The 72,089-nt window shown below is 45.3% G+C and overlaps 1 protein-coding gene, 2 long non-coding RNA genes and 1 pseudogene across 9 annotated transcripts; 3 read left to right on the top strand and 1 right to left on the bottom strand.

The window, feature by feature from the left end:
- Positions 1-11,685: 11,685 nt before the first annotated feature.
- On the bottom strand, positions 11,686-15,053 carry LOC125525073 (uncharacterized). Its single transcript, XM_048690083.2, has 4 exons — positions 14,089-15,053; positions 13,079-13,202; positions 12,385-12,460; positions 11,686-11,708 (listed from the first exon to the last, which is right to left on the bottom strand). Exons 1-4 carry the CDS (start codon positions 15,051-15,053, stop codon positions 11,686-11,688), a joined length of 1,188 nt encoding a protein of 395 aa, XP_048546040.2.
- A 26,088-nt stretch (positions 15,054-41,141) lies between these two features.
- Positions 41,142-44,898, top strand: LOC147960535 (uncharacterized). 4 transcript variants are annotated; one of them, XR_015610742.1, is made up of 7 exons: positions 41,144-41,582; positions 42,322-42,396; positions 42,570-42,619; positions 42,724-42,834; positions 43,085-43,169; positions 43,704-43,768; positions 44,692-44,898. It is a non-coding gene; the product is annotated as an uncharacterized LOC147960535 (long non-coding RNA). The 4 variants fall into 4 exon arrangements; XR_015610741.1 differs by having other exon boundaries at positions 41,142-41,582; positions 42,570-42,834; XR_015610740.1 differs by lacking the exon at positions 43,704-43,768 and having other exon boundaries at positions 41,154-41,582.
- A 2,183-nt stretch (positions 44,899-47,081) lies between these two features.
- LOC147960534 (uncharacterized) lies at positions 47,082-52,627 on the top strand (annotated as a pseudogene).
- Positions 52,628-66,120: 13,493 nt separating this feature from the next.
- Positions 66,121-70,015, top strand: LOC125518807 (uncharacterized). 4 transcript variants are annotated; one of them, XR_015610589.1, is made up of 7 exons: positions 66,121-66,568; positions 67,308-67,382; positions 67,556-67,605; positions 67,710-67,820; positions 68,071-68,155; positions 68,690-68,754; positions 69,678-70,015. It is a non-coding gene; the product is annotated as an uncharacterized LOC125518807 (long non-coding RNA). The 4 variants fall into 4 exon arrangements; XR_007288141.2 differs by having other exon boundaries at positions 67,556-67,820; XR_015610588.1 differs by lacking the exon at positions 68,690-68,754 and having other exon boundaries at positions 66,124-66,568.
- Positions 70,016-72,089: the final 2,074 nt, after the last annotated feature.

Raw genomic sequence — 72,089 nt, 5'->3', positions numbered from 1 at the left:
GCCACGTCAACCAAGTACATAAATAACACTACATCATACAAATACTCATGGCCCAACTACGGCGCCAAAATAAAAGATAACCCAACATGCGACACGGTCCCAATCACCCCCAACTGGGCACCACTACTGATCATCAGGAAAGGAAACATAGTAACGTTGAGAGTCTTCGTCGAACTCCCACTTGAGCTCGAACGCGTCACCTGGAGCGGAATCATCAGGCCCTGCATCTGGTGTAGAAGTTATCTGTGAGCCACAAGGACTCAGCAATCTCGCACCCTCGCGATCAAGACTATTTAAGCTTATAGTTAAGGCAAGGTAAAATATATGTGGAGCTGCAGCAAGCGACTAGCAAAATATGGTGGCTAACTTATTCGCAAAAATAGAGCGAGAAGAGGAGGCAAAGCGCGAGCGAGAAACTAGAGGACAACCTGCACAAACATTACTCCAACATCGTGTCCGCTTCCCGGACTCCGCCGAGAAGAGGCCATCACGGTAACACACTCAGTTGATTCATTTTAATTAAGTTAAGGTTCAAGTTATCTACAACCGGACATTAACAAATTCCCATATGCCCATAACCACGGGCACGGCTTTCGAAAGTTCAAATCCCTGCAAGGGAGTCCCAACTTAGCCCATGACAAGCTCTCACGGTCAACGAAGGAATAGACCTCCTCCCAAGACGTTCCGATCAGACTCGGTATCTCGGTTCTTCAAGACACTTCGACAGGTTAAAACAAGACCAGCAACACCGCCCGAATGTGCTGACAAATCCTGATAGGAGCTGCACATATCTCTTTCTCAGGGCACACTCAGATGAGCGCTCCGTACAACTAAAACCAAACCCCGAGTTTCCCCAAGGGGGCGCTGGACAGGACTCTAGTTTGGACCAACACTCAGAGGAGCACTGGCCCGGGGGGGTTTAAAATAAGATGACCCTCGGGCTCCGGAAACCCAAGGGAAAAAGAGGCTAGGTGGAAAATGGTAAGACCAAGGTTGGGCATTGCTGGAAAACCTTTAATCAAGGCGAACTATCAAGGGGTTCCCATTATAACCCAACCGCGTAAGGAACGCAAAATCCGGGAACATAACACCGATATGACAGAAACTAGGGCGGCAAGAGTGGAATAAAACACTAGGCGAGAGGATGAGCCTTCCACCATTTACTATATAGATGCATTAAGATAACATAGCAATATAATGATATCCCAACAAGTAAATAAATGTTCCAACAAGGAACGGCCTCCAATCTTCACCTGCAACTAGCAACGCTATAAGAGGGGCTGAGCAAAGCGGTAACATAGCCATTCAATGGTTTGCTAGGACAAGGTGGGTTAGAGGTTTGACATGGCAATTTGGGAGGCTTGAAAGCAAGTGGTAGGCATTGTAGCATTGGCATAGCAAAAGAGCGAGCAATCTAGCATAGCAAAGATAGTAGTGATTTCGAGGGTATGATCATCTTGCCTGCACAGTTGTCAGAGTTGACTGGATCCTCGAAAGCAAACTCAACGGGCTCCTCATTAGAGAACTCATCTCCCGGCTCTACCCAAACAAGACAAACAAGCAACAAAGACACAATCAACCACGTGCAAGGAACAAACAATACGAAGCAATGATGATATGCTATGCGAGATGCGATGCGGGATGCATATGCAAGATATGACAGGAAATGCAAGAACCTGGCCTCAACTTGGAAATCCAAGTATGCCACTGGAAGATGAGATGAAATCGCTTGAAAACGATATAAAGAACGCCGGAATCGGAGTTACGGTTTGGAAATGGCAAGCGATTCAAAAATGACATCGGTCTGTGATTTACAGCAAGTAGGCATCTAAATGCAACAAAATGAACATGCTACAGCACCCAAACATGACAACAAAATACATGGCAGGGATGCATTCAAGATGCTTAACAAAAGTCTAGCACTGAGCTACGGCCAATTCATCCATTAACAGGTTCAAACAAGCATGGCAAAAATGCATATGGCAAACAGATCTCAGACTTAGTGAAATTAACACTTGTCTGGAATTTCAGATCAGGTAGCACTCTTCGGAGCAACAAAACTACATGCTACATGACCTGAACATGGCAAAGTAAAACATGGCATGGAGCTACTCAAATAGCTTAACAAAAGTCCCTTAGTGACCTTGAGCAAAAAGGGATCAGAAAATATACTGACAAGCACGTGAACATCGCAAAAACATAATCAGTTTTCAGACTTAGTGAAAACTGGCACATGCTGAAATATAACTCAAGTAGGCATGTTTACGAGCTCGATGCACTCACTACGGTGCAAGTCATGAAACGATAAGCATACATCTATCAAGAACACTCAAAATGCAAGCTAGACATGTCAAGAACAATAGCATAGCATGCACGGATCAACTACAACATCATCGGCAAAATTGCAAACAAGTTGACAATCTGCCCAAATTCACAAAGTAGCAAAAGTAGAGCTCGATTGACTCAAGCTAGGGTGCTCCATAATTGCAAATAAAGATATGGATGGATAGATCACTACAAGATTAACAAAACATCCTCACTGATCATCCTCAAAAGAGGCACGGATCACTAGGAAACAACATGAACATATGGCCATATGAGATAAATAGCTCAAGGACTTAGTGGAATTGCTAAGTCCCTGAAAACAGAATTACCGAGTGCCTCACTTTGCAAGCTTGCACTATTCACCATACTCATCACAAAAATACATGGGTTGCACCTCTGGAAAGATGACAAAACCCTTAACAAAACATATGTAGAACATCAGGGCATATCATGCACACATTAATCATGGCAAAAATGACAAAAACCTAAATGGAGCAGCAGATCTGACAATTAACTCAAATAGCCTTCTTCTAACAGCATTTCGGGCATCAAGATGAACTCAAATGAAAAGGATGCAATTGAATGAAATGATGTATTTTCTGAGATGAACATTTTGATATGCTATGCATGAATCGGAGCTACGGATGCAAAGTTATGGGGCTATGAACAGGAGCACTTAGATCTGAGAATTTTCGGGACTTGGAAGAAAAATTAGACCTCGCGGTAAACGGGACGAGGAGGACCCGGGACGAGGAGATCCGGGGAACGGCGCGGGCGTTTGGATCGGGGACCGGTGGATCTGGTCCAACCACCAGATCCGGCCGGCAAGGGAGGAGAACTCCGGCGAGGCGGCGGCTCCAGTGACGATGGGCTCTGGCGAGAGGAGCGGGGCACGCCGACGAGGAGAGGTGCTCGGGCCGGCCTAGCAACGGCGGATGGCGGCGGCGAGCTCGCGCACGGCGAGGCACGAAGGCGGCGGGCGGTGGAGGCGGCGGACGGCGGCTCGGGCCGGCTCGCTCCGGCGGCGGCGGCTCGGAGGAGGAGGCGGCGCATGGGGCGGCACGCTCGGGCGGCGGGGAGCGGTGCGGGTGGCGGCGCGCTGGGGCGGCCCGGTGAGGCGCGGGAGAGGGCCCGCCTCGGGCCTGGGCGGGCCGGCGCGAGTGGCGGCGGGGGCGGTGACGTGGCAGGCGGCGATTGGCGGCGGTGGGATCCGGACGTTGTCCGGCTCCGTCCGGACATGTCCGGCGGCGGTGGAGACGGGTTTTTTTTAGGGTTTGACGAGGGGATCCGAGATTTGGAATGGGGGAGGTATATGTAGGCATAGAGGGAGCTAGGAGAGTCCAAATGAGGTGCGGTTTTCGGCCACGCGATCGTGATCGAACGCTCTAGATGATGGAGAAGGCTTAGGTGGGTTTTGGGCCAAATTGGAGGGGTGTTGGGCTGCAACACACACGAGGCCTTTTCGGTCCCTCGGTTAACCGTTGGAGTATCAAACGAAGTCCAAATGATACGAAACTTGACAGGCGGTCTACCGGTAGTAAACCAAGGCCGCTTGGCAAGTCACGGTCCAATCCAGAAATGTTTAATCCCCACACACGAAAGAAAGGTAGAAATGACCACCGAAGGAGAACGAAGCGCCGGAATGCAAAACGGACAACGGGGAAAATGCTCGAATGCATGAGACGAACACGTATGCAAATGCAATGCACATGATGACATGATATGAGATGCATGACACGACAACAACACACGGAGACAGAGACCCGAACCCGAGAAAATAAAATAACTTAACGCCGGAAACGGCAAGAGTTGGAGTACAAATTGGGAAAGTTACATCCGGGGTGTTACATGAACCTACCCACTACAACACAATGTCATATTCTGCAATGTCTTAACTATGAACAATGTCATATCATTCTACTATTATTTAAACCGTCTCTTTATTTGCCAATCTGAAATGGTATAAATTGATAGCAGACTAACCATTGATACTCGTGAGTTCTTGATCTGTAATCTAGTGGTGTCATCAAGCTACCAACTCCTTCACAATGTCATTTCCTATCATGTCTTAACCTGAACAATACCATATTGTGTTAATGCAATTTTAAACTGTGTCACTTTATTCGTCAGTAAGAAATGTGATGAATTGTCAGCACTGATACTTTTATGTGCAAAACCTGTCATATGTCTGCTTGTTTATCTTTCAAAGTGAGGAAGATATAAGTGTTGAACAAGCGTTGTCTCATCATCTTGCCCAGTTGCTTGCGCTGCAGCTCCCCAGCAGGGCTAACCTTTCTTGAACTCTATTGAAGTGCTGTCGGTTTTGTATATTATTTTGTCGGCATGTTTATTTGCAATGGTGGCGATATTTGATGCCCCGTGTAAGTAATCTGTTGTCTGCTTGTGCTTTATTATCATAGTGGCGAACTTTGATGCCCAGTGGATATAATATGCCGTAATTTCTTTATTCTATAGTCTAGGTTTTTTCTTATTCACGATGCTGCAGTTATTTTACTGTATATATATCCTGTCTTCGCAGTAAACCGGCCAAACCATAAAATTACGGTACATAATCGGGCCGTCATGCAATCACGATGTAGGTTGGGCCTGAAACGTGCCGAACTGCTCACGGGCCGGCAGCAGCCCAAAATGAACCCCGGCCCATGATTGTGCGAATCAAATCACGGGCTTTTAACAGGCCAAAATTGTCTCGGTCCTTGTTTGGCCCAATCAGATATCGGTTGCGAGCAGGCCGGATGCAAACCGGGCCGTAGTTAGGCCCAACTATATGACAGGCTTTTAACAGGTCGAAATTAATATAGGGCCAAAATGTTAAACGGGCCCTTAACAGGACAAAACTAATATCAGGCCAAATTACTAAGTGGGCCTTTAGCAAGTGGGCACAAAAGCATAGCGTCCAGTTGACGGGCCAAATCTGATATGGGCCATAATTGAGCCCAAAACCTCTTAAAGGGCCGGACCTGATCTGGGTCGTAATTTGGCCTAGAACGTGGTAGGCTTTTAACGGGCCGGATCTCATATGGGCCGCTATTAGGCCCGGAGTGTGGCAGGCCATTAATGGACCGGATCAAATATGGGCCGGCATTTGGCCCAAAACATGGCAGCCAGTTAATGGGCTGGCCTACTAGGGTCCTCAAAATCTTGTGGGCCTACAGCTGGGCCGGCCCATTAATGTTGGCGAAATCTCGTGGGCCTTTAGCTGGGCCGGCCCATTATGGTCCGCAAGAATCTTGTGGGCCTTTACCTGGGCCGGCCCATTATGACACACAAAAATCTTGTGGGCCTTTACCTGGGCCGGCCCATTATGGCCCGCAAAATCTTGTGGGCCTTTAGCTGGGCCAGCCCATTATGGTTCGCAAAATCTCGTGGGCCTTTAGCTGGGCCGAGCCATTATGGTCCACAAAATCTTGTGGGCCTTCAGTTGGGTTGGCCCATTTAAACTTGATGGGCTGGTCCACGTGTCAACATATCATAGGCGCGTCTCGCCCATTGGATGTGTGACACCTGTGCCAACGCGGACCTGACACGCGTCTCCTCCAGCCAATGATGATTTTACATGTGGAAAATCCCCATTGGTCGGGGCTGTTAACGGGTTATCGGATTCAAAACTCGACCCAATAGCTTAACGGCGTTCCGTTACGATGGATGCCACGTGTCGGTCACCCTTGACGAAAGCACTTCTGTGACGCGCGATTTATCGTCATGGAAGTGGACACTTCCGTGATGATAATTTTGGTCATGTCATGGAACACTTCGACGACAGCACAGGTATGACTATCTTGATTCTGTCATAAATTTGTCATGGATGTACATGCATGACAAAAAACGCGACCTACTGTGACAAACACGTATCATCACGGAAGTGTATTTTTTTGTAGTGTATGGGTATGTCTCCGTATAAATGGTTTATGGAAAAGCATGTCACTTACCTCTCGAACTAGAACACAAGGCATATTGGGCTATTAAAGAGCTCAATTATGATTTTAAACTTGCCGGTGAGAAGAGGTTATTTGATATTAGCTCACTCGAACAATGGAGAACCCAAGCCTACGAAAATGCCAAGTTGTTTAAAGAAAAAGTTAAAAGATGGGATGATAAAAGGATACAAAAGCGTGAGTTTAATGTAGGTGATTATGTATTGCTATACAACTCTCGTTTAAGATTTTTTGCAGGAAAACTTCTCTCTAAATGGGAAGGTCCTTACGTTATCGGGGAGGTCTATCGTTCCGGTGCCATAAAAATCAACAACTTTGAAGGCACAAATACGGAGGTGGTGAACGGTCAAAGAATCAAACATTATATCTCAGGTAATCCTATAAATGTTGAAACCAATGTTATTGAAACCGTAACCCCGGAGGAATACATAAGGGACACTTTCCGGAATGTTTCAGACTCCGAAAAGGAATAGGTATGTGGTACATTAAGTAAACCGACTCCAAAACAGTTTTAAGGCAATATTTCTCTGTTTTGGAATATTTAGAAAAATATAAAAATAAGAAGCAGTCCGGGAAGAACACGAGGGCTCCATGAGGGTGGAGGGCGCGCCCTCTACCTCGTCGGCACCTCGTGTGCTCTCCGGACTCCGTTTTCATACACGACACGTATTTTGGTCGGTAAAAATTCATTATATAATCTCCCGGAGGTTTTGACTCCCGTATCACGCAAATATCCCTTGTCTTTGTTTTGAGCTGTCCTGCTGAGGACAGAGCAACATGTCGTCCCAAGATTCAGAAGGAGAAAGCTATGTGGCTGATTACCTTGCAGATCCTAAGTTCTATGGGGATGTGGAGCATTGTGGTTGGACTACGGAAGAAGAAGAGGACTATGAACCCAAGGGAAAGGAGGAGACGAGCTCAGATGAAGATGAAGTCCTGCTACCTCAACCTGGGGACATGCATGTGTAGTTCAAAAAGTCAAGCCTCCCGGATAGGGTAAAGAAACCTAATATCGAGTTTATCCCTTTTCGCCTCTTGCAGGAAAACAAGCAGGAACTATACAAAAAGATATTGAGCCTGGAACAGGAGATCAAGGACCTAAGGGACCAAAATTCTGTCCTCAAGCGCAAATTAAGGAAGAAGCCTATGCCATCAACAAAACCATCACCTTCTCCACCAACAAAGGGGACATGATCACATGGGTATGGGCACTCCCATTGGCAACTGCCAAGCTTGGGGGAGTGCCCCGGTATCGTATCACCATCACTTTTATCTTTACCATTTTTCTTAGTTTGATCCTTTTGATAATATCTTGATCTAGTAGAATAAAAGTTCTTAGTATGATCTAGTTGTGAGTTTTGCTTTATAATTCCTCTATGTAATCGACTCTGTGAGCTATATAATAAAGATTAGTGTTGAGTCAAGGGCTTGAATATTTTGCCATGATCCTAAGGGAATAAAAGAAAAGAGAAAGAAATAAAAAGGAAGCAAAGAGATCATGTGAATCTTATGGAGAGTAATGAGCTCACATAGAAAAAGTATGATGAATAAAAGTTGTTGAGAGTTGACAAACATAGTTTTGGTCATCGTTGCAATTAATAGGAAGTAATAAATAAAGAGAGGTCTTCACATATAGATATACTATCCTAGACATCTTTTATGATTGTGAGCACTCATTAAAATATGACATGCTAAAGAGTTGATGTTGGACAAGGAAGACAACGTAATGGGTTATGTTTTCTTACATCTAAAATAAATTATATTGTCATGGATCATCCAACATGGTTCAGCTTGCCTTTCCCCCTCATGCTAGCCAAATTCATCGCACCAAGTAGAGATACTACTTGTGCTTCCAAATACCCTTAAACCAGTTTTATCATGAGAGTCCACCATACCTACCTATGGATTGAGTAAGATCCTCCAAGTAAGTTGTCATGGGTGCAAGCAATAAAAATTGATCTCTAAATATGTATGACTTATTAGTGTGGGAGAAATAAGCTTTATACGATCGTGTGATATGGAAGAAATAAAAGCGACAGACTGCATAATAAAGGTCCATATCACAAGTGGCAATATAAAGTGACGTTCTTTCGCATTAAGATTTTTTGTGCATCCAACCATAAAAGCGCATGACAACCTCTGCTTCCCTCTGCGAAGGGCCTATCTTTTACTTTTATCTCCTACCTTGCATAAGAGTCATGGTGATCTTCACCCTTCCTTTTTACGTTTTATCCTTTGGCAAGCACAGTATGTTGGAAAGATCCTGGTATATATGACTAATTGGATGTGAGTTTTCATGGACTATTATTGTTGACATTACCCTTGAGGTAAAACATTGGGAGGCAAAACTATAAGCCCCTATCTTTCTCTGTGTCCGATTAAAACTCCATACCCATAAGTATTGCGTGAGTGTCAGCAATTGTGAAGGACTATATGATAGTTGAGTATCTGGACTTGCTGAAAAGCTCTCATATATTGACTCTTTCCTATGTTATGATAAATTGCAATTGCTCCAATGACTGAGATTATAGTTTGTTAGTTTTCAATGAAGTTTACGACTCATACTTGAAATTGTGATTGAATTATTACTCTAGCATAAGAAATCATATGACAAGAATTATATAAGTTGCTGTTCTAAGAATGATCATGATGCCCTCATGTCCGTATTTTATTTTTTTATCGACACCTCTATCTCTAAACATGTGGACATATTTTTTGATTTCGGCTTTCGCTTGAGGACAAGCGAGGTCTAAGCTTGGGGGAGTTGATACGTCCATTTTGCATCATGCTTTTATATCGATACTTATTGCATTATGGGCTGTTATTACACATTATGTCACAATACTTATGCATATTCTCTCTTATTTTACAAGGTTTACATAAAGAGGGAGAATGCCGGCAGCTGGGATTCTGGTCTGGAAAAGGAGCAAATATTAGAGACCTATTCTGCACAGCTCCAAAAGTCCTAAAACTTCACGGAAGACGTTTTCAGAATATATAAAAAATACTCAGCGGAAGAAATTCACCAGGGGGGCCACACCCTACCCATGAGGGTGGGGGCGCGCCCTACCCCCCTGGGCGCGCCCCCTACCTCGTGGGCCCCCTGGTGGCCCTCCGGTGGCCATCTTCTGCTATATGAAGTCTTTCGATGGGAAAAAATCATAAGCCATCTTCTCGGACGAAACTCCGCCGCCATGAGGAGGAACCAATCTAGGGCTCTGGCGGAGCTGTTTTGCCGGGGAAACTTCCCTCCCGGAGGGGGAAATCATCGCCATCGTCATCACCAACGCTCCTCTCATCGGGAGAGGGCAATCTCCATCAACATCTTCATCAGCACCATCTCCTCTCAAAACCCTAGTTCATCTCTTGTATCCAATTCTTGTCTCCAATTCCGGGATTGGTACTAGTAGGTTGCTAGTACTGTTAATTACTCCTTGTAGTTGATGCTAGTTGGTTTATTTGGTGGAAGATCATATGTTCAGATCCTATATGCATATTAATACCCCTCTGATTATGAACATGTTTATGCTTGGTGAGTAGTTACGTTTGTTCCTGGGGACATGGGAGAAGTCTTGCTATTAGTAGTCATGTGAATTTGGTATTCGTTCGATATTTTGATGAGATGTATGTTGTCATCCCTCTAGTGGAGTCATGTGAACGTCGACTACATGACACTTCACCATTATTTGGGCCTAGAGGAAGGCATTGGGAAGTAATAAGTAGATGATGGGTTGCTAGAGTGACAGAAGCTTAAACCCTAGTTTATGCGTTGCTTCGTAAGGGGCCGATGTGGATCCATATGTTTCATGTTATGGTTAGGTTTACCTTAATACTTATGTTGTAGTTGCGGATGCTTACAATAGAGGTTAATCATAAGTTGGATGCTTGTCCAAGTAAGCACAGTACCCAAGGACCGGTCCACCCACATACCAAATTATCAAAGTACCGAACGCCAATCATATGAGCGTGATGAAAACTAGCTTGACGATATTCCCATGTGTCCTCTGGAGAGCTTTTCTTTATATAAGAGTTTGTCCAGGCTTGTCCTTTGCTCCAAAAAGGATTGGGCCACCTTGCTGCACTTTATTTACTTTTGTTACTTGTTGCTCGTTACAAATTATCCTATGAAAAAACTATATGTTACCACTTATTTTAGTACTTGCAGAGAATATCTTGCTGGAAACCACTTATCATTTCCTTCTGCTCCTCGTTGGGTTCGACACTCTTACTTATCGAAAGGATTACAATAGATACCCTATACTTGTGGGTCATCAAATACCAATTCCAACTGCAGTAGATTAGTATACAAATTTTCCAGGTCATCCTAATTTTTCAGAATTTTTGGAGTTATAGAAGTATTCGAAACATCCAGATTGCTACAGACTATTCTGCTTTTGACAGATTTTGTTTTTCGCGTGTTGGTTGCTTATTTTGATGCATCTATGGCTAGTATCGGGGTGTATGAACCATAGAGAAGTTGGAACACAGTAGGTTTAACACCAATATAAATAAATAATGAGTTAATTACAGTACCTTAAAGTGGTGGTTTATTTTCTTATACTAACGGAGCTCACGAGATTTTCTGTTCAGTTTTGTGTTGTGAAGTTTTCAAATGAAAACCGACGCATGCTCAAGAGGTAGCAATACTCTAGATGCACGCAGGAGTCGGTCGATGTGTGGAGTAATAGTAGTAGATGCATGCAGGATTCGGTCTACTTGACACAGACGTGATGCCTATATTTCATAATCACTGCCTTAGATATCGTCATAACTTTGCACTTTTCTATCAATTGCTCGACAGTAATTTGTTCACCCATCGTATTATTTGCTATCTTGAGAGAACCCTCTAGTGAAACCTATGCCCCCGGGGTCTATTTTCCATCATATAAGTTTCCGATCTACTATTTTTCAATCTTTTACTTCCCGATCTATAAACCAAAAAACCTAAAAATATTTACTTTATCTTTTGTTTAGTTTTATCTATCTCTGTCAGATCTCACTTTTGCAAGTGACCGTGAAGGGATTAACAACCCCTTTATCGCGTTGGGTGCAAGTGTTCGATTGTTTGTGTAGGTATTAGGTGATTTGTGTGTTGTCTCCTACTGGATTGATACCTTGGTTCTCTAACTGAGGGAAATACTTATCTCTACTTTGCTGCATCACCCTTTCCTCTTCAAGGGAAAAAACAACTGAAGCTCAAGAAGTAGCACCTATCAATTATGAATTTCCAAGATCAATACCACTAGCATTTTTTGACAAAGGTGGATTTTATTGGCTCAAAATGAAGCATCAAGGGGATACAAGTACAATGAGCACACACCCAGTATTTGCATAGCTAGGATGCACACAACCAATAATACCAGTAGCAAATTACAAGATGAGTACCACTATCGTCGAAGCACAACTAGCATTTCACAAGATAAATACCTATCATCCAAGCATAACTATCAATTTACAAGATCAATACTATCTGTACATAATAATAAAGGGAGGTGATATTCTTGGTTTGATCCATAATCATATTTTACAAAAGAAGTACATACTTTCATCTGCCATCCGATTTTTCGTCCATCCGGCTGTAGGTCAGATTGACTAGATGTATTGACTTGTCCCCTTACCGCTAACATGTTATTGCATATCATTTATTTATTAGTTACCTAGATCTTTGCACAGTAATTCCTCTCAATATTGTAACGCTCGTTAACATATGAAACATGCCCCGCTCCCCTCATCATGTTCTTGCCGTTTCAATATTCAGACATGGAATGTAGCATGTTAAACATTAAATAAAGGCCAGTTATAAGTAACATGTACCACATTACCGATACATCATTCTAGAAATTGAACGACACTTATGGAGTGCAATTCCTATGCTCGATTTTTTTTCTATTCCCTTGCCTTTAGCAGTGAATCAACATTAAAAAATCATACTTTTCTTCTGTTTCTGTCACATAAATCTAGCCTTGATGTATGTCCTTAAATTGCCACTTGACTTGAATTTTGAAATCATTCTGAATGACACTGTAACTTCATTTATCCACTCTCATTATTGTCATGAACCCCCCTCCCCCCCCAAAAAAAACATGTGAACCACCACACTTACCTTCTCCATGCTTTAGGCATGCCCATTTGCAGTTTCGAAAACATGGAAGGATTACATGTTTAGAATTGGATGCCACCTAAAAACACATATCTTCTTATCATTTAGGCAAACTGAAAACATAGAACCACTTGGTAAACTCAAAGTATATACACCTTGACTCCTTGTTATCTATAGCTCTAGCCATGACTCATATCTTGTATGGCTTTTGTACTCATTCACCTTATCCCATTATCGTGGGTATCGTCTCACTCCATTTGCCATCCTATTATCATCGTGCTAGTCCTTGAACATTGAAGCAATTCTACCCCTCTTCTAGCCTCTTTTGCACATCCATTTACTTATATACCATAAGAAGAGAAAGTGTCAAATGTAAAATTTTAAAGGTCAAGTACAAATAGGAATTTGTTGCATATAATAGAAATGTGTCTACCTATGAGAGACCAGTAGGAGTGGAAACACATAGAGGAACGAATATAAAGTGTCTCAATAATTCGAAAGGGGTGCATTTTCCCTATGGAGGAGGACATCTCATTACCAACTCTGTGCTTTCTAATATGATTATTTACGTTATGTATTTCTTTGAAGTGCCAAAATGGAGTTAAAAGTATTTCTATGGTTGCTTCTTTATGATAGGCTTAATACGCTAAATACGCAAAAGCAGAGAAAATTTAATGTCACTAACAACTATGCTTACATACCATGTAATGTTGTTGAAGATACCATTGAGAACCTCATTTTCCATTGCCCCTTTAGCATTTCTTCTCGGATACGCCTTTCCAGTGGTCTCCGAATGCCTCACGGATTGCTTCGGTAATGCGCTAAAGTGTCATTTAGTAAATAAGAATATTTGTTATAATATATTGGAACATTTCGAAGGAGCTCATTAATTTCATTTTCAAAGGTATTAGGCCTTCGAGATTGGCATGGAGAAAAATCCCCAAATATGTATTATCCATAAATAGTTATTCAAGCTTCTTACCAAGGATGAGGTATGTCATGATATATTTAGTACTATATAGATGGGCTCAAAGATTCTGTCCTAGGTCTAGAGGAAACCTGAGGACTCCCACTTTTTGGTTGTTTTTGTGAAGCGAAGACGACTTATTCTCTAGTCCGAAACTATCACTGTCAAGGATTACGCACGTGTTAGGTTTTGGGAGGACTCGTGGTTGGGAATTCCCCCCACTTAGCGTCCAATACCTACGTGTTTTTGATATAGCTCCGCTTAGTCATGTCATAATAGAAGAGGGGATTTTTAAGGAGTTCTTTACCTAACATGGATGAAGGTGTAGTCATCGGATCGGTCCTCCATTTCTTGAAGTTTTTCTTATTTTTGTGTCAAACAATGTCATGTGTTTTCACTTTCCTAGAACTGTGCTAGATTTCTATAGGTTGTGCGCATCTAGCTATGCAGAAACCAGGAGTGAACTCTTCATGGTTGTATCACTTGATGCGACGTCAAGGGTCAACAAAAACTATCATAAAAAAGGTATGCCGGAAAAAGCATGCATGTTTACGCAAAGAGTAGGTGCAACATAGAAGTTGGAACCGGCTAAATCACGGAGATCAAACAAACAAACCATCGAAGAGATCCATAATAACGATTGCAATGACTAAATGAAATATGCTTGTGCTCAAAGAGCACAACCAAGATTACATGTCTCTTATTATTAATGGGATTACATGTATCCTCTCCTTGCTTACATTGGGAGGAAAGGACTTGAAGAAGACGCTTCAGGATCAGCGCCACCGAACTGCCAACCGAACCCCACCTCAAACGACCTCTTCGGGTCAATATCACCGCTAGGGAAGACAGTGCTTGTGCTGGTGTCATTACAACCACTAGAATTGTAGCCACTATAGACCAGGGCGTTGAGGTCTCCTCCATACCTCATCATGTCAAGTGAATCCTCTTGTTGCTGTGGCAGAGCCTTAAACATTGTGGAAGGCCCCATGTCCATGCCACTAGTGACATAGGGAGCTGGTGATGCTGTCGGATACATCATCGAAGACCCCATGTCCATGTTGTGAGTGATGTATGGAGCTGGTGGTGCCTGATAAGTCGACGGAGACTCCACATGCATGTAGTTGGTGACGTATGGAGCTGGCGGTGGTGCGTGATACATTGCTGGAGACCCCATGCCCATGGTGTTGGTGACGTATGGCTCCTGGGACTGGAAGACAGGTGGTTGGCCGCTAATTTTTGTGATGCTTTCCCCCATGCTCTGGAGGATCACCTCTAGCTTTCGGCCAACATTGGTGAGATCCTCGATGTTGAGGCCATCAAGGCTCGAGAGGTTGCTTCTGAGCATGACCTTGTGCAGGAGGATTCTGGTCTCATTGTCTTCACAGACGTCTTGGAGCTTGTGGCCCTTGGCCTGGAGCTTGCCAAAATGTTGATTGAGAAAGCTTGCATGATTCACCGTCTTCTTGAAGTTGCCCTCCGGCATATTCATATACCGGTTCAGGACAGGCACCGCCTCAGCGGGGGATGGGAACACTTGTGGTACCGCCTCGCCCTCGCCATATACTAGCACACATGCCTTGGCGTTGCACATGATGGCCAACTCCTCCGCCTTCTTCCGTAGGCCCTCACGCCGCTTCTTTGAAGTACTGCATCTGGACTTTTTATCGAGGATGTACCGGAGGGCCACCTTCTTGCGAGCCATTTCCAACAAAGGGATAAAGCGGCAAAGGAGAGTTGCTTTGTTTTGGTGAGTTGAAAGCAATAAGGGTGGATAGATTTATAGTGGAGGATCAGCCAAGAGACTCAAGACAATTAAGATGCAGCGTGCTAATCCAGAAACTTTTAAATGTTAGTTGATAGGATAAGGAGGTGCTTCATAAATGCATCATTAAAGCACAATATTTCTGAAATTAACACATGGAATGCTCATAGTAGTCGGCCGAGCCAAAAATGCGATAAAAGAATGGTTTCTCTCAAGAGCCACATGAATCTTATTAACAGGATATGCTTATTTTAGCTATACATTACCATATTAATTTTCAAGTTTAATATGTTCTAAAGATGGATGCTTATTCAAAGGATGTTCAATTGTAACCAAGTTATTATCAAAAATATCAGTAACATATTTAAATTATCTCATAATGCATAGATGAACTGAAATTAATTATTTACAAAGATATGTACGCAATTAAACCGATTGGTCATGCATGTTGTGTGAATTAAGGTCTACCAATTTTTCCTATATGTGAATTAAATGTGGTTCCATATATTCAGGATTGGCCAAAGTTACTAGATGACCACCAGTGATTCATGGTAACTGAAACGTAATTACTATCAGCATACATTCCAAGGCAATAATTAATTCCATCTAGAAGATATGGACCGACCTTTTTCTTTAGATGTCTGGTTAAGCTAGGTAGAGCAGCTTTTCTATAGTTGTAAATATTTGCGTGTCAAAATTATGCGTACTTTTTTTAACATAGTACAGACATAGATGCTCATACATACACACATATGCTCACCCTTATGAATGCACGGGCACACACATACTCTATCCCTATGAGCACTTCTGAGAAAATGAGTCGGCACATCATCTTAAAATTGATGAAATCGCTACAGATGCCTTCGTAGTAGACGGGAATGTCTCCTCCCACACAACGCACATCGTTGGAAGGTCTGAAATAGATTCGGAAAAATGCAATCACCAATGCAAGTCTAGAACTTGAACCCTGACGGGTTGGTTCTGCCTCAAGGAAGCTAATCATCTGAGCACTGCTACATGTACTTGCCAGAGCTTTCCTCGCAAGAAAAAAAGAGCAATTGATTCCATGCACTTAGAGGCCACAGATATATAGATATATTCAAAGTAAATAACCAAATGATAGCCATATCAACGAAATGTCAATCATATAAGCAGACATATGTACTCACAATAATTATAGCATTCTTTCTAGGCATTTAAGCCAATCCGATATAAATCTGGAATATTCACGACTTGTCATATAATTTTTGTGTCTAACGAAGCTTATGCCTTATTTGAATCACCATGTGGCTTTGTGCTAAGTCAACATTATACAATAACTTTGTGCTGACGTATGACACGATAACTGGTGCTACATCTGCTTCCAGCACCAACTAGGCTACCACAAATGTCGCTAGCACCACCGCCACCGTTACCCTCTGCTAGCCTTGCACATTGCCACCACCGCCACTACTATTTGAACTCTCTGTAGCTACTGGTAATATTTCTATTGCCACCACTTCTCATCATTTCACCGTTGCATCCACTACGATCAATTCATCGACCTGTACCATGGTCATTGTTTCTATGTGCCTCTTCATGTACCTTTGCCCCTCCCCCCCCCCCCCCCCCCTCGGTTCCGTGACCCCCACCTCCCCAACCTCCAGCACCACCTCCTCCTCCACTCCAAGACCCCCATCCACACACACTTTGCCGAGGTTTAGCCACGTTCACGTCCTTACAGAAACAGAAAAGTATGTTTTTGGTCCCTTAAATTTACAAGAGGCCGACATCTAGTCCTTCACCTATTTTTGGTCAACATTTAGCTCATGCCTCAAAACCAGATACATTTCGTCCAAAACCAGAAATGTGGCAAAAACTGCTGACATGTCATTGGTTTTCACATTTTTTTAGGTATTGGTTTTCTCTCTCCTTCCCCCCTCTTCTCTCTCATACAACAAAATGCATTTCCTTGAGCACCTTGTCTGCCTTCTCTCACACCCATGGCAACGTTGCCGAGCTCGAAACCGTCCATCCTGCGCTAGTGGTAGCTGCACCATGGCCACTCGCGCATGTAGAGAAGCCACATTTCAACCTCGTCCCTCGCCACCTCCGCATTGACCCCCTTCTCCGCCATGGTGCGCGTGGCGAGGAGCTCGTCGAGGACGAACGGGAGCATCACGCCGGGTGCCCAAAAAATGAAGCTCTTGACGGTGGAGCCCCACCTGCAGTGCGCCAGGGACGCGCCCGTCGCGCCGTGTGCGAGCTCCGCCAGCCACCCTGTACCATGCCACAAGTTCGACGCTGAGGTGTGTTAGCTTTAATCTTGATTCGACGTATCTGCATGTTTTAGCTTTGGGTCTACATGTAACTTAGACGGTTTAGGGAGTAGCTAGTCGTGGAAGCTTCTGTTGAGTGTGTAGAGAAGACGAGATGCCGGGCTGCTGTGTGATGCAGCAAGCATGGTGAGATGTCGATTGCAGTGTGAAGCCGCGGTGTTGGGGGATGTGGCACGGTCACGTGAAGCGGCAAGGCACACTGGAGTCAGGCCGGCGGAATGGAATAGTGTACTAGTTTGTTATAGTGTGCACGCATGTAGTTTGCTTGGTCAGGTGGTTGTCTGAGTAGTCTGGACGTTGGAGCGAATCAAGGAGATAGAATAGGTGCATGCAAATAGATGGTTAGCTCAGTGCATGGCTTAGTGGGATAAGTGGCCGAGTGTGCAGGCTAGGATACTGCGTGTGTGAGTGCCAGGTCCTTTCTATAAATACATTGCATTGCGTTAATGAAATGAGAGGCCGTGAGGGCCGGGAAAACAATGTAGTGTTTGTGGCTGCCAAGTAAGAGTGCCTCTGGGCAAATATTCTGTGCTGTTTTTGGTATATGCGCGCGTATGTGTTGAGTCTTCCTTTAGTGTGTGTTCTTGTGTGAGACAAAAGAGGGAGAGAGAGAGAGACCGCGTGTAACATCCCAAGACCGATGTGCCAGTTGTCGTCCAGTTATTCGCCGTTGTTGCCATGTGTTTCGCTTGCGTGTTGCATCTTGTCATGTCATCATGTGCATTGCATTATCATGTTTTCAAAACTTGCATCCGTCCGGGTTTCCCAGTTCCTTCCGTTGTCCGTTCTGAGCCCAGACACACTTGCACGCGCCCGCGGCACGTCCGAAATATTATTTCATAAGTGACCGGAAAATGTTCTCGGAATGGATTGAAAGTTGGCATGTGGTGTTGTTATGTTGTAGGTAGGCCGCCTGCCAAGTTTCATCGCATCCCGAGACCGATGTGCCAGTTGTCGTCCAGTTATTCGCCGTCGTTGCCATGTCTTTTGCTTGCGTGTTGCATCTTGTCATGTCATCATGTGCATTGCATTATCATGTTTTCAAAACTTGCATCCGTCCGGGTTTCCCAGTTCCTTCCGTTGTCCGTTCTGAGCCCAGACACACTTGCACGCGCCCGCGGCACGTCCAAAATATTATTTCATAAGTGGCCGGAAAATGTTCTCGGAATGGGTTGAAAGTTGGCATGTGGTGTTGTTATGTTGTAGGTAGGCCGCCTGCTAAGTTTCATCGCATTCGGAGTTCGTTTGATAGCCCAACGGATAACTATAGCGACATTATAGTCGGTCTAACGTCGGACGTTTTCGGTCTCCGGAAACAGTTGCCGGGCTGCACTCCTCTCCTCTCATCTCAGCCCAACCTTTTTTTCGCAACCCACTTGCTAGCCCACCTATCTAACCCTCTCCGCTCCGGGTCGTCCGATCGAGATCGAACGGCTCCGAAACGGCCTCAAACCCCCTAACCCTAGCCCCCTTACCTTATATAGACCCCCTCCATGCCATTTTGGGCCTTCTCCCTCCTCCTCCTCGAAATCCGCGCCCCCAATCATCAGCCAGCCGCCTCCCCCCTCCTCTCCTCTATTTCCACCGCTGGCCACCTCGTCCCTGCCACTTGGCGCCATCCTGGTGGCCAGCCGCCACCACGCAGGACGCCCGCAGCCAACGGGAAGCCGCCACGTCGCCTCCTCGCGTCCCACATCGCCCCGCGCCGCCAGGCCCGCTCCAGGCCCGCCCGGGCCCCGATCTGGGCTCTGAGGCCCGCACCGCGCCGCCCCTGCTCCCCGAGCTCCAGATCGGGAGAGGGAGATCCCGATCCGAGCTCTTCCGCCGCTCTGCCCTGTCTCCACGCCTCCCCGCCGGACTCCTTCGACGCATCAGATCCAGCGCGCCGGCCTCGCATCGCCGCCCACCGGAGTGCCCTCGCCGGCGAACCCCAGGCCAGTGCCCCAAATCGCCGTCTCTTCTCCTCTCCTTTTTCCATCCTCTCGCTCTCCCGAGCTCATCTCTCTCTGCCTCCCATTCTGCAGTTCATCAGGGGACCGCCGAAGTTCGCCGCTGCCACCCCAAGTCGCCGTCGCCCCTCCTTCGACTGGATCCGGACCCCTCTGCACCGGATCCATCCATCCTTGCACTGATCCGCCGCTCCACGTTCTTCTCCGCGCCTCCTTGCCGACAAGTTCGCCGGAGTGCCCGCGACCATGGCCTCTGCGTCGATCGCACGTACCTGGGCCACCTCCCCTTCAATCGTTGACCCAGCGGCCTCTCCCAGGCCCAGCTAAAGCATGCCGTCTCGTCCGAACTGGGCCTTGGCCCATGGTGAGACGCCCCACCAGCAGCGTCCCTTTTTTTTAGTTGGCCCAGACTTGCACCAGTTTTGGCCCAGTTCCTGTTTTTTTTTCAGATCTGCGTTTTAGCCATTTTTCCTGAGACTGCAGTTTTACAGAAAAGACCCTCATGTTCATGCATATAATAACTCACAATTCGTGCATCGGATTAAAATGTTTTATATATAAAACTTGCTCAAAATTTTGTCTAGTTTAATAATATGTCATTTTCTCCCATGTTTAAAATGTTTAAAATGATGTTTGTGTAACTTTGTCCATATGACGTGCTAAAATGGTTTAATTCATAACTAAATAACCGTAGCTCCGTTTTTAACAAACTTTATATGTAAATGGGGTAGAATTTTGCCTAGTTTAACATGGTGGCCTTACTTTGCATGTTTAACAACTCTAAAATATGGATTAGGGCAGAACAGTTCCAAACCTTAAAATATGCACATGGGGAGTTTCCGGATTTGTTGTTCGTTGCTTCCGGCCTCATTTAACCTTGACTAGATAGGTAGTTTTACTTTGCTTCACCCTCTTGCCATGTTTAACAACATTTAATATTGTTGGGGTACATAAACGAGAGAGAACTAAATAATTGATGTGGTGTTCCGTCAATATGCAACCTGTTGCATATTGAGCTCCACTTAATTTGTAGGGTTGTTTGTGCACTTTGCCATGCCATGCATAATTAAACCGGACATGCATCATACTTGTTGTGCATCATGGCATGATCGTGTGATAGTTGTTTACTATGTTGTGTGTTTCTTTCCGGTGTTGCTTCTTCGGCTTGGTTCCGATAACGTCGCGTTTGTGAGGACCCGTTCGTCTTCGTCCGTTTGTCTTCTTCATGGGCTCGTTCTTCTTCCTTGCGGGATCTCAGGCAAGATGATCATACCCTCGAAATCACTTCTATCTTTGCTTGCTTAGTTGCTCGCTTTTTTGCTATGCCTATGCTGCGATACCTACCACTTACTTATCATGCCTCCCATATTGTTGAGCAAAGCCTCTAACCCACCTTGTCCTAGCAAACCGTTGATTGGCTATGTTACCGCTTTGCTCAGCCCCTCTTATAGCGTTGTTAGTTGCAGGTGAAGATCGAAGTTTGTTCCTTGTTGGAACATGGAGTTGTTGTTCCTTGTTGGAACATGTTTACTTGTTGGGATATCACAATATATCTTATTTAATTAATGCATCTATATACTTGGTAAAGGGTGGAAGGCTCGGCCTTATGCCTGGTGTTTTGTTCCACTCTTGCCGTCTTAGTTTCCGTCATATCGGTGTTATGTTCCCGGATTTTGCGTCCCTTACGCGGTTGGGCTATTATGGGAACCCCTTGACAGTTCGCCTTAAGTAAAGCTCTTCCAGCAATGCCCAACATTGGTTTTACCATTTGCCACCTAGCCTTTTTTTTCCTTGGGAGTCGCGCTCCTGAGGGTCATCATTATTTTACCCCTCCCCCCCCCCCCGGGCCAGTGCTCCTCTGAGTGTTGGTCCAATTGAGCGATGTCCGGGGCTACTAGGGGCAACTCTGGGCTAGCCTACCCGACGTCTGGCTCATCTGAGTGTGCCCTGAGAACGAGATATGTGCAGCTCCTATCGGGATTTGTCGGCACATTCGGGCGGTGTTGCTGGTTTAGTTTTACACTGTCGAAATGTCTTGTAGAACCGGGATACCGAGTCTGATCGGAATGTCTTGGGAGGAGGTCTATTCCTTCGTTGACCGTGAGAGCTTGTGATGGGCTAAGTTGGGACACCCCTGCAGGGTTTTGAACTTTCGAAAGCCGTGCCTGCGGTTATGGGCATATGGGAATTTGTTAATATCTGGTTGTAGATAACTTGAACCTTAACTTAAGTAAAATGAGTCAACTGCGTGTGTAACCGTGATGGTCTCTTTCCTGCGGAGTCCGGGAAGTGAACACGGTGTTGGAGTTATGCTTGACGTAGGTTGTTTTAGGATCATTTCTTAATCATACTTTCTCGAACGTGCTTTGCCTTCTCTTCTCGCTCTCCTTTGCGTATGTTAGCCACCATATATGCTAGTCGCTTGCTGCAGCTCCACCTCATACTTTTACCTTACCCATAAGCTTAAATAGTCTTGATCGCGAGGGTGCGAGATTGCTGAGTCCCCATGGCTCACAGATACTTCCAAAACCAGTTTGCAGGTGCCGTTGAGTCCGTGTAGATGACGCAACCAAGCTCAGGAGTTGCTCATTGAAGATCTTGTCCTTTGTCTTGCTTCGTTCTAGTTGATCAGTAGTGGAGCCCAGTTGGGGTCGATCAGGGACCTTTGTCGCATTTGGGGTTCTTCTTTTATTTTGGTTCCGTAGTCGGACCTTGATTGTATTTGGATGTTGTAATGCTTGATTCATGTATTGGTGTGAAGTGGCGATTGTAAGCCAACTATGTATCTTTTCCCCTTATGTATTACATGGGTTGTGTGAAGATTACCTCACTTGCGACATTGCTTTCAATGCGGTTATGCCTCTAAGTCGTGCTCCGACACGTGGGAGATATAGCCGCATCGAGGGCGTTACACCGCGCGAGCACGAGGCAGTTCGAGGTGGAAGAAGAAGAGGCGCTGCGAGAGGCGGCGCCAACAAGGTGGGCATGCCGAGCTCGATCCAGCACGGGAATGTAGTGAAGCTGTTGTGCAACGTGATGAGCGAGGATGGCGTGGCAAGCCTGCTGGTGTAGGAGCAACTCTCAAACGATGGCATGTACGAGTGGCTGCACGGGCCGGTGGTGCGGAAGTTGGGCGGGTTGCCGGAGAGTCACGGGCTGGTTGTGGGCCACGGCGGCTGGACGTCTAACGAGACTACGAGAGTGAGAACTTGATGGCGCTACTGCATGGGACAGCAGTGCATGGGGAATGGGAGAAAGAGTACGCTGAGCAGTTATGGGTACTTCGGGGGGTCGTACTTCGGGGGGTCGTGCTGTGCATGAGCCGCACACCGGCCATGGAGTAAATTGCAGAAAACCATAAATTTAAGGGTTAGATTATCAGAAAACACTAGATTACAGTTTCTTGATAAAAAGTATCATCCTTTTCGTAAACATTTTGCAAAAATCACTGATCAACGGATTAGTCTCATTTAAGCACGTTTATGACAGGTGGGCCCCCTTTTTTGCTTACGTGGCATCACTGTTTGGGTTTATAAAGCAGAAAAGCCCTTAACTTTCTTCCCCTCATCCCCCCTCCCCTCCCCTCTCGCGGGCAGCCGTCGCTCCCTTCGTAGGAAGCCGCCCTTGTTTCCTCCGTAGGCAATCGCCCCCGTTGCCGCTTCCTACGCAGGCCACCGCCGCTCCCTATGTAGGCAACCGCCACCGTCACCGCTCCCTCCGCAGACCGCCGCCGTCGATGCTCCCTACGCAGGCTGCCGCCGTCGCTCCCTCCGCAGGAGACCGCCGCCGTCCCCGCTCCAGACCGCCACCGTCCCCGCTCCCTACATAGGCCACCGTCGTTGTCGCCTGGCACCGGATCTGCAGGCTGTCGCCGCTTCCTCTACAGGCCGAGGCCGCTGCCGCCGCTCCCTCCGCAGGCCGTCCTCGACAAGCTGTAGTTGGCTGGCCAGTGGCGCGCCGCCGCTCCCTAAGCCCCGATGGTGCGCCCTCTCGCCGGCGACGAGACCTATGGTCCGCCCCATCCACCTTCCTTCTGCTCGCGTGAGCCATGGGCGCCGTGCAACCGGTTTTGTGCACACGAGGGCCTGATGATGTTTTTTATTTTTGATTAAGGGATGTCTATATAAATTGTTGGGACTAGTTTATAAATGTAGATAAAAACCCATTTGGCATGAAAAGTTATGCCACGTATGCCAAATAGGGGCCCACCTATCATAAACACGCTCAAATGAGACTAATCCGCCGATCAGTGGTTTTTGCAAAATGTTTACGAGAGAGGTGGTGCTTTTTTCAAGAAACTATAACCTAGTGTTTTCTAATGACCTAGCCCTCAAACTGGTGGTTTTCTACAATTTACTCCTGGCCATGCGGCCATCGATGCAGTCAGTGGTTCCGATGTTGCGAGAAACATGCCAAGCGATGCAGCAAGACATTTCATGGCCTTCGTTAGCTCGAGCTTCCCGGGCGGCACGTCGGCGTGGACTCGGCGCTGTCCGTCTCTCATCCATGTGCAGCAGCAACACTTGCATGAAAGCGGACGTGAGGCCGTGGCGACAGCAACAACAGGAGCCTGGCGAAGTGCTGCATCATCGTTGGTGTGCTGGGTGAGTGCACAAAAGGTTCTCGAGAAAATGCCACCACCATGTGGGCAGAGACACAGGGGAGGAGAAGAGAGAAAACCGGTGACACTTTATTATTGCCTAAAGGGCATATTTCCTTCAGGTTTATATGCATTAATATACTATTTTATATTATTTTTGGGACTAACTTATTATCCTAGAGCCCAGTGCCAGTTTCTGTATTTTTCTTGTTTTTGAGCTTCGCAGAAAAGGATCACCAAACAGAGTCCAAACGGAATAAAACTTTCGCGATGATTTTTCTTGGACCAGAAGACACCAGGAGACTTAGCATTGACGAAAACACTTTTCCACCGCCGCAACCTTCCGTTCCAGAGAGATCCCATCTTGGGGCCTTTTCTGGCATCCTGCTGGAGGGCGATCCGATCACGGAGGGCTTCTACATGAACTCTATTGCTCTTCCGATGAAGCATGAGTAGTTTAGCACAGACCTATGGGTCCATAGCTAGTAGGTAGATGGCTTCTTCTCTCTCTTTGATTCTCAATACCATGTTCTCCTTGATGTTCTTGGAGATCTACCCAATGTAATCTTCTTTTGTGGTGTGTTTGTCGAGATCCGATGAATTGTGGATTTATGATCAGCTTATCTATGATTATTATTTGAATCTTCTCGGAATTCTTTTATGCATGATTCAATATCTTTGTAATTCTTTTCAAACGATCGGTTTGGTTTTGCCAACTAGATTGATTTTTCTTCCAACGGGAGAAGTGCTTAGCTTTGGGTTCAATCTTGCGGTATCCTCACCCAGTGCCAGTAGGGGTAGCGAGGCACGTATTGTATTGTTGCCATCGAGGATAAAAAGATGGGGTTTACATCATATTTCTTAAGTTTATTTCTCTACATCATGTCATCTTACTTAAAGCGTTACTCTGTTCTTCAAGAACTTAATACTTGATACGTCTCCAACGTATCTATAATTTTTGATTGTTCCATACTATTATATTATCCATTTTGGATGTTTAATGGGCTTTAATATGCTCTTTTATATTATTTTTGGGACTAACCTATTAACTGGAGGCCTAGTTCCAGTTTCAGTTTTTTTTGCCTATTTTAGTGTTTCGCAGAAAAGGAATACCAAACGGAATGAAACCTTCACGATGATCTTTTTGGACCGAAAGCAAACCAGGAGACTTGGAGTGGAAGTCTGGAACTCCGTGAGGCGGCCACGAGATAGGAGGGCACACCCAGGGGGTAGGCGCGCCCCCTCCCTCATGGGCCCCACGGAGCTCCACCGATGTACTTCTTTCGCCTATATATACTCTTATACCCTAAAAACATCAAGGGAGCCACGAAACCACTTTTCCACCGCCGCAACCTTTTGTACCTGTGAGATCCCATCTGGAGACCTTTTCGGGTGATCTGCCGGAGGGGGAATCGACCACGGAGGGCTTCTACATCAACACCATAGCCTCTCCGATGAAGCGTGAGTAGTTTGCCACAGACCTTCGGGTCCATAGTTATTAGCTAGATGGCTTCTTCTCTCTCTTTGATCTTCAATACAAAGTTCTCCTTGATGTTCTTGGAGATCTATTCGATGTAATACTCTTTTGAGGTGTGTTTGCCAAGATCCGATGAATTGTGGGTTTATGAACTTGATTATCTATTAATATTATTTGGTTCTTCTCTGAATTCTTATATGCATGATTTGATATCTTCGCAAGTCTCTCCGAATTATCGGTTTAGTTTGGCCCACTAGATTGATCTTTCTTGCAATGGGAGAAGTGCTTAGCTTTGGGTTCAATCTTGCGGTGTCCTTTCCCAGTGACAGTAGGGGCAGCAAGGCACGTATTGTATTGTTGCCATCGAGGATAAAAAGATGGGGTTTATATCATATTGCTTAAGTTTATCCCTCTACATCATGTCATCTTGCTTAAAGTGTTACTCTGTTCTTATGAACTTAATACTCTAGATGCATGCTGGATAGCGGTCGATGTGTGGAGTAATAGTAGTAGATGCAGAATCGTTTCGATCTACTTGACACGGACGCGATGCCTATGTTCATGATCATTGCCTTAGATATCTTCATAACTATGCACTTTTCTATCAATTTCTTGGCAGTAATTTGTTCACCCATCGTAATACATGCTATCATGATAGAAGCCACTAGTGAAACCTATTGCCCCCGGGTCTCTTTCTTATTATATTGCATCTCTTTTATTATCCCATCTCGTTTACTATTTTGCAATCTTTATTTTCCAATCTATACAACAAAATACCAAAAATATTTATATATTATCTCTATCAGATCTCACTTTCGCAAGTGACCGTGAAGGGATTGACAACCCCTTTATCACATTGGTTGTGAGGTTCTTGATTGTTTGTGCAGGTACTAGATGACTTGTGCATTGTCTCCTACTGGGTTGATACCTTGGTTCTCAAAAACTGAGGGAAATTCTTACGCTACTTTGTTGCATCACCCTTTCCTCTTCAAGGGAAAACCAACGCATGCTCAAGAGGTAGCAAGAAGGATTTCTGGCGCCGTTGCCGGGGAGATCAACGCCAAGTCAAGACATACCAAGTACCCATCATAAACTCTTCTCCCTCGCATTACACTATTTGCCATTTGCCTCTCGTTTTCCTCTCCCCCACATCACCTTTGCCGTTTTATTCACCCTCTTTCGTTCGTCTCTTTTCGCTTGCTTCTTGTGTCATTGTGTGTTGGATTGATTGTTTATCACGATGGCTCAAGATAATACTAAATTGTGTGACTTCTCCAATACCAACAACAATGATTTTATTAGCACTCCGGTTGCTCCTACTGCTGATGCTGTATATTGTGAAATTAATACCGCTTTGTTGAATCTTGTTATGAAAGATCAATTTTCTGGCCTTCCAAGTGAATATGCCGCTACCTATTTGAACAACTTTGTTTATTTGTGTGATATGCAAAAGAATAAAGATGTGGTTAATGATATTGTTAAACTAAAGCTATTTCTGTTTTTGCTTAGAGATCGTGCTAAAACTTGGTTCTCTTCTTTGCCTAAAAATAGCATTGATTCATGGAATAAGTGCAAAGATGCTTTTATCTCTAAGTATTTTCCTCCCGCTAAGATTATCTCCCTTAGGAACGATATTATGAATTTTAAGCAACTTGATCATGAGCATGTTGCACAGGCTTGGGAGAGGATGAAAATAATGATACGTAATTGCCCTTCTCATGGTTTGAATTTGTGGATGATTATACAATTTTTTTATACCAAATTGAATTTTGCTTCTAGAAATCTTTTAGATTCGGCCGCGGGAGGCACTTTTATGGAAATCACTTTAGGAGAAGCTACTAAACTCCTAGACAATATTATGGTTAATTATTCTCAATGGCACACCGAAAGATCCACTAGTAAAAAAGTTCATGCAATTGAAGAGATTAATGTTTTGAGTGGAAAGATGGATGAACTTATGAAATTATTGCTAATAAAAGTGTTTATTACGATCCTAATGATATGACTTTGTCCACTCTGATTGAGAATAATAATGAATCTGTGGATGTGAATTTTGTTGGTAGGAACAATTTTGGTAACAACGCGTATAGAGGAAACTTTAATTCTAGGCCATTTCCTAGTAATTCCTCTAATAATTATGGTAATTCCTACAACAATTCTTATGGAAATTTTAATAAGATGCCCTATGATTTTGATATTAGTGTTAAAGAATTTATGAGTTCGCGAAAGAATTGCAATGCTTTGGTTGAAGAAAAATTGCTTAAGATTGATGAGTTGGCTAGGAACGTGGATAGAATTTCTCTTGACATTGATTCTTTGAAACTTAGATCTATTCCTCCTAAGCATGACATCAATGAGTCTCTCAAGACCATGAGAATTTCCATTGATGAGTGCAAAGAAAGAACCGCTAGGATGCGTGCTAAAAAAGATTGCTTTGTGAAAGCGCATTCTTCTAGTTTTCATGATAATAATGATGAAAATCTAAAAGTGATTGATGTGTCTCCTATTAAATCTTTGTTTTCCAATATGAATCTTGATAAATATGGGACTGGAGATGAGTCAACTTTAGTTAAAAGGCATCCCAATGATTTGGAGTTTTTAGATCTTGATGCAAAAACTAATAAAAGTGGGATTGAAGGGGTCAAAACTTTACATAGCAATGAACCCACTATTTTGGATTTCAAGGAATTTAATTATGATAATTTGTATTTGATAGATTGAATTTTCTTGTTGCAATCTATGTTAAATTCTCCTCATACTTATGATCAAAATAAAGCTTTTTATTAAAAATAACGTTGATGCTTTAATGTAATCCTATGAAGAAAAGCTTGAACTAGAATTTTCTATCCCTAGAAAACTTTATGATGAGTGGGAGCCTACTATTAAAATTAATATTAAAGATTATGAATGCTATTGTTTATGTGATTTGGGTGCTAGTGTTTCCACGATTCCAAAAACTTTGTGTGATGTGCTAGGTTTCCGTGAATTTGATGATTGTTCTTTAAATTTGCATCTTGCGGATTCCACCATTAAGAAACCTATGGGAAGAACTAACGATGTTCTTATTTTTGCAAATAGGAATTATGTGCCCGTAGATTTCATTGTTCTTGATATAGATTGCAATCCTACATGTCCTATTATTCTTGGTAGACCTTTCCTTAGAACGATTGGTGCAATTATTGACATGAAAGAAGGAAATATTAGATTCCAATTTCCGTTAAGGAAAGCCATGGAACACTTTCCTAGGAAGAAAATTAAATTATCTTATGAATCTATTATGAGATCCACTTATGGATTGCATACCGAAGATGACAATACCTAGATCTATTCTTGCTTTTATGCCTAGCTAGGGGCGTTAAACGATAGCGCTTGTTGGGAGGCAACCCAATTTTATTTTTGTTCTTTACTTTTTTGTTCCTCTTTAGTAATAAATTGTTTATCTAGCCTCTGTTATGATTGTGTTTTTATGTTTTAATTAGTATTTGTGCCAAGTAAAGCCTTTAGGACCTTCTTGGGTGATTGTTGTTTGATCTTGCTGATATAAACAGAAAGTATGCGCTCACGAAAATAATTTTCATTTTTTACCAGAGAGCGATAAAATACCAATTCCAACTGAAGTAGATTAATATACAAATTGTTCTGGCCTTCCTAATTTTTCATAATTTTTGGAGTTACATAAGTATCCGAAATATCCATATTGCTACAGACTATTCTATTTTTGACAGATTCTGTTTTTCGCATGTTGGTTGCTTATTTTGATGCATCTATGGCTAGTATCGGGGGTTATGGACCATAGAGAAGTTGGAATACAGTAGGTTTAACACCAATATAAATAAAGAATGAGATAATTAAAGTACCTTAAAGTGGTGTTTTATTTTCTTATACTAACGGAGCTCACGAGACTTTCTGTTGAGTTTTGTGTTGTGAAGTTTTCAAGTTTTTGGGTAAAGATTTGATGGATTTTGGAACAAGGAGTGGCAAGATCCTAAGCTTGGGGGTGCCCAAGGCACCCCAAGGTAAAATTCAAGGACAACCAAAAGCCTAAGCTTGGGGATGCCCCGGAAGGCATCCCCTCTTTCGTGTTCGTCTATCGGTAACTTTACTTGAGGCTATATTTTTATTCACCACATGATATGTGTTTTGCTTGGAGAGTCTTGTATGATTTGATTCTTTTATTTTTAGTATACCACAATCATCCTTGCTGTACACACCTTTTGGGAGAGACACGCATGGATCGGAATTTATTAGAATACTTTATGTGCTTCACTTATATCTTGTGTGCTATACAATTTTGCTCTAGTGCGTCACTTATATCTTTTAGAGCATGGTGGTGGTTTTATTTTCTAGAAATTATTGATCTCTCATGCTTCACTTATATTATTTTGAGAGTCTTTTATAAAAGCATGGTAATTTAATTTGGTTATAAAACGAGTCCTAATATGATGGGTATCCAAGATGGGTATTATAAAAACTTGCATATAAGGTGTGTTGAATAGTAGGAGAGGTTTGATATTTGATAATTGTTTTGAGACATGAGGATGGTGATATTAGAGTCATGCTAGCTGAGTAGTTGTGAATTTGAGAAATACTTTTGTTGAGATTTTCAAGTCCCGTAGCATGCACGTATGGTAACCGTTGTGTAACAAATTTGAAGCATGAGGTATTTCTTTGATTGTCTTCCTTATGAGTGGCGGTCGGGGACGAGTGATGGTATTTTCCTACCAATCTATCCCCCTAGGAGCATGCGCATAGTGCTTGGTATTTGATGACTTGTAGATTTTTGCAATAAGTATGTGAGTTCTTTATGACTAATGTTGAGTCCATGGATTATACGCACTCTCACCCTTCCACCATTGCTAGCCTCTCTAGTACCGCACAACTTTCTTCGGTACCATAAATCCACCATTTACCTTCCTCAAAACAGACACCATTCCTACCTATTATGGCATTTCCATAGCCAATCCCAGATATATTGCCATGCAACTTTCCACCGTTCCGTTTATTATGACACGATCCATCATTGTCATATTGCCTTGCATGATCATGTAGTCGACATCGTATTTGTGGCAAAGCCACCTGAAGTAGGGCAGAACCCTAATCGCCCGATCTTTCACGAAAGGAGAATATCCTGCGAAGAACATGAAGAACACGAGGGGGAAAACGAGGGGAATCACGAGGGGAAACACGAGAGAAACACTAAACCAACAAGAAATAGTCACACATATGCTAGATCCTCGAGTACATAAGAGATCACATGATCCACATACAACTAAGGACGATACAAAGGTAAAGGTCTTCTCCGTGAGGAGGTCTTGATGTTCTTCTCCGCAAGGAGGTCTTGAATCCAAAGGGATCTTCTCCGTAGAGGCCGCGATCTCTCTCGTGGAGTAGATCCGGTGTGGATGAGCAATGCTCTATCTCTAAATATGCAATGCTAACCCTAACTAGGAGGAGGTGGAAGAGTATATATAGTCTAGGGACACAAAGGGGTAAGTGGCGGATACATGGGCCTCGGGCCCGATCTCTGTGCACAGACAGGCGCCGGTCGTCCGACAGGTACCGGACGTCCGGTGGCTCGCGAGGGTCCAGTTGTCTGGTACTTGTCGGACGTCCGGCGTTTTGGCTCGGTTGAGGTGGCACCGGATTTCCGGAGACGGTCGGATGTCCGGTCGCTGGAGTGTGTCGGATGTCCGGTCTGCGCCGGTCGTCCGGCCGCTATAGCATTCGCGGGCTGACTCTTGAGGCTGGTGTAAGCTCCAGGGGTCGGACGTCCGGCGAGGTCCGGTCGTCCGGAGGCTGTAAACTTCGGGCATTTTCTTCTCTTATCCCTTGTACTTGGCGTCCTCACTAGCTCGTCCGTTGGATGTGGTGGCTCCATGGCTTTCCTCTAAGTACCTGATCATGCATAGCACACACATTGGAGGTAGTAGCCATGTCTCACACATAGAAAGTGAAGGTTCGGAGAGGAGCGAGTTCACCTTGTGTCCAATGGCGTATGTTCGAGGTCTCGTCATATGTCCTCTTGGGGCTTGGAGGGTAGTCGGAGTGTACATGGGGGTGAACGTGGGATGCTCCGCATCATCTTCCCCCTTGGGAAAGATCCGACCTCGAATCGTGATCCTCATCACCATGGAAATGCTTGTCGTGGACGGACTTGTAGTTGGACGGAGTTGAGGGCATGGCGGAATGCAAGTACTCCAATGTCGGTCCTCCATCCAATATATGTATCATGTAGCCAAGAAGAAGGAAACAACAATGAAAGTATGGCCCATCCAATATGCATATGTGAAGATGGCTCAAAGGGAAGGAGTTCACCTTTATGAGGATGTCGAAAATGTTGGTGTCACACATCGTGTATGCCTTCACATGACCAAGTTGTCTCGTGATGTTACCTCCTTGTGAATCCTTCAAAATGAAAGAACGTGACAAGCACTCGGAAAAATAAACGAGGTTAGTGCAAATGCAACACCTATCATTCGTGTGGTAAAGTACCCAACAAGTGTATGCATCATGTTCATCATAAGAAAGGACAAGGGAGCATTTCATAGTATGGAGGCATATGATGCGAGAACAATCAAATACAATAGGCTCAAGTAAACAATCATGCATCACAAGTAATATGTCCAAGTCTCTGAGATCAATAAGCATAGATGCAACAATTGGAGGCAAGCGACAATGAACAAGATATATCATGTGAGAGGCATGAGCATATATGTCATCAACCCAAGAAAGCGAGTAAGAATGGAACATGGGCGATGCAACATAGCAATCAATCATAGTGATCAAGTCAAGCAAGCTAGTAGTGCAAAGATGCAACACACTAGGGGTAATCATGGAAAGCATGTCATGTGTGCAAATGGTGGACATACATAATGCACATGACATATCACAAGTATGGAAGCAAGATATGAGCATAATAGGTTCATGGTACACATGGCAATAGCAACAAGGATCTCCACTAAGCATGCAAATACACATAGGAGTAGCATAATGGTGAATCATGGGTAGATGCAAGCAAGGGTCACAATTGCATGGAAAAATCATGTAAAGATGCATACCATGCAAAGTGAACAAGAGACAATGGGCATAAAGTAATAAGTGATATATAGCCCATAGTCATGTGAGAACCAAGTAGAAGAGATGCGCGTAGTCCTTGCGCAAAAGGAACGGTGGTAAGGATAGTCCACGGGATCCCAAATCGTCGTTGCTCTCAAGAGCTCTTGTCGTTAACTCTTGGGATTGAGAGGTTGACGAGTATACGTGAGTACCTACACAAAACAAAGACAAAGGGAAAATTGTGTGTGCGTGGTATATGTACACATCATCCATCATGATGCGCACGTGCTTGTGTTGGTTAGCACAAAATATCCAATGCTCAAATAAATGAGACGCGTGATATAGAAACATGTCATCCATCATGATAGGTTTGTTGTTATGTTTTGCATAATGGATACTCAAATTATGTAATGCATCATGGGAAATATCTATAGCATTGTGAGGAATGGTATGCATATGGTGCACACAAGGGATGTAATCATGCGATACACAATAATTTTCATGGCATGGCATATGAGATGAATTGTGCAAATCATGTAAAAGAAGCATAGCAATATCATCACATGAAAAAGAAAAGCCAATGACCATCATCTCGTCATCTATGCCATAAGTGCAAATGGGATTTATTGTAATGGGGCATGCATAGCTACTATGTTGAGATTGAAATGATGCAATATGGGATATCTCACTCATAGCATATGACAAGGTTAATGGATTGTCAAACATGATGTGACCAAAAGAATTTTCATATGATATCCTATGGAGCATAACATCACAACTAGGCAACTCGACATGCTCGTCATCATATTCATCATAAATAGGTAAGTCATGACATGAGGAAGTCGCACTAGCATGAAGCATGTGAATAGGTGTTTCAACATCATGCAAGCAATCATTTGTAAAATAGTCCACTAGTGGGACAAGCGAAGCACCATCACCTATGTCACCTTTGGAGCATCGCTCATGTGTTGTAGGTGAGGTGTCGAAGACCGACTCGTGGTCAACTTCATCTTGATGGAACCATGTGGGGAGTGCATCATCGTCCACCATGGCCATCGTCATCTCCATTGGAGGTATGGACTTGTCGAGGATAGGCGTGTCATCATGTAAGAGACCTAGCACCAAAGAGAACACACTCGAAGTAGATGTTAAGTTGTTAGAAAGCATAGTGGCCTCACGTGCCGTGTCAACTACCTCACTCACTAAGTGTGGTGGCTTAGTCACTCCCTCTTGGATGCTCTCAAGTGTGGGTCTAGTGGTGGTCACACTCATCCCCTCATAGGAAATGCACTCAATGTCACAAATGGTGGAGTCACTCATATCACTCAAGGTGGGGTGGCTCTCCTCACATGGGAATTGGGGCATCTCTTTATATGTGGGTGTCGGGGAGATGTTGGTGCAAATGTCTCCATGCTCAATCATGTCGTGGTTGTAGCCGTGGATGAAGGCTGAAGATGGCACATCATCACTCTCCTCTAAGACCAAAGATGAGGTCTCATGTGCGGTCTCATAGCTTGACTCGGAGTATGAGTCCAATATGGGCGCCGTCTTCATGTTGTTGAAGAGGTTCATGCTCGTCGCCGTGGTCGAAGGGGATGTCCCTAGCTCGACCTTCTTGTTGCCGTCTTTTTGTTGGAGGCCATATGATGTGGCACCTCGTAGCTCGACTCCATGACCGAAGGGAATGTCCCATGCTCGGCCATCTTCCTTGGAGGACTTTCGAAGATGGAAGTGTTGCCCTCGCTCGTAGGTGGTCGCCTCGTTGATGAGGATGTCGATGTAGGTGAAGATGCCGTACGTCCAAAGGTGAAGATGCCTTGATGGCACTTGGCGAAGATGCCGAAGTGGTTGTTGTAGCCGTAGCGTGCTCTTGGTGGTGCTTGTCTCGCGGTCTTCTCTTGTGGTAATGAAGTTTAGACTTGACATGAAGTAGAGCTTGTTGGGACTTGTACATTTGCGCTTGGCGGGCATCTTCATGATGATGGTGTCATTGTCGTGCTTGAGCACGTAGTAGATGTCGTTCATCGTCGTCGTGCACATGTTGCTTGGAGGTGACTTGCCCTTCATGACGATGTGTATCATGACCGTGATGGTGGTCGACATGGAGATGTGGATGTGGACGAATTACGCTAGCGTCGCTTGGGCGCTCTGAAGATGATTGACTTGCTCGCCGCCGCCTTGAGGATGATGAAGGGGAAGAACGTTTGGCCAACAAAGTCCGAATCTCCTCCATCCTTGCATCTTGCTCCTCCTTTTGTGCAGAAAGCTTGTTGTCGATGTAGTTCCTTTTCCTTTCTTCGGAGTGACGAATGTCGATGGAGAGGTTCTCGATGCGCTCTCGCAATCTTGATTGTGCGCCTTGCATTTGTCGTTGTAGATCGAAGATTGACGCTTTGGTGATGTAGTTGTTCACGCCGTCGTTGTTGTGGAAGACCGGAGATGAAATGCCTTGCCTATCCATCACAATACTCGAGCAAATATGAGTGGAGAAAGGAGAAGAACTTATACCAAATGTACCTTGACCGAAGTTGAAGATGGATCAATGATCACTCAATGATGTAACAAGGAAATAACACAATTGGTACCCATTCTTGTCGGTTTCTCACACCTACAAAGATAAGGCTTATGGTGGAGCTTGGTGATGATAGTGGCACAAAAATTTGATGCAAAATGTTAGCAAGAGTCAATAATGTTGAAAGAGATTCACAAATTTGCAAGTGAAACAAGTAGACCAATAGCAATGAATGGCACACGGAAATGCACACACGGATAGATAAATGGGGTCGTGCAACCAAGGATTGTAACATCCCAAATTTTCAATTTGGAATTTTATACATTAGGTCATCACTGCATATCATATTTTATTTGCTTTTGGCCTGATCCAGAAATTCTACGCAACTCAAGGACCCACGAAGAGAGTTGGGGATTTCGTTATCTTCATATTTGAGTTTTCTCAAATTTTGAAAATAGGATCATTGATTTTATTTATTTTATCTTCAATTATTTCTATAATAAAAATATGAGAGAGGGAATAAAATGACTTTCCCAAAATAAAGAAATATTGAAGGTTTAATAAAAAATCAAGTAAGATTTTATTTCGGATTTTCTCGCTATTTTATTTGAATTTAGGAAAAATTCCACGTTTTCAAAACTGCATTTTAGGGCCAAGAAAATGTTCATCCCCTTCTAAATATTTTATTTAGATGGTGAAAATTTGTTTTGGCATTTTTAGATTTTTATTTATTTTTCTAGGATTTTTTCTTAGTTCGGCGGGATTATTTAAAAAAAACTCCCACGCGCCCGACTGGGCCGAAGGCCCAGCCGCCGCCGCCTCCCGCATCCGGATCGGGACCGGAGTCCCGATCGCCGCCGCCGCCGAGTCCGGGAGGGCCACACCGCCTCAGCCCCTCCCGCAAGCCACCGCCGCCACCCCCCCTTTATAAACCGACCCGGGCCCCCCCTGGAGCCCCACAGCCGGAGCCGCTGCCGCCGCAAGCCATCGCCACCCCGCCGCCTTGCGCCGCCGCCGCAAGCCACCGCCGCCCCACCGCCTTGCGCCGCCGCCGCCAGGAGCCGCCGCCCCACCACCCCACGCAGCCCACCGCCACCGGAGCCCCGCCGAACCCCGCCGGACCTCGCCGGAGCCCGAGCCGAGGTAGCCGCCCGCCACCCCGGTTTTCTAAGAAAACCGATCCGGTTTTTTAGAAACCCTAGGTTTATTTTTTTAGATCGGTTTTATCAGTTCTTTTATTTAGCGAGCGTTCGCTCGTTCGTTCGTTTTAACGAACGCGTTCACCGTTTAGTTTCAGATAACGAACATTCATTCATTAATCTGTTTGTCAGTTTTTCTTTTTCTCGGATTTTCCGCGATTATTTCTGATCATGATTTCTGATCTGATTTTCGTTTTAGTTTATCGTTTCGCTCATTTATCGGAATCAGGCGATTCAAGCGCCTGGAGTTTCGTCTCGAACCCCTCTTTCCGTTTAACCAACTCAAACAAGTTTTCGCTTCTGTAAAATTTGACTTAGATCCAGATTAGTAAACGAAGTTTGTTTCTTTCGCCGTTTGCCTTTCATTGTTTCGTTTGATTTGATTCTTTTTGCAAACCGGAGTTCTTAAGTTGAACTTTCTGGTTAGATTTCTTATTTGAGTTTTACCTGTGCATTAGACGGGTATTTATTGTATGCTTATTTGTTTGCGATAGAGTACTCGGAGTGTGCCGCTTGCTACTTTGAATCTCTAGGTTTCGCGGATCATTAGCAAGGCAAGTAACACTTTGATCATATCCCTTCATACCCAGTTTTATTGCATTAGATCAATCCTCAAACAATTGCATGATTAGGATCTAATTAAATTGTGGGTTTTGGGAAGTAGATGAGGTAGTACATATTACCTATTTTATTATCAAACCCTTGGGAGTTACTTCTACGTTTTCTTATATTGCCATGCTATGCTAGTAGACGTGGATTGGGTGAGTGTATCCATGACAGATGTGAGATTGATAAATTAATGGTTTATTTAGGGTGGAAACTTAAACACACATCTGGGTGGATTGAGGCACCTGGATATTCCAGCGATTGCTTGTTTTTCTTTATGGACCGACACCCAGGCTCAAAGGGATCATGAGATTATTCATACTAGAAACTTCCGTGTAGGTTGGTACTGTGGGCTCTAGCATAGTTGACTAAGTCGTGCGAACTCTTACAGTGGTAGACTAGCAGATGTAGGGGTTGTAGGTTGGTACTGTCTACCCGATCGTAAGGTGCTAGCATTTCTGAAAGACTATGTCTCGGTCATCCGTTTCTCAAACATCATGCAATGCGAGAATCCCATCGGAGGAGATCGAGTCTTGTGGGGAAAAGTGCGCAAACCTCTGCAGAGTGTATAAAGTAATCATGGTTAGCTGTGTCCTCGGTTATGGATGTCTTGAGTATCTAGTACTTGGATTATCATGTGAATCTCCTCATGTTACTTTAATAAATACTATTTGGTTTTAATGATGATACTTAAATGGGATTGAGAGGATGTCTATCTTCTCAATGTTTAACAACCACCATGATAGTTAAATAAAATTTATTTCTTTGCAGTAGGGAAAAATTGGCTTTATGCAAAAATTGTAACCATAGAGCTTTCCACCAGCCATAATGCATGTAGTATAGCTTTATTGTTTCATTACTCTCTATGTGTTACATTGCCAGCATATTCCATGCGCTGACCCGTTTTTGGGCTGCAACATTCATGTTGCAGACTTTTCATACGACGAGTAGGGTGCCTTTAGGTCGTGGTTCTATACTCAGTGATGTCGTTGGAGTTGATAGACTCACTTATCTTCCAAGCCTTCCGCTGTTATCGTTATTAGATGGCCTTAAGCCATATTTATTGTAATAAGTTCTCTTTTGAGACATTCAATGTAATAAGTGTGTGATTGCTACTCTGTTATAAATCCTTCAAGTACTATGCGTGTCAGCATTACTGATCCAGGGATGACACTAAAGCACAGAGATCAGACTGTTTGAGGTCTGGTCGCTACAAGGATGAGCACAAAATGTGGAATCCACGGAAAACGCTCGTGTTGCACAACTCAAGAGAGACGCTAGCACGATTGCTCTATAGGCGGATACGACACTTGTGCACAACCTATAAGATGCAAAATGTATGAACTTTCTATCCCAAGTATGCTATGTATGTATGGCTCCCGGTGTTATGATCCAAGATGATCTTATATGCAATGTGGTATGATGCTATGGCACTTGCTTACAAGCTCTTTGTTCACTCTTTTTCTTTGCTTAAAAGCTTATTTATTTCTTTCTTTTGTATGGCCACAATGCGGAATGCACAAACCAAGATAGCAATTGTGTATATGCGGGAACAAACTTGAGGCACACGAGATGATGTGATACCAATATGATATGGTATGTATGCAATGTTTGGTGTAGATCACTAATGTGCATAATAACGTTGTCGGCAATACTCAAATGGCTAGTCTCGATAGGCAAGTGACGCAAAATGGGCTATGGGTTATCAATGCAATGGCAAGGGAATATACAATGGAGGGATACCACGATACCGAGATGATATGGAGGTTACCATTATCGATGTCAAAACCGGCGGATCTCGGGTAGGGGGTCCCGAACTGTGCGTCTAGGATCGATGGTAATAGGAGATGGGGGACACGATGTTTACCCAGGTTCGGGCCCTCTCTATGGAGGTAAAACCCTATGTCCTGCTTGATTGATATTGATGAATATGGGTGTTACAAGAGTTGATCTACCACGAGATCGTAATGGCTAAACCCTAGAAGTCTAGCCTATGTGGGTATGGTAATGAGTATATGTGGTGTCCTTTCTGAACTACTCCCTTCGGTTTATATAGACACCGAGGGGATCTAGGGTTTACATGGAGTTGGTTACATAAGATGGAATCTGTGGTCCCCAAGCTTGCCTTCCACGCCAAGTAGAGTCCAATCCGAACACGGTGCATTCTTCGGCCTTCATGTCTTCACAACCCATCAGCCCGGCCCATGGATAACAGGCCAGACGCCCGAGGACCCCTTAGTCCAGGACTCCCTCAGTAGCCCCCGAACCAGTCTTCAATAGAGAGGTGCTCGGCACACATATTGTCTTCGGCATTGTAAGGCGGGTTCTCACTTCGAAGATCTCTAGGTATGTATTCGGCCATTGATCCAACGTCGCCTCCTTGGCTTCTGCGCGTTGAATAATCTTTGTCATCCACGTGTCGAGTGAATGTGGAAAGTTAGGGTATTTTTGTGAATAACACCCCCTTCATGCGAGGAAGAGCGCCTATTTAAAGAGATTGGACCCCAGATCCATTCAGCGCTACATAGAAGAAATCCCCAGAGACTGCTTAGGAGAAACCATCCCGGCATGGCTAGTGCTCCCAGCTCCTCCGCTCGTGCCGTCCCAGAGAAAGGCGAGTGGGAGAGGTGTTCCGTGTCTCACAGCCGTTTGACGAAGTTGCAAACGCAGCGTTTCCTTCCCCATGCAGATCTAGTCCCTATTCGATCGGGGCTAGCTTCCTTCAATGAGGGGACTCAGGCAGAGGACTTCCCCAATCCGTCCGAGGGGGGAGCGAGTGTGTTTTGTCCCCTACCTGCTCAAAGCAATCCATCCGTTCCTCCGAGAGCTTCTGGAATATTACAGCCTCCAACTGCACAACTTCACTCCGGCCTCTATTCTACACATTGCGGGTTACGTCGCTTTATGCGAACTTTTCCTGGGCTTCGAGGCTCACTTCGAGTTGTGGAGGAAGTTGTTTTGTCTCGTCCCGTGCAATCACGAAGGGTCAATATTTGAAGTGGGCGGAGCCGAAGTATGGCGCATCGCCAATACCGGATATCCATCTGGCACGCCAAGGAAAGCACATGATGGATGGCCCTCCGAATGGTTTTATATAGAGGACGTTGCGCTTCCTGACCCGATTCAAAAGGGTCTTCCTGAATTTGCTCATGCCCCGCTGAAGAAACGCCACAGTTGGCATCCCCGGAGTCTTGAAGAGATAGACGGCACGGAGGTTTGTCAGCTGATGAGCAGGATAAGAGAGCTCACTCAGTCCGGACTAACAGTAATCGAGGTTATGGCGATTTCCATAGCGCGAGGGGTTCAGCCGCTCCAATACAGAGGGCTTCCCATGTGGCACTATAATGGGGAGGACGACGCTTCTCGATGCGGCCAGAAAGGTCCGGATACCCCTGCCGCTTTGGCTAAGATATTAGCCGAACTGTTCAAAGGGGAGGAAAAGGAAATTCTCCACATCAAATTTAGAGACGGGTACTCTATGTATAACCCTCCTAGCTAGGTAAGGACCGACCCCTCCGTTTTTACTTCTTCCATCTCCGAATTGCCTTTGATAAACTTCTAGCTTGTTTGCTTATGACAGCACTGGCGAAAGGTCACCGAGGGATTTTATAGTCCCGCCCCACAGCCAGAGGACCACAGCTAGATCCCGGGTTCGAAGAGGACCCTGATATATTTGTGGTGCTTGCGGAGGGGGTGTTTTACCAGGCGAGCTACGATGACACAGAAGTGGCCATCATCGCCGACCACCCCGGTCTTCTTCCAGCTTCACACGTAAGTGATTTGAACACATCTTATTCAAAGGAGATCTCTCCTTCCTTCTTACCCACCGCACTGTCTTGTGTTCAAAAGGGGAAGGGTTCGGCGCGCCGTACTACTCCAACGGTACCTCCGAAGAGAGCGTCCCCCCACTACACCACGGTAGAGGTTAGGTGACACACTTTTGTTGGCAAAGGTCTATTAATCTCTACAGGAGATATGTCGCCGTAGCTTTGAAGCTTTGTAATCAGATCATTTGTCGGCCAATGTACATCATAATAGACACACTATGTGTCGGAAATCATGCAACGACAATGTATATGTCGGCAACCACTTAGTGACATAGCATCTGTCGGTAGATGTGCATGTCCCGATGGTTTTTATGTCAGCGTAGGTATGTGCTTAACGACATAATATATGTCGGCGTAGGTAGGGTGTATGGACACAGATTAAGTGTCGGCGTATGTGGACACGTGTCAAGCAAGGAAAGGCCAAACAATTGCCGCGTGAATTAGGCGCGAGAGCCCAAAAATTTCAGTGCGGCCGGCCCAGTTTTCACCCCCAAAGGAACCCATAGCCTCACATCCACTCGCGTTAACCCAATCCACTCTGCCCCTGCCCCCAACTTCCGCCGCGGCCGTTCTCGGGGTCTCTGTCCTCGGACCCGTCCCTGCCGCCACCGGCGGCCATAGCCCCGAGCTCCCCGCCCCCTCCATCGCCTACCTTCCTTGGTCCCTTCGCTGCCCAAGTCCCCACCGCCGGCGGTGAGCATAACCCAGATCCCCTAACCACATCGATGCATGCCTTCCCTAGTGACGCGACCACCGACAGCCCCGTCCACCGGGGCCTTCACCGACCACCGCTAGCCCTCTCGAAGGACCAAGACAGCGCCCTCCACTTCCTCCTCTCAGGGAAAGATCCTTCCTATTCTTCCTCTCTGGAAGGACCAAGACATCGCCCTCCTCTTCTTCCTCTCAGGGAAAGATTCCATATGTGGTATGTTGCATCGCAGGAAAAATTATCTTCTGCCATCTCATGTGCCTGCCTAGTTAGTTATATCTATTAGTTTGGTCTGACAAGCTCTTGTCTGTTATGTGATGCTTTATTTCTCTAAAAATGCTGTGGATCTGAAAATTTTCAGTTACTCTGTTATGGATCTGGTTTAACTCTAATGTTGATGCACTATTGTTGTCATTGCAGACTATTAATGCATTTAGTTCTCTGTGAAATTTTTCAGCTACTTTATTTGGTTAATTGTGTTGTGCGACTATTTTGTCAGGCATCCAGTAATACTTCGGTTGGTGCGTGAAGTTCAACAAAATATTATAAAAGTGAACCTTGATTTTAATTTGGAGACACAAGAAAGACACTGACATATAAAATGTCATTGAGACAATGGCATATATATGTCATTGGGAAAATGAATGGACATGTAGGAAATTGTTGGTCTGGTGTCCTGTTTTAACACTTGTTTGAAACATCTGAATATTACACCCTAAATCCTATGTAAACCTTGGGAACTTATTATCACTGGATCTTATTGATGCCATGTAAGCTTGATTGCTGATCTACAACATGGTTATGCTTTATGTCATGTCTTCACCTTTGTTTGGCCAATCTGAATAGAAGAACAAAAACACAACTCCCTAATCCTTTAGATTCAGTATGTGGCTCCATGCAAGTTTATCACTGGCATGTAATAATATGATGATAAGCTTCATTGTTTTATTTTTAGCTTGTGCTAGAGGCATGCCGCTGGCACCGTTGGGCCCTCATTTATGTTATACAAGCCATTTGAGGATATGACGTGGTAAGTCAGCAAATGGAATGGATGGATCCATCATTTTGCCATCCTGATGCTTGTCCAGGATTTCCTTTTTGTTAACCAGTTCAACTAGTCCATCATTTTAAACTAGGCCCGAGAAATGAAGGTTCAGTTTATCACAAACAATTTTAATATGTATCACCTTACTATCTTGGCAGATGAGCTATTTTTTAGTCAACGCGTGGCGAGTCCACTTGGAACTGAATAGGCACTGGTTCTTCTTCTTACTCTCCATGAGCCCCTTATACTACTGCTATGGTTTATGTGCCTACTTTTAACTCTCTCGTCTGAAATTGGGCTGCTCTGTTTCAGCTGATCTGATAGTGTGGGTGGGATATACAGAACAACCTTGAGATGTGTCTGCGACCAATCCACATTCGGCACAACTCCCACAACTTGAACACCAAGCTCTTTGCCATTTAAGTACGTATCTGCACCCCAAATGGCTTATTTCAAAGTGTAGAGCGTAGTTTGCAACTGAATGGCTCAGTTTATCCTGTGATTGCGTCATCTGTAATTTAAATTCACTACTACCAGCACTAGCCGTTGTAACTGTGGCTCACTGGTTGTATTAGGAAGTGCTCTGCTAATGTTTGTGCAACTCATGACCGGTATTTGAATCAATTCACTAGGCATTACGTAACAGCTGAACACCACTTTTATTTTATGGTAGATGGTTGAGAGAATAAACTGGATGGATGACCAATCCGAGAAGGGCATTGAACAAAGTGTAGGTATCATGGTCAGTTATCTCTAAGGTATGCCTTTAGCCTTTTAGTGTGTTTAGAAGTTACAAGATGACATGATTTGTTTCTCTGTATGTAGGATCTATCTGCATGCATACTATATTTATCGGCTCTATTCATACTGATGTCTTCCCAAAGCGACTATGTATTAGAACAGAAGCAATAGGGGCCTGAACCAATAGGGGTCTTCCCAAAGCCAACCAATCCAGTTTACGCATCCATTTGGCCAAGCTAGTTGGTTGCAACGTGAATGAAAATAGGCCAACGATTGCAGCGAGAGATGCCTTGCTGATTAGTAGTAAGCGTTTGTCCATGAGCGTCTCCCTTCTATTTTTTTCTTTCATTGGGACATGAGCGTCTCCCTTTTATAGGTATTTGACTGTTAGACAATTTATATACATGTCCATGCATGGGTCTGTTGAATTTTTTCCTAGAGTTCAAAGTGATCCCTTGGTATGCGTTTGTATTTCTATGAAATATGATCCTGCTGTTTTTTAGGAAAAATATTCTGGTGTCATAATTCTAGATGCTTTTGCTGGTATCCAGGTCTTTGTTGGCACGGCTGCACCTCTTTGGTTACCTGGCATGGCAATGCAACATAAGTCTACATGGTATTGTTGTACATAACATGATGATAGAACATAAATTGGTGACACTAAGCGCACATATTTTGGTACTTAGTCGTCCATGCATGATTTATTATAGTTAAAATTCTATTGTAGGTGTGAACCAACATGTGATTGGGTAGTTAGGGGTAGGGTGCGCGTGCGTGCGTTTATATGGATACGTGTATGTGCGTATGTATGAGCGTGTGTCTCTGCACTATGTTGAAAACAAATGTATTGTAGGCATGCTTTATTTTTAAAAAGAATGCGAAGAGAGATACTTCATTAGATAAAAAAAGTATCTCCTAATATCATTGTCGTCACTATAAGTTTGATTTGTATAAGTGCGAATCTACTTGGTAGAGCTATTCTTTTTGTGAAACCCATGTCCGAGTTAAACATGACGCACTAAGCAATACCGACTGTATTATGATAGAACGCTAATGTTCGGACTATCTATTTGGTAGAGCTAGTATTATTTTTTTTAAATCCACATGACACATCAAATAGGAGTCCAGGCTGTTTTTTTTTTCTTTCACATGCTAGGGCGCTTATCTTGTGCGTGGGGGGTTAGGTGCCGGACTCTTCTTTTGTTTTTCCGTACTGGACGCTTCCTCTTTTCCGTGGGAGGTTATGTAGCTCTTAATCATGAAAAATCTAGAGAGGTTGCGAGGGAGTTTGTCTTTTCTTCAGTGAATGCTTATGTAATAGACTATAAAATAAGCTACTGGGTTGTATGATCTCTGTTTCAGATGGTCAATACCTTCATTGTTGATAAAACTGCAAGCACATGAACATAGTTCTGTATAGTACCATGTGAGCCGTTGATATCATGAGGATTTATCGACTGACTGTGTTAATCCACAAATGAGCTTTGAACAACTTGAGCTGATTACACTTTCTTGACAAATTTTTGTCAAAAATTCCAGGTACTTAGCCAACTGGTGCACATGGACGTGATGACTTTGCAGCGTTTATGGACCAACCAACTTGTAATCATGGATCTTATGTGTTGTAGACCATTTGGTGATTTGGTTATTTTGGAGCTTGCATTTTGTGCATGTGGATACAGACTTGTGTGTTCTGGATCATCTAGTTGAAGTTTCTCATACCGGCAAATAGTGCTATCTTTTTGTGACTTGTGTGTTCTAGGTGATTATTAAGATGGTAAAAACTATGCTTTGTCAAGATTGATGTGTTTGTCAACTTGTGTTCAATGTATATGCACGTTTGTGAATATATTTCATTGTTGTACAATACGTGTTCATCTTGAACCTGCTTCTGGATGTGGGGATAATAATTGAATCTGTTTAGAGCTTGTATATATTGTTTGGCTGCACATCACTTTACTAGCAACTTATTAGTCGGCAAAAGCACTATCTGTCGGTGTAGGTAGGGCGTATGTTGATAGACTATCTGTTGGCATAGATGTGGTGTACGTGGCTAATAAAGTGTCGGCATAGGTAGGGTATATGTGGACACGCTATCTGTTGCCATAGATAGGGTGTATGTTGTCTGATAAACTGTCGGTGTATGTAGGGTGTATGTGGACATACCATCTGTCGGCGTATGTAGGGTGTATGTGTAACACCCTCGATGCGACTATAGCTCCCACGTGTCGAGGCACGACTTAGAGGCATAATCGCATTGAAGGCAATGTCGCAAGTTAGGCAATCTTCACAACATCCCATGTAATATAAATAATAAAAAGGGGAGATACATAGTTGGCTTACACTCGCCACGTCAATCAAAGTATATAAATAACATTACATCATCCAATCACTCATGGCCCGACTACGGCGCCAAAATAAAAGATCAACCCAACATGCGACACGGTCCCGATCACCCCAACTGGGCACCACTACTGATCATCAGGGAAAGACACGTAGTATCGTTGAGAGTCCTCGTCGAACTCCCACTTGAGCTCAAGCGCGTCACCTGGAACGGAGTCATCAGGCCCTTCAAATATGACCACGTTCTGCGATCTACAGCAAGTAGCCATCTAAATGCAACAAGATGAACATGCTACAGCACCCAAACATGGCATCAAAATACATGGCAGGGATCCATTCATGATGCTTAACAAAAGATGAACATTGAGCTACGGCCAATTCATCCATTAACAGGTTCAAACAAGCATGGCAAAAATGCATTTAGTAAACAGATTTCAGACTTAGTGAAATTAACACTTGTCTGGAATTTCAGATCGGGTAGCATACTTTGGAGCATGAAAACTATATGCTACAGGTACTAAACATGGCAAAGTAAAGAATGGCATGGAGCTACTCAAAGAGCTTAATAAAAGTCCCTTAGTGACCTTGAGTCAAAAGGGATCAGAAAATACATTTGCAAGCATGTGAACATGGCAAAAACATAACCAGATCACAGACTTAGTGAAAAACTGGAGCATGCAAAAACAGATATCAAGTAGGCATGTTTACGAGCTCGATGCACTCACTACAGAGCATGTCATGACAATCTAAGCATACACCCATCAAGAATACACATTATACAAGCTAGACACGGCAAGAGCAATAACATAGCATGCACGGATCAACTACAACATCCTCGGCAAAATCGCTAACAAGTAGACAATCTGCCCAGATTCACGAAATAGCAAAAGTAGAGCTCGATTGACTCAAGCTAGGGTACTCCATAATTACAAAAAAAGGCATGGATGGATAGAGCACTACAAAATTAACAAAACATCCTTACTGATCATCCTCAAAAGAGGCACGGATCACTAGGAAACAACATGAACATATGGCATATTGAAATAAACAGATCAAGGACTTAGTGGAATTGTTAAGTCCCTGAAATCAGCATTAACGAATGCACCACTTTGCAAGCTTGTGCTAGTCACCACACACATCACAAAAATACATGGGTTGCACCTCTGGATAGATGGCAAGGCACATAACAAAACATATGTAGAGCTCAGGGTTATATCATGCACACAATAATCATGGCAAAAATGACAAATATCTAATTGGAACAGCAGATCTGGCAATTATCTCAAATAGCACTCTTCCAACAGCATTTCGGGCATCCAGATGAACTCAAATGAAAATGATGCAATGAGATGAAATGATGTACTCTCTGAGATGAACATTTTGATATGCTATATGCCCAAAACGGAGCTACGGATGCAAAGATACAACATGATGAACAGGGCAATATGAACTAGGGTTTCGGGAGAAAGTCAACCCAAACGTCCAAATCCAGATCCGGTGCACGGGAACCGAGGTCGTCGGAACAGTACGCCGGAGGTCGCCGGAGATGGCCGGAGGAGTCGGGGCGGCCGGCTTAGGGTGCGGACATGGAGGAGGAAGCCGGAGGCGACGCGGTGGCGGCGTCCGCGGCGGAAGCGGCGCGGCGGGGCGGCCGGAACGAGGAGGCGGCGCCGGGCGGCGATGGCACCCACGGCGGCGCAGCGAGGCGGAGGTGGCCGACGGCAGCCGGGTCGGGGAAGAGGCGCGCGGGCGGGTGGCGCGCGGGAGCCGGGCCGGGAGGGCCTCCCGCGGGCTCGCCGGGACGGTGGCGCGGGGCGGCGGCGCCTGCCACGTGGCGCGACGGGAGAGGGCGAGGGGACGGCGGCGGACATGTCCGGCCGGGGACGGACGTGTCCGGCCGGCGCGAGGTGTTTTTTTTAGGGTTTCGAAGAGGGGATCCGAGATTTGGAATGGGGGAGGTATATATAGGCATAGAGGGAGCTAGGAGTGTCCGAATGAGGTGCGGTTTTCGGCCACGCGATCGTGATCGAACGCTCTAGATGATGGAGAGGGTTTTGGTGGGTTTTGGGCCAAAATGGAGGGGTGTTGTGCTGCAACACACACGAGGCCTTTTCGGTCCCTCGGTTAACCGTTGGAGCATCAAACGAAGTCCAAATGGTACGAAACTTGACAGGCGGTCTACCAGTAGTAAACCAAGGCCGCTTGGCAAGTCTCGGTCTAATCCGGAAATGTTTAATCCCCACACACGAAAGAAAGGTAGAAATGGCCACCGGAGGAGAACGAAGCGCCGGAATGCAAAACGGACAACGGAGAAAATGCTCGGATGCATGAGATGAACATGTATGCAAATGCAATGCACATGATGACATGATATGAGATGCATGACAACGACAACAACACACGAAGGCAAAAACCCGAACCCGAGAAAATAAAATAACTTAACGCCGGAAACGGCAAGAGTTGGAGTACATATTGGGTAAATCACATCCGGGGTGTTACAGTATGCCGACTGAAAATGTGTCGGGAAGTAAATAACTGTCGGCAATACCTTTGCCCACAGCAAGTCCTCCGACTCTTTCATCTTCTGTCAGCATTGGTGTTAGCTACAACTTAACTGTCGGTAAAGGTACCCTATGCCGACACATTGGTGTGTCACGGAAGCTCTACCGTGGTGTAGTGCCCACTCCGGGCGAGCCTTCCAAGAGGAAAGCAAACGCAGATACGGCCGTGCCCTCATCGAAGAGGTATGCATTCGCCAACTTGCACCTGAGCGGTCATGTCCAACCGTGACCTTCCTGTTATCCATGTGTCAGGAGAAAGACGCGCCGGACCGTATCCGGAGGTTCGGGCGGCCGTACTTCCCATGGCCAGGATTCAGATCCTGCCATGAAGACGGGGGCTGATGCGGAGGCAAAGCCGAACTGTCCTCCGGCCGAGGACTCGGATGATGTATCTGTCACCAACTCGGAAGTGGAGAGTGCGATGAATCATCGGCGCCGCCAGGCCATTTTACAAGAACCTGGCTTTTCAGAAGAGTCGTTTAACGCCTTCAACTCGGCCGATGCGTACATCTGAGCTGCTCGAGATGGGATTAACAGGGCCACAAAGCAACATTTAAAAGATGTGCAGGTAAATTTATTTTTTCTAACTATGAGAACCATATACCAGTAGTCCCCGAGACTTAAAGGAGTTGAAACAACTGATTTAAGGATCAATGTACGACTAGGTGCTTACGGAGAAGAACACCCAGCTAGCTCAGGAGCTGGAAAAGTGTCAGCGCCGGCTACTTGCTGCTAATGCCGAATTGGAGAAATACAAGGCATCTCCCGATAATGTTTCCTTCTATCGAAAATTCATAATGATACACCGATAGTGCGAATCTGGGTGCTAATCTTTGTGTTCGGCCGTTAGACCAAGTACAAGAGCAGCTGGATGTTGGAGATATGCCCTAGAGGCAATCATTTGATGATGACATTTCCATATGTATTCATGAGTCCTTTGTATTGTCCTTGAACATCATCAATGATATGTATCAATAAGTATGTGACTTGTTTGTGGAACTATGTATTGTATGATGATTGTTTTAATGGTCCCTAGTTGATAAGGTTATGCGGACACATATCCTTGACTAGTATATGACTCGGTTGATGACTATGTTTCACAAGTCATGTGCATGGAGATGCTAAACCGATAGTATGGGCTGGGGGTGGAGATCACCGAGCCGGACATACCCACTTTGAGACGTAGCGAGATATAGTCATCTGTTAGTCTCAAGTGCAATGTCTATGCCATTTCCTAGACCTGAGGTCCTCGCATGTTCTCGGGATGAGGATCAACTCACTTAGGGTCTATCAGACGCTACTCCGTAACTGGGTAGTTATAAAGGTAGCTTTCGGGTGAGTCGTGAGACATGCCATGAGACATGGTTGACCAAGATGGAATTTTCCCCTCCTATTTGGAGATATATTCTCTGGGCCCTCTCGAGTGATCAGATTCGGAAAGCATGGCCATGTGACTTGGGTTAAGTGTTAACCCAGTTCGGGAATCTGTATCATGGTTTCGAGAAGAGAGGTCGAGCTAACACAAGGGTGACAAGTACTCGCCTTGAGCTCGACAACAAATATCGTGAGGCAAAAGGAATGTTGCATATGACACATTGTTGAGGTTCGTCAAACGACTTTACGCCCAGATGGGAGTTGGCACGTTCTGCTAGGAGCCGCTACGAACTATCGACTCTGGTCGTGTCCATGTGTACGTGACCCTATAGGGTCGCACACTTAAGGGGCTGCAGCCCATTCGGATTGGATCTGAGTGGAAAATGGATCTAGATTCCTAGTGGGCTCAAGTGTTGAGCCCACCTTGGAGGTCTATATAAAGGGGAGTGGGCACACCACTTAGGGTTGAGGGAAGGGAACCCTGGTTAGCCACCGCCACTCCCCACGCCCATGCCGCGCGACTGGACGTTTGCACTTGAGGGAATGGAACCCTGGTTAGCCACCGATCTGGACTCCTAGCGGTGCTTGGACGAACCGTTCGAGGGAACCGCGAGGTGCCATTCACGGGAGATAACCGTACACGGGTCTTCTCTATTCGTGGGAGATCGGCAACACGAGGAGGAGACGGCTTGGGAGATCGGCTACACGCATCACCAACTCTACTTACGTTGCGGTGACTGCGCGTCTAGTGGTAAACCTGATCTTGTGATCTATTTCCACCAGCATGATCTTGGGTGCATGGTAGAAAATTTTATTTGGCGCTAGCGTAGCGTATACCGCGTGTTCTAACAGTGGTATCAGAGCCTCTGCTGTGTGGTAATAGATTCGATGATATGCATATGAGATATGTAGATCGGTTCAGGTGCGGGTCGATGAGAACGGTCGCACATGTCAGTGTTGAAGGTTGGTTTCGTGATCTTGTTTCCGTGATCGTGATGCAGAGGTCGTGACACGACTTACGCCTACCGGTCGCTTGTCCGCCATCGGGGTAGACGGTGGAACGTAAATATGGATGCAGCACGCGAAGATCAATGAGATTGATCGAATCGGAACATAGATCAACACCTTGGAAATGTGATTTCCGCGGTGCTGAAATCTGTTGGAGCAGTCTCGGCAAAATGGCTGTAACTTTTGCATACGAACTCCGATTTTGCTCCACGACCTGTCAAACGGCTGGAACAGGATTTCGGCGCTTCTGGCTAGGCCAAAATCCACTTGGAAGATAGAGTTTCAGGAGGTTTTATCTTCGGCGGTAGAACGTATGACTCATTTTTTGCAGGGAATGACTGTGATTTGGTATAGCCCATGTATGTTGCTTGTATATTATTGTTTCATGACCTACGTGTCATGAGTGCGGCAACCGACAGGAGCCATATGGTTGTCCCATTATTGTATTAATGACCTGCGTGTCAACAAGAGAAGCCATGTAATGTAATTTACTTTTAGTAGCTATTAGTTTTTAATAGCATAGTTTTATGTAACACTTGGCGGTTGACACCATGGCGTGGAGATGGAGATCACCACGAGGACAACCATGCATGGGTAGACCGCGCACGTGGAGATGGAGATCACCACGCGCTGTGAAAAGGGGCTATACCATATCACACATACATAAACTGCCTGTGAATGTTTATCCCTTTTATGCACCCTTCCTTTTGCATGGTAGATGTTTTAAGTAGGGTGATCCCTCAAAGAATGTCAAGTACAAATGCCTCCCCAATTGCTCACCTTCACATGTCAAGTATATTTAGTGGCAGGCCTATGAAATTAGGGTGCCACTAGATCTCCTTGAAGTGATGGGTTTGTGTCGGACACTTACATGCGGAGCATTTGTTGACTTGTCGTGGCTATCAAAACAGTTTTGGGCTACGAGGCATAGGAGTTGGCGAGGCCTGAGATATCCCCAACAACAAGAGTCGTATGGAGATACGATTAGCAAGAGTTGCTTACCGAGTGATCTTGTCCTCTAGTGGTGATGCAAAAGCTCACTAGTTGACATGTTGATCTTGGATCTTGAATCACTAAGTATCAACTGAGGGATGTTGATTTTAGTGGGAGTAATGATCTTATTAAAATGTTTAATATGATTACTCTTCATGAATACATGTCTTAGTGTTTTGCATATTTCTGTTGTAGATCAATGGCACCACCTCCTCAAGTTACCCCTTTTGCGTTGAAATCAATCCTGGAAAAAGATAAATTGAATGGAACAAACTTTACCACCTGGTATAGAAACCTGAGAATTGTTCTTAGGCATGAGAAAAAGGACAAGTTCTAGAGAATCCGCTTCCAGAGGAACCTGCCGATAATGCTAATGCCACAACCAGAAATGCCTACCAGAAACTTGTTGATGAATCAAACGAGATCAGCTGTCTCATGTTGGCTTCTATGGAGCCTGATCTGCAGCAGTAGTTCAAAAATATTGAGGCTTTTGATATGATCGAGAACCTTAAGAGCATGTTTCAAATGCAGGCTAGGACCGAAAGGTTGAACGTCTGGCGATCCTTGATGGATTGTAAGCTGAAAGAGGGTGATCCACTGAGCCCGCATGTGATCAAGATGATCGGGTACATGCAAGCTCTGGATAGGCTGGGCTTCTCACTTGGGGATGAGTTGTCCACAGATACAATTCTGGGTTCTCTTCCGGACAGCTATGGGCCGTTCATCTCGAACTACCATATGCATGGGATGGAAAAGAAGCTCACTGAATTGCATGGGATGCTCAAAGTAGTAGAGCAGGATATCAAGAAAGGTACACATTGTCAAGTGTTGATGGTGCAGAACTCGGCTAAGTTCAAGAAGAGATGGTCCAAGAAAAAGGCTAAGGCAAAGGGCAAAGGAAGGAGGCAACTCCAACTGCAGCCGCTGCGCCCAAGTCAGGGACGACTTCGGGGAGTATTTGCTTTCATTGCAAGGAACCCGGACACTGGAAAAGGAACTATAGCAAGTGGCTTGCCGAGAAGGGCAACAAGACTGGAAGTATGACTTCTTCTTCAGGTACACTTGTTGTATATGTTATAGACATTTATCTTGCTGATGTTTCTAGTAGCTCTTGGGTATATGATACCGGATTGGTTCTTCACATATGCAACTCGATGCAGGGGCTAAGAAGAACTAGGAATGTCACAAGAGGATAAGTTGACATTCACGTCGGGAATAAAGCAAGAGTTGCTACATTGGCCGTCGGCACTATGCAACTTAATTTACCTTCAGGATTTGTAATGGAACTTGATAATTGTTATTATGTTCCTGCTTTGAGTCGAAACATTATTTTTGCCTCATGTTTGATGAGACAAGGTTATGAATTCAGTATTAAGGACAATGGTTGTTCTATTTACTTGAATAATATGTTTCATGGCTTTGCACCCGTTGTAAATGGGTTATTTATCCTAGATCTTGAAGGTGAATCAGTCTATAACATAAATGTCAAGAGGCATAAGCCTAATGAGATAAATCCGACTTACATCTGGCATTGTCGACTAGGACACATTAGTCAAAAGCGCATGAAGAAGCTCCATGATGATGGAATTCTAACTTCGTTTGAGTTTGAATCATTCAAGACATGCGAGTCTTACCTACTCGGTAAGATGACTAAGACTCCTTTTGCAAAGAGTTGCGAGAGGGCGTCCGAGTTGTTGGAACTTATACATAGTGATGTATGTGGACCAATGAGCACGACAGCCAGAGGTGGTTTCCAATACTTCGTGACTTTCACCGATGACTTGAGTAGATATGGATATGTCTACTTGATGAGGCACAAGTCAGAAACTTTTGAAAAGTTCAAGGAGTTTCAGAACGAAGTGGAAAATCAACTCGGCAAGAAAATCAAACGTCTATGATCTGATCGTGGTGGTGAGGATATGAGCCAGGAGTTTGATGATCATCTGAAGAATCATGGAATAGTTCCACAACTGACTCCTCCGGGTATGCCACACAGAAATGGTGTGTCGGAACGGAGGAATCGGACCCTGTTGGACATGGTCTGATCGATGATGAGTCAGTCGGATTTACCCTTGTCATTTTGGGGATACGCTCTAGAAACTGCAGCTTTCACACTGAACAGGGTACCATCTAAGTCCGTAGATAAGACACCATATGATATGGACTGCGAAGAGTCACAGTTTGTCTTTTCTGAAAATTTGGGGATGTGAAGCATATGTCAAGCGACTCCAGTCGGATAAGCTCACACCCAAATCGGACAAGTGCATATTCGTCGTATATCCAAGGGAAACCTTGGGATATTACTTCTACAACTGTGAAGAGGGCAAAGTGTTTGTCGCTCGACATGGAGTTTTCCTTGAGAAAGAGTTTCTCAATCGGAAGGCTAGTGGGAGGACGGTCCGACTAGAAGAAATTCGAGAACCACACGGGGATGTTCCGGTAGGTGACATAGTCACACTGGAGTTAGTCAGGGAACCCGTAGTGGAGTCGACACCGGTTCCAGAGAGGTCGGAAAGGTTACGCAATTTGCATGACTGCAATGTGTTCTTCTTGGAGAACAACGAGCTGACTACGTATGAGGAAGCGATGGAGAGCCCTGATTCCGAGTTATGGCTTGAGGCCATGAGATCCGAATTAAAGTCCATGGATGACAATCAAGTTTGGAACTTGGTTGATCTGCCAGATGGCGTTCGAGCCATTGAGTGCAAGTGGATCTTTAAGAAGAAAACTGATATGGACGGAAATGTCACAGTCCATAAGGCTCGACTTGTTGCTAAAGTTTATCGACAAGTTCATGGAGTTGACTACGATGAGACTTACTCACCGGTAGTGATGCCTAAATCAATTCGGATCATTCTTGCTATAGAGGCATATTTCGACTATGAAATATGGCAGATGGATGTCAAAATGGCTTTCCTTAATGGAAATTTAACCGAGGATGTGTATATGACACAACCCGAGGGTTTTGTCGATCCAAAGAAGTCTACCATGGTATGCAAGCTTCAGAGATCCATTTATGGATTAAGGCAAGCATCTCGGAATTGGAACATTCGTTTTAATGAAGTTGTCAAAGAGTTTGGCTTCATCAAGCATGACTGTGATCATTGTGTATTCAAAAAGGTCAGTGGGAGCTCAGTTGCATTTCTGATCTTATATGTGGATGACATATTATTGATTGGAAATGATGTTCAAATGCTTGAATCTGTCAAGGACTCGTTGAAAAATAGTTTTTCTATGAAGGACTTGGGAGAAGCAAGTTACATTTTGGGAATCAAGATCTATAGAGATAGATCGAGAAGGCTTATTGGATTAAGCCAGAGTGCGTATATTGACAAGGTGTTGAAGCGGTTCAACATGCAAGATGCCAAGAAAGGTTTCTTGCCCATGTCACATGGCATTAGTCTTAGCAAGACTCAGAGTCCTACGACTCCTGATGAGCGAAGACGCATGGATGGGATTCCGTATGCTTCGGCTGTTGGGTCCATCCTGTATGCTATGGTATGTACTCGCCCCGATGTTAGTTTTGCTCTTAGCGTGGTGGGCAGATACCAGGCTCATCCAGGGGAGAGTCACTGGACAGCGGTTAAGAATATTCTTAAGTACTTGAGAAGGACTAAGGATATGTTCCTGGTTTATGGAGGTGAGGATGAGCTTGTTGTAAAGAGTTACACCGATGCTAGTTTCCAAATAGATAGGGATGATAGTCGATCGCAATATGGGTTTGTGTTCATTCTGAACGGAGGAGCAATGAGCTGGAGGAGCTCCAAGCAAGATACGGTAGCTGATTCTACAACAGAGGCCAAGTACATTGCGGCTTCTCAAGCTGCAAAAGAAGGTGTTTGGGTGAAGAATTTTATTTCTGATCTTGGTGTGGTTGAGGGCGTGTCTAATCCATTGGACCTCTATTGTGATAATAGTGGTGCCATTGCGCAAGTCAAGGAACAACGGAACCATCATAAAACCCAACACATACTCAGGCGTTTTAACCTTATTCGCAACATTGTCGAAAGAGGTGATGTAAACATATGCAAGGTACACACGGATGCAAATGTTGCTGATCCATTGACGAAGCCTCTCCCTTGTCCGAAGCATGAGGCGCACATGAGCTCCATGGGCATAAGATGCCTAAATGATTGACTCTAGTGTAAGTGGGAGACTGTTGGAGATATGCCCTAGAGGCAATCATGTGATGATGATATTTCCATATGTATTCATGAGTCCTTTGTATTATCCTTGAACATCATCAATGATATGTATCAATAAGGATGTGACTTGTTTGTGGAACTATGTATTGTATGATGATTGTTTTAATGGTCCCTAGTTGATAAGGTTATGCGGACACATATCCTTGACTAGTATATGACTCGGTTGATGACTATGTTTCACAAGTCATGTGCATGGAGATGCTAAACCGATAGTATGGGCTCGGGGATGGAGATCACCGAGCCGGACAGACCCACTTTGAGACGCAGCGAGATATAGTCATCTGTTAGTCTCAAGTGCAATTTCTATGCCATGTCCTAGACCCGAGGTCCTCGCATGTTCTCGGGATGTGGATCGACTCACTAGGGTCTATCAAACGCTACTCCGTAACTAGGTAGTTATAAAGGTAGCTTTCGGGTGAGTCGTGAGACATGCCGCGAGACATGGTTGACCAAGATGGAATTTGCCCCTCCTATTTGGAGAGATATTCTCTGGGCCCTCTCGAGTGATCCGATTTGGAAAGCATGGCCATGCGACTTGGGTTAAGTGTTAATCCAGTTCGGGAATCTGTATCATGGTTTCGAGAAGAGAGGTCGAGCTAACACAAGGGTGACAAGTACTCGCCTTGAGCTCGACAACAAATATCGTGAGGCAAAAGGAATGTTGCATATGCCACATTGTTGAGGTTCGTCAAATGACTTTACGCCCACATGGGAGTTGGCACATTCTGCTAGTAGCCGCTACCAACTATCAACTCTGGTCGTGTCCATGTGTACGTGAACCTATAGGGTCGCACACTTAAGGGGCTGCAGCCCATTCGGATTGGATCTGAGTGGAAAATGGATCTGGACTCCTAGTGGGCTCAAGTGTTGAGCCCACCTCGGAGGTCTATATAAAGGGGAGTGGGCACACCACTTAGGGTTGAGGGAATGGAACCCTGGCTAGCCACCGCCACTCCCCACGCCCATGCCGCGCGACTGGACCTAGTAGTCCGCCGCTCGACGCTGCTCCCCGTACGTGTGGATACCTTGGAGGCATCGCATCTGCGGTGATTGGACGAACCGTTCGAGGGAACCGCGAGGTGCCATTCGCGGGAGATCAACGTTCACGGGTCTTCGCTGTTCGCAGGAGATCGGCAACGCGAGGAGGAGATGGCCCGGGAGATCGGCTACACGCATCACCAACTCTACTTCCGATGCGGTGACTGCGTGTCTAGTGGTAAACCCGATCCCGTGATCTATTTCCACTAGCATGATCTTGGGTGCACGGTAGAAAATTTTATTTGGCGCTAGCGTAGCGTACCGCGTGCTCCAACACTGGACATCGCTCGAAGCGAAGAACATGGAGCCAAAAAGCTGCTAGCAGCGGGCGAGCGTGTATTGACAGAGGTCTTTGAAGAGGAAAAGAAACTCCAGGATTCGAACATCAACCTAGGCGAAGAATTGAAAGATGTCCGATCGCAGCTAGCCGACTCTGTGAAGGAGAACAAGAAGCTCCGAGGTGGCATATTCAGTATGTGGCCGCTTTTATCTTGCAATAGTTTGGATGTAGCGGTAGCTGATATAGTTGTAATTGCAGGTTTGTTGACGAACCGCGCCGAAGAGGAAGTGTCCGGATCATCAAATGATCTTTGCAGGAGTTGTCGCAGTTGCACGAGCAAGCTCGGCAGGCTATGCAGAGTGTAGCCAAGGCTTTAATTATGGCCATCCGACTCCCCTCCAGGAAGCATGGAGAAGCTGGTAGAGCTGTTCAAGGGAGCGCGGCGGCGTATCCGGCTGTGGAAGATATCTGCCTACTGAGAGGGTGCGCAAGAGGCCTGGGCCATGGTGAAGACGCGCTATACCAAGCTGGATCCTAATCACGTGGCCCGTGTCGGGCCGGTAGGGCCGAATGGGGAAGAAATTCCCGCTAGTATAGTATATGACCAAGTAGAGGTGGCCGCCAAATATTCTCAACAGGATTGTAAGTTAGACTGCCTGTTGGAAGGTTTAGAGGAAGAGCTTTTCGAGTCCAAGTGACTGTGTACTTTTCCTCAACTAGCTGAATTGTATATCATTTGTCATGGCAGACCTTTTCACTTCAACCTCTGGACTCTAAGGCGCGGAGTGTTTCCGAATACCGTCGCGGCCGAATAGGCCGGGGTATGCTTGGAAAACTAGGCGTAGGGGTCATAGTTGCTTGAACAGACAAGTTGTATCTGGCTAGCTATGTTATATTACATGGATACCGTAAGAAACATCTTCCAGAGTGAATAGTTCCGTTAAGGGTTCCTTTCCCTGGGTGTGCATGCATTTAATATACATGTCTAAATTGTGATGTGAGCACCACAGTTTGTATAACTTCTGGGGTGCACAATGGAGTGAGTTTTAGGAAACATCTTTAATTCACCGACCGAATATTCCCTTAAGAACGCTAGCTTTCGGCTTCAGCCAGTCTGAGGTACACATCCGGATGACCAGGCTGTAGCAATCACAGAGGTGCTCCCTATATGCCCTAGCCGAACTAACGGGAACATAGGGCATAAGCACAGGAGCCAGGCAACCCAGCTTGGCCAAAACTTAAGTCATATCGATGCATATAGTGGCAAAGAAAAGGTACATATGGAAAAACTCATATGTGAGGAGCTTGATGCTCAAGGAAGAACTTTTGTCTGAGAAGCCCCCAGGTAAAACTGGCGTACATGTTTAAAGATGTATGTGCCAATGGTGTGCGGTCTAGCCGTACGTAAAGCTTTAAAGCGAAAAAAGAAAGTAATCGAAAAAGAGAGAAAAAAATAATGGAAACTACAAGGGAGGAGATGACCAATGAGTTTAGCGCTAGGCGTAGAATCTCCGGAGTCTGGCCGCGTTCCAGGGGTTTGGCTCGAGGTGATTGTCTGATGCATCGCAAAGACGGTATGCTCCTTCGGTGAGAACTTCGTCAATTATGAAGGGACCCTCCCATTTGGGCTTGAGTTTGTCCTTTTTCTTCTCCGGGAGGCGTAGAACGAGTTCGCCGACGTTGTAAGTCTTGGTCCATACTTCTCTGCTTTGATATCTTCGAGCCTGCTGTTGGTAAACTGCTGAACGAGCTTTTGCGACATCACGTTCCTCCTCCAGGGCATCTAGGCTGTCCTTCCCATCGAGCTCGGCTTCTCTCTCTTCGTACATGCGCACTCTAGGTGAGTCGCGAATAATATCACAGGGAAATACGGCCTCTGCACCATACACCATGAAGAAAGGTGTGTACCCGGTAGTACGGTTGGGCGTGGTCCGCAGCCCCTAGAGTATGGAGTCGAGATCCTCAACCCAGTGTTTGTCTGATTCTTTCAAAGACCGCACTAGTCTGGGCTTGATGCCGCTCATAATAAGACCATTGGCGCGTTCTACTTGACCGTTGGTTTGTGGGTGGTAGACGGAGGCGTAATCAAGTTTGATACCCAGAGTAGTACACCAGGTTTTTACCTTGTCGGCTGTGAAATTGGAGCCGTTGTTAGTGATGACACTGTGTGGGACACCATAACGGTACACAACAACGGATATGAAGTCTATCACCGGGCCGGACTCAACCGTTTTGACCGGTTTAGCTTCTATCCACTTAGTGAATTTGTCCACTATAACCATCAGATATTTTTTCTTATGGCTTCCCCCTTTAAGGGGTCCGACCATGTCGAGTCCCCAGACCACGAAAGGCCAAGGATGGGAATTGTTTGTAGGGCAATGGGGGGCATATGGCTTTGATTGGCAAAGAGTTGGCATCCGACGCAATGTTGGACAAGGTCATGTGCATCCACTCGGGCCGTCGGCCAATAAAACCATGTACGGAAGGCCTTGCTAACAAGGGCCCGAGCTGCGGCGTGGTGATCGCCGAGTCCGGCATGAATTTCAGCCAAGAGTTGTCGCCCCTCTTCCTTGGATATACATCGTTGAAGGACTCCGGTGGCGCTTTTCTTGTAGAGATCTCCATCATGAACCTTGTAGTCCTTCGAGCGCCGGACAATTCAGCGGGCCTCATTCTGGTCCTCAGGAGGCTCCTTCCTATTAAGGTAGACCAGGAAGGGTTCGGTCCATGGGGCAATGACTGCCATGATGAGATGCGCCGATGGTGTTATGTCGATGTTTCCGGGATCTGGGGTTATGTTTGGGTCCGGACTAGTGTTGCCGTTTTCCCCCTGCCACACCACGGATGGCTTGAAGAGCCTTTCCAGGAAGATATTAGGTGGGACGGGGTCACGCTTAGCGCCAATACGAGCAAGAACATCCACTGCTTGGTTACTTTCTCGAGCCACATGATGGAACTCGAGCCCCTCGAACCGGGCCAACATTTTTATGACTGCATTACGATATGCTGCCATCTTCGGATCTTTAGCATCAAAATCTCCATTTATTTGAGATATTGCAAGGTTTGAGTCCCCACGCACTTCTAGGCGTTGTATGCCCATGGAGACAGCCATCCGGAGACCATGCAATAAGTCCTCGTATTCGGCTGTGTTATTGGAGTCTGTGTATAGTATTTGGAGAACATATTGGACGATGTCTCCGGTAGGGGACGTTAAAACGACACCCGCTCCTAACCCTGCCAGCATTTTGGAGCCGTCGAAGTGCATGACCCGATTGGAGTATGTGTCGTACTCTTTAGGGAGTTCGGCCTCCGTCCATTCGGCGATGAAGTCGGCCAGAACTTGGGATTTGATAGCTCGACGTGGTTTGTATGTAATTTTGAATGGCAAGAGCTCAATGGCCCATTTGGCAATCCGTCCCGTAGCATCGCGGTTGTTTATAATGTCGTTGAGTGGTACTTCGGAGGCCACCATGACCGAACACTCCTGGAAGTAGTGACGGAGCTTTCGGGATGCCGTGAAGACCGCGTATGCTATTTTCTGATAATGAGGGTACCGGGATTTGCATGGTGTAAGGATAGTAGACACATAGTATACTGGCTTCTGAAGCGGGAATTTATGTCCGTCCTGGTCTCGTTCAACGACGAATACGACACTCACCACCTGATGTGTTGCCGATATGTATAATAACATCGGTTCACCGAGGTTTGGTGCGGCCAGGATTGGATTGCTCGCAAGAAGGGTTTTTATTTCTTCAAGTCCGGCTGTTGCCACGTCCGTCCACTCGAAGTGGTCGGTTCGCCATAGAAGGCGATAGAGTGGCAGTGCCTTTTCTCCTAATCTAGAGATAAAGCGGCTTAGAGCTGCCACGCAACCTGTAAGTTTTCGAACTTGTTTAAGGTTTGTTGGCTTAGCCAATTGTGACAAAGCTCGGATTTTGGCTGGGTTTGCTTTGATTCCCCTATTGGAGACGATGAAGCCCAACAGTTTTCCAGCGGGGACGCCGAAGACACACTTTTCCGGGTTGAGCTTGATGTCATACGCCCTGAGGTTGTCGAAGGTAAGACGTAAGTCGTCTATTAGTGTTTCCACGTGCCTGGTTTTGATGACGATGTCATCAACGGAAGCTTCTACTATTTTGCCAATCTGTTTCTCCAGGCATGTTTTAATCATGCATTGATATGTGGCGCCGGCGTTCTTGAGCCCAAAGGGCATGGTATTGAAGCAGAATGGCCCGTATGGGGTAATGAATCCTGTTGCAGCTTGATCGGATTCCATCATTTTAATTTGATGGTATCCGGAGTATGCATCAAGGAAACACGGTGAGTCTTGTCCTGTGGTGTCTTCAATGATTTGATCAATGCGGGGGAAAGGATCCTTAGGGCAGGCTTTGTTGTGGTCTTTGAAATCGACGCACAGGCGCCAGGATTTGTCCTTCTTTGGTACAATCACCAGGTTTGCCAGCCAGTCCGGATGTTTAATTTCTCTAATGAATCCGGCCTCGATGACTTTGGCCAGCTCCTTCCCCATGGCTTGTCGCTTGGGTTCGGAAAAGCGCCGCAGTGTTTGCTTAACTGGTTTAAACCCCCTTAATATATTGAGGCTATGTTCGGCCAGCTTGCGTGGGATCCCTGGCATGTCCGAAGGGTGCCAGGAAAATATGTCCCAGTTTTCGTGCAGGAATTCTCGTAGTGCGGCATCAACTGTTGGATTCAGTTGAGCTACGATGGATGCTGTCTTCTTGGGGTCCGTTGGGTGGACCTGGCATTTGACTATTTCTTCTGCCGGTTTGAATGAGGTGGATTTGGGGCGTTTGTCGAGGATCACGTCGTCCCTGTCCACTATGGAGCGTAGTGCGGTTAATTCTTCGGCCGCGAGGCCTTCGGATAGCGCCTCCTGGGCTAAGGATGCGGTTTTGTTTTTAGTGCAGAGTGCTATGTCCGGATCACTGACGAGAGTGATTATACTGTTTGGTCCGGGCATTTTGAGCTTCATATATCCGTAGTGAGGTATAGCATGGAAGCGTGTACAAGCATCCCGCCCCAACAGGGCGTGATATCCACTGCTAAAAGGGGCCACTTGGAAGGTTATTTCTTCAGACCGATAGTTCTCCGGTGATCCGAATACCACGTCAAGTGTGATTTTGCCCGCGCACCACGCCTCCCGACTAGGAATAATTCCCCGGAAGGTTGTGTTACTTTGTTTGATGCGGCTCCTGTCTATTTCCATTTTATGGAGTGTGTCCTCATAAATGAGATTTAGTCCGCTGCCGCCGTCCATGAGGACCTTGGTGAGTCAAAACTCATCCATGATGGGGCCGAGGACTAACGCGGCCGGTGCTCGTGCTGTTCTGTACTTTGGTTCGTCACCAGCGTTGAATGTTATAGCCGTGTCGTTCCATGGGTTTATTACAGCAATTTGGCAGACTTCGTTGAGCTCGCGAAGTGCCCTTTTGCGCTTGTTATTTGAAGCGACTGTCTCAAAGACTGTCAATACTCTTGGGTCGTCTTCTTCTGGGGGTTGTTGTTCTGGGGCATCCTTGATAAGAATGTCCTCGCCGCTCTTGGCTTCCTTTTGTTGTATCCAACATGCTCTAAGGCTGTGAGTTGCCACGAGATCTGTTGTTGTATGTATTTTGCATGGGCCATCGAGCCACCCTTCCAGAACAGTGCCTTGCCGTATAGTGGCTTTGTGTTTTTTGACTGTTGGATTGGGCGTGCCACGAGGGTACGCCCTTTTCGCCTGTAGGGGAAGTTGGGTTGGGGCTGGTGGTTCCCAGCGAGCTGTCCGAGTTTCCCAGGCGCTTTCCATCACGCAGTATTTTTGTTCGATGGTTGCTAAGTCAGCAAATTTTAGTATGCGGTGGCGATTGATGGCGTTGAGGATTCTTTCGTCCGCACAGTTTTTGCAGAACGCTGATATTGCGTCCTCGTCACGACAATCCTTTACCTTGTCCTTGACAAGGAGGAATCTGCCCAAAAGTGGTGGGCCTTCTGCTGAGATTTTTGTTTTATGCTCATGAGAGCCTCTATATCCAGGTGGGTGGGTGGAATTAAATCCGAACCCCGACCTAACCGGTTGTCCGGAGTCCGACGACCTTCCGGACTAGACAGTCCGGGTTCCGGAATATGTTCTGATTGTTTGGAACCGCCGTCCGATGCTATGTTCGGAGGGCTGGTTGCGTCCTTTCGTGGATGAGTATCCGGCTCTTCATGAACGGCGACTCGAACATAGTCCATCTTCGATATAGAAGAAGAGTTGTCGTCCTGCTCCAGGACTGCCGTGATCTGGTGGGTGACCGGTGGGATTTCGTTTTCTCCCTGATCGGTTTTAGGCCCGATCTGATGGTAATCTGTGGCGATTCCCAAAGCAGCGATGCAATCTAGGAGCTCGTTTAAGGACGAAAACTCAACCGGATCCATCTGCTTGGAGTGATCGGAGTTGATGCGAAGGGGATTTTCGATGGCCCGAGAGGTCATCGTCAGTCCTGCGGCCGAACGGGCGATCATAGTAAAGTCACCCAGCCGGAGGGTTTGGCCCGAGGCCAAAACTACCCCTACGGTAATATAGTCTTTAATGACAAGGTGAGCCATCAAGCCTTTCATCGACGGCAAGTGGAACTCTCAATGAAAGCACCAATGTCGGTGTCAAAACCGGCGGATCTCGGGTAGGGGGTCCCGAACTATGCGTCTAGGATCGATGGTAACAGGAGACGGGGGACACGATGTTTACCCAGGTTCGGGCCCTCTCTATGGAGGTAAAACCCTATGTCCTGCTTGATTGATATTGATGAATATGGGTGTTACAAGAGTTGATCTACCATGAGATCGTAATGGCTAAACCCTAGAAGTCTAGCCTATGTGGGTATGATAATGAGTATATGTGGTGTCCTTTCTGGACTACCCCCTTCGGTTTATATAGACACCGAGGGGATCTAGGGTTTACATGGAGTCGGTTACATAAGATGGAATCTGTGGTCCCCAAGCTTGCCTTCCACGCCAAGTAGAGTCCAATCCGGACACGGTGCATTCTTCGGCTTCATGTCTTCACAGCCCATTAGTCCGGCCCATGGATAACAGGCCAGACGCCCGAGGACCCCTTAGTCCAGGACTCCCTCAGTAGCCCCCGAACCAGTCTTCAATAGCGAGGTGCTCGGCACGCATATTGTCTTCGACATTGCAAGGCGGGTTCTCCGTTCGATGATCTCTAGGTATGTATTCGGCCATTGATCCAATGTCGCCTCCTTGGCTTCTGCGCGTTGAATAATCTTTGTCATCCACGTGTCAAGTGAATGTGGAAAGTCAGGGTATTTTTGCGAATAACACCCCCTTCATGCGAGGAAGAGCGCCTATTTAAAGAGATTGGACCCCAGATCCATTCAGCGCTACATAGAAGAAATCCCCAGAGACTGCTTAGGAGAAACCATCCCGGCATGGCTAGTGCTCCCAGCTCCTTCGCTCGTCCCGTCCTAGAGAAAGGCGAGTGGGAGAGGTGTTCTGTGTCTCACAGCCGTTTGACGAAGTTGCAAACGCAGCGATTCCTTCCCCATGCAGATCTAGTCCCTGTTCGATCGGGGCTAGCTTCCTTCAATGAGGGGACTCAGGCAGAGGACTTCCCCAAGCCGTCCGAGGGGGGAGCGAGTGTGTTTTGTCCCCTACCTGCTCAGAGCAATCCATCCGTTCCTCCGAGAGCTTCTGGAATATTACAGCCTCCAGCTGCACAACTTCACTCCGGCCTCTATTCTACACATTGCGGGTTACGTCGCTTTATGCGAACTTTTCCTGGGCTTCGAGGCTCACTTCGAGTTGTGGAGGAAGTTGTTTTGTCTCGTCCCGTGCAATCACGAAGGGTCAATATTTGAAGTGGGCGGAGCCGAAGTATGGCGCATCGCCAATACCGGATATCCATCTGGCACGCCAAGGAAAGCACATGATGGATGGCCCTCCGAATGGTTTTATATAGAAGACGTTGCGCTTCCTGACCCGATTCAAAAGGGTCTTCCTGAATTTGCTCATGCCCCGCTGAAGAAACGCCACAGTTGGCATCCCCGGAGTCTTGAAGAGACAGACGGCGCGGAGGTTTGTCAGCTGATGAGCAGGATAAGAGAGCTCACTCAGTCCGGACTAACAGTAATCGAGGTTATGGCGATTTCCATAGCGCGAGGGGTTCAGCCGCTCCAATACAGAGGGCTTCTCATGTGGCACTATAATGGGGAGGACGACGCTTCTCGATGCGGCCAGAAAGGTCCGGATACCCCTGCCGCTTTGGCTAAGATATTAGCTGAACTGTTCAAAGGGGAGGAAAAGGAATTTCTCCACATCAAATTTAGAGACGGGTACTCTATGTATAACCCTCCTAGCTGGGTAAGGCCCGACCCCTCCGTTTTTACTTCTTCCATCTCCGAATTGCCTTTGATAAACTTCTAGCTTGTTTGCTTATGACAGCAGTGGCGAAAGGTCACCGAGGGATTTTATAGTCCCGCCCCACAGCCAGAGGACCACAGCTAGATCCCGGGTTCGAAGAGGACCCTGATATATTTGTGGTGCTTGCGGAGGGGGTGTTTTACCAGGCGAGCTACGATGACACAGAAGTGGCCATCATCGCCGACTACCCCGGTCTTCTTCCAGCTCCACACGTAAGTGATCTGAACACATCTTATTCAAAGGAGATCTCTCCTTCCTTCTTACCCACCGCACTGTCTTGTGTTCAAAAGGGGAAGGGTTCGGCGCGCCGTACTACTCCGACGGTACCTCCGAAGAGAGCGTCCCCCCACTACACCACGGTAGAGGTTAGGTGACACACTTTTGTTGGCAAAGGTCTATTAATCTCTACAGGAGATATGTCGCCGTAGCTTTGAAGCTTTGTAATCAGATCATTTGTCGGCCAATGTACATCATAATAGACACACTATGTGTCGGAAATCATGCAACGACAATGTATATGTCGGCAACCACTTAGTGACATAGCATCTGTCGGTAGATGTGCACGTTCTGATGGTTTTTATGTCAGCGTAGGTATGTGCTTAACGACATAATATATGTCGGCGTAGGTAGGGTGTATGAATACAGATTAAGTGTCGGCGTATGTGGACACATGTCAAGCAAGGAAAGGCCAAACAATTGCCGCGTGAATTAGGCGCGAGAGCCCAAAAATTTCAGTGCGGCCGGCCCAGTTTTCACCCCCAAAGGAACCCGTAGCCTCACATCCACTCGCGTTAACCCAATCCACTCTGCCCCTGCCCCCAACTTCCGCCGCGGCCGTTCTCGGGGTCTCCGTCCTCGGACCCGTCCCTGCCGCCACCGGCGGCCATAGCCCCGAGCTCCCCGCCCCCTCCATCGCCTACCTTCCTTGGTCCCTTCGCTGCCCAAGTCCCCACCGCCGGCGGTGAGCATAACCCAGATCCCATAACCACATCGATGCATGCCTTCCCTAGTGACGCGACCACTGACAGCCCCGTCCACCGGGGCCTTCACCGACCACCGCTAGCCCTCTCGAAGGACCAAGACAGCGCCCTCCACTTCCTCCTCTCAGGGAAAGATCCTTCCTATTCTTCCTCTCTGGAAGGACCAAGACATCGCCCTCCTCTTCTTCCTCTCAGGGAAAGATTCCATATGTGGTATGTTGCATCGCAGGAAAAATTATCTTCTGCCATCTCATGTGCCTGCCTAGTTAGTTATATCTATTAGTTTGGTCTGACAAGCTCTTGTCTGTTATGTGATGCTTTATTTCTCTAAAAATGCTGTGGATCTGAAAATTTTCAGTTACTCTGTTATGGATCTGGTTTAACTCTAATGTTGATGCACTATTGTTGTCATTGTAGACTATTAATGCATTTAGTTCTCTGTGAAATTTTTCAGCTACTTTATTTGGTTAATTGTGTTGTGCGACTATTTTGTCAGGCATCCAGTAATACTTCGGTTGGTGCGTGAAGTTCAACAAAATATTATAAAAGTGAACCTTGATTTTAATTTGGAGACACAAGAAAGACACTGACATATAAAATGTCATTGAGACAATGGCATATATATGTCATTGGGAAAATGAATGGACATGTAGGAAATTGTTGGTCTGGTGTCCTGTTTTAACACTTGTTTGAAACATCTGAATATTACACCCTAAATCCTATGTAAACCTTGGGAACTTATTATCACTGGATCTTATTGATGCCATGTAAGCTTGATTGCTGATCTACAACATGGTTATGCTTTATGTCATGTCTTCACCTTTGTTTGGCCAATCTGAATAGAAGAACAAAAACACAACTCCCTAATCCTTTAGATTCAGTATGTGGCTCCATGCAAGTTTATCACTGGCATGTAATAATATGATGATAAGCTTCATTGTTTTATTTTTAGCTTGTGCTAGAGGCATGCCGCTGGCACCGTTGGGCCCTCATTTATGTTATACAAGCCATTTGAGGATATGACGTGGTAAGTCAGCAAATGGAATGGATGGATCCATCATTTTGCCATCCTGATGCTTGTCCAGGATTTCCTTTTTGTTAACCAGTTCAACTAGTCCATCATTTTAAACTAGGCCCGAGAAATGAAGGTTCAGTTTATCACAAACAATTTTAATATGTATCACCTTACTATCTTGGCAGATGAGCTATTTTTTAGTCAACGCGTGGCGAGTCCACTTGGAACTGAATAGGCACTGGTTCTTCTTCTTACTCTCCATGAGCCCCTTATACTACTGCTATGGTTTATGTGCCTACTTTTAACTCTCTCGTCTGAAATTGGGCTGCTCTGTTTCAGCTGATCTGATAGTGTGGGTGGGATATACAGAACAACCTTGAGATGTGTCTGCGACCAATCCACATTCGGCACAACTCCCACAACTTGAACACCAAGCTCTTTGCCATTTAAGTACGTATCTGCACCCCAAATGGCTTATTTCAAAGTGTAGAGCGTAGTTTGCAACTGAATGGCTCAGTTTATCCTGTGATTGCGTCATCTGTAATTTAAATTCACTACTACCAGCACTAGCCGTTGTAACTGTGGCTCACTGGTTGTATTAGGAAGTGCTCTGCTAATGTTTGTGCAACTCATGACCGGTATTTGAATCAATTCACTAGGCATTACGTAACAGCTGAACACCACTTTTATTTTATGGTAGATGGTTGAGAGAATAAACTGGATGGATGACCAATCCGAGAAGGGCATTGAACAAAGTGTAGGTATCATGGTCAGTTATCTCTAAGGTATGCCTTTAGCCTTTTAGTGTGTTTAGAAGTTACAAGATGACATGATTTGTTTCTCTGTATGTAGGATCTATCTGCATGCATACTATATTTATCGGCTCTATTCATACTGATGTCTTCCCAAAGCGACTATGTATTAGAACAGAAGCAATAGGGGCCTGAACCAATAGGGGTCTTCCCAAAGCCAACCAATCCAGTTTACGCATCCATTTGGCCAAGCTAGTTGGTTGCAACGTGAATGAAAATAGGCCAACGATTGCAGCGAGAGATGCCTTGCTGATTAGTAGTAAGCGTTTGTCCATGAGCGTCTCCCTTCTATTTTTTTCTTTCATTGGGACATGAGCGTCTCCCTTTTATAGGTATTTGACTGTTAGACAATTTATATACATGTCCATGCATGGGTCTGTTGAATTTTTTCCTAGAGTTCAAAGTGATCCCTTGGTATGCGTTTGTATTTCTATGAAATATGATCCTGCTGTTTTTTAGGAAAAATATTCTGGTGTCATAATTCTAGATGCTTTTGCTGGTATCCAGGTCTTTGTTGGCACGGCTGCACCTCTTTGGTTACCTGGCATGGCAATGCAACATAAGTCTACATGGTATTGTTGTACATAACATGATGATAGAACATAAATTGGTGACACTAAGCGCACATATTTTGGTACTTAGTCGTCCATGCATGATTTATTATAGTTAAAATTCTATTGTAGGTGTGAACCAACATGTGATTGGGTAGTTAGGGGTAGGGTGCGCGTGCGTGCGTTTATATGGATACGTGTATGTGCGTATGTATGAGCGTGTGTCTCTGCACTATGTTGAAAACAAATGTATTGTAGGCATGCTTTATTTTTAAAAAGAATGCGAAGAGAGATACTTCATTAGATAAAAAAAGTATCTCCTAATATCATTGTCGTCACTATAAGTTTGATTTGTATAAGTGCGAATCTACTTGGTAGAGCTATTCTTTTTGTGAAACCCATGTCCGAGTTAAACATGACGCACTAAGCAATACCGACTGTATTATGATAGAACGCTAATGTTCGGACTATCTATTTGGTAGAGCTAGTATTATTTTTTTTAAATCCACATGACACATCAAATAGGAGTCCAGGCTGTTTTTTTTTTCTTTCACATGCTAGGGCGCTTATCTTGTGCGTGGGGGGTTAGGTGCCGGACTCTTCTTTTGTTTTTCCGTACTGGACGCTTCCTCTTTTCCGTGGGAGGTTATGTAGCTCTTAATCATGAAAAATCTAGAGAGGTTGCGAGGGAGTTTGTCTTTTCTTCAGTGAATGCTTATGTAATAGACTATAAAATAAGCTACTGGGTTGTATGATCTCTGTTTCAGATGGTCAATACCTTCATTGTTGATAAAACTGCAAGCACATGAACATAGTTCTGTATAGTACCATGTGAGCCGTTGATATCATGAGGATTTATCGACTGACTGTGTTAATCCACAAATGAGCTTTGAACAACTTGAGCTGATTACACTTTCTTGACAAATTTTTGTCAAAAATTCCAGGTACTTAGCCAACTGGTGCACATGGACGTGATGACTTTGCAGCGTTTATGGACCAACCAACTTGTAATCATGGATCTTATGTGTTGTAGACCATTTGGTGATTTGGTTATTTTGGAGCTTGCATTTTGTGCATGTGGATACAGACTTGTGTGTTCTGGATCATCTAGTTGAAGTTTCTCATACCGGCAAATAGTGCTATCTTTTTGTGACTTGTGTGTTCTGGGTGATTATTAAGATGGTAAAAACTATGCTTTGTCAAGATTGATGTGTTTGTCAACTTGTGTTCAATGTATATGCACGTTTGTGAATATATTTCATTGTTGTACAATACGTGTTCATCTTGAACCTGCTTCTGGATGTGGGGATAATAATTGAATCTGTTTAGAGCTTGTATATATTGTTTGTCTGCACATCACTTTACTAGCAACTTATTAGTCGGCAAAAGCACTATCTGTCGGTGTAGGTAGGGCGTATGTTGATAGACTATCTGTTGGCATAGATGTGGTGTACGTGGCTAATAAAGTGTCGGCATAGGTAGGGTATATGTGGACACGCTATCTGTTGCCATAGATAGGGTGTATGTTGTCTGATAAACTGTCGGTGTATGTAGGGTGTATGTGGACATACCATCTGTCGGCGTATGTAGGGTGTATGTGTAACACCCTCGATGCGACTATAGCTCCCACGTGTCGAGGCACGACTTAGAGGCATAATCGCATTGAAGGCAATGTCGCAAGTTAGGCAATCTTCACAACATCCCATGTAATATAAATAATAAAAAGGGGAGATACATAGTTGGCTTATACTCGCCACGTCAATCAAAGTATATAAATAACATTACATCATCCAATCACTCATGGCCCGACTACGGCGCCAAAATAAAAGATCAACCCAACATGCGACACGGTCCCGATCACCCCAACTGGGCACCACTACTGATCATCAGGGAAAGACACGTAGTATCGTTGAGAGTCCTCGTCGAACTCCCACTTGAGCTCAAGCGCGTCACCTGGAACGGAGTCATCAGGCCCTGCATCTAGTTTGGAAGTAATCTGTGAGCCACAGGGACTCAGCAATCTCGCACCCTCGCGATCAAGACTATTTAAGCTTAATAGGAAAGGCAAGGTAAATATGTGGAGCTGCAGCAAGCGACTAGCATATATGGTGGCTATCCTGTTCGCAAAAGAGAGCGAGAAGAGGAGGCAAAGCGCGAGCGAGAAACTAGAGAACAACCTGCGCAAACATTACTCCAACACCGTGTTCACCTCCCGGACTCCGCCGAGAAGAGACCATCACGGCAACTCACACTGTTGATTCATTTTAATTAAGTTAAGGTTCAAGTTATCTACAACCGGATATTAACAAATTCCCATCTGCCCATAACCGCGGGCACGGCTTTCGAAAGTTCAAATCCCTGCAGGGGAGTCCCAACTTAGCCCATGACAAGCTCTCACGGTCAACGAAGGAATAGACCTCCTCCCGAGACGTTCCGATCAGACTCGGTATCTCGGTTCTTCAAGACACTTCGACAGGTTAAAACAAATCCAGCAACACCGCCCGAATGTGCCGACAAATCCCGATAGGAGCTGCACATATCTCGTTCTCAGGGCACACTCAGATAGGTCAAGCTACGAGTAAAACCAACCCTCGAGTTTCCCCGAGGTGGCCCCGCAGGCTGCCTGGTTCGGACCAACACTGAGAGGAGCACTGGCCCGGGGGGGGGGGGGGTTTAAATAAGATGACCCTCGAGCTCCGGAAACCCAAGGGAAAAGAGGCTAGGTGGCAAATGGTAAAACCAAGGTTGGGCATTACTGGAAAAGCTTTAATCAAGATGAACTATCAAGGGGTTCCCATTATAACCCAACCGCGTAAGGAAAGCAAAATCTGGGAACATAACACCGATATGACGGAAACTAGGGCGGCAAGAGTGGAACAAAACACTAGGCAAAATGCCGAGCCTTCCACCCTTTACCAAGTATATAGATGCATTAAGATAACAAGATAATATAATGATATCCCAACAAGTAAATAATGTTCCAACAAGGAACGGTCTCCAATCTTCACCTGCAACTAGCAACGCTATAAGAGGGGCTGAGCAAAGCGGTAACATAGCCAATCAACAGTTTGCTAGGACATGGTGGGTTAGAGGTTTGACATGGCAATTTGGGAGGCATGATAAGCAAGTGGTAGGCATAGTAGAATAGGCATAGCAAAAGAGCGAGCATCTAGCAAAGCAAAGATAGTAGTGATTTCGAGGGTACGATCATCTTGCCTGCAAAGTTGTCAGAGTTGACTGGATCCTCGAAAGCAAACTCAACGGGCTCCTCGTTAGCGAACTCGTCTCCCGGCTCTACCCAAACAAGACAAACAAGCAACAAGGACACAATCAACCACGTGCAAAGCTCAAACAAT

The sequence above is a fragment of the Triticum urartu genome, chromosome 7A (assembly GCF_056163025.1).
Source record: "Triticum urartu cultivar PI428250 chromosome 7A, HENAU_Tu73, whole genome shotgun sequence".
Lineage (NCBI taxonomy): Eukaryota > Viridiplantae > Streptophyta > Magnoliopsida > Poales > Poaceae > Triticum > Triticum urartu.
The sequence above is the reverse complement of the archived record's forward strand: the minus strand, read 5'-3'. Positions and strand labels throughout refer to the sequence as shown.

Coding starts and splice junctions, on each gene's coding strand:
- LOC125525073 (XM_048690083.2), bottom strand. CDS start 15,053: ATGGCTCGCAAGAAGGTGGCCCTCCGGTACATCCTCGATAAAAAGTCC. Junction 13,203..14,088: donor TCAAGTCCTTTCCTCCCAAT/GTAAGCAAGGAG, acceptor ATGACACTTTAG/CGCATTACCGAAGCAATCCG. Junction 12,461..13,078: donor TCAACAACATTACATGGTAT/GTAAGCATAGTT, acceptor ATGTGTTTTTAG/GTGGCATCCAATTCTAAACA.